The sequence below is a fragment of the Ambystoma mexicanum genome, chromosome 3p (genome assembly GCF_040938575.1).
Source record: "Ambystoma mexicanum isolate Mex_15411 chromosome 3p, UKY_AmexF1_1, whole genome shotgun sequence".
Classification (NCBI taxonomy): Eukaryota; Metazoa; Chordata; class Amphibia; order Caudata; family Ambystomatidae; genus Ambystoma; species Ambystoma mexicanum.
The window spans coordinates 444,788,935-444,861,023 of record NC_090925.1 but is presented as its reverse complement, the minus strand read 5'-3'; positions in this window follow the sequence as shown (position 1 = coordinate 444,861,023).

Here is a 72,089-nt window from a genome sequence, read left to right as displayed (position 1 = left end):
AGGGAACATCTAGAAACGTTTCCATAAGAATAGTGTTTGGGCGGTGACAACGAGGTAAAAAAGGGTTGGGGCTAAAATGCACCCCTGGGGTGTGCCTTTCTCAAAAGCAAAGTAGTTAGTAGTCTCCCCATTTAGTCCATATATCGCTGTTTCGTGGACATTCGCATTGCAGCCATAGTAGTGTGTGTGGAACCACCAGATCATGTAAGTAGACTGACCCACATGATCAAAAGCAGATGACAAATGAGTTATAGATATTCTTGAACCAGGAAAGCATGCTGCAGAGCAGTCAACACGGTTTCAGTCTTGGTGCAATTTGTTCACCACTGACCTTCTCACCAATGACCCAGAGTCTTTGCTTGTCCATGGTAGTGCACCACACTAATGACTCATGCTTGTTCATATCCTGGTACATGGCAATGGGACTCTTTCATTCCCACCAGATCCCTACTGTGCATACTGATGTATCTGTTAAAAATGTCCTCTGCAGAACATTACAAATAAGTTTAAGAGCATTAACAAAATGCCACTACCTTTCTCCATACCCTTCTCCAACTCCAGCTTTCTATGCGTTGAGCGTGCCATTCTTTCATGAAACATTTAAGTGAACATTTGCACACATTTCTTGTTGCAGTCAGCATTGCAATTGTACACTTTAGTTCAAAGTAACATTTAGCTTACTAAACAACAACATATCTGTCCCCTTGCATTCAGACAAGTTGTATTTCCAGTAAGGTGGTCCACTGTGTAACACTGCACATTGGTACATGTTGTAGGAAGCTAAGTCTTCAGAGGCATTAGCTCAGCATGTCATTATTATTTTAATATTGTGTCTGTGATTATATCATTTATAAAAAAGACTAATAGCACTCCTCCTGTAAAGGCACTGTTTCGTTAAGGGCTTGGAAGCAACTCAAAAAATGGAGGACAAACAGAACACAACAAGTTTGTAGACAGGTGTGAGCTTATTTGTCTTGGAAAATAGTCACAAGATAAACATTGACAGTTAGGAGAAATCTATTATAGGTTTCTAATAAATGGTGACCCCCTTTAAAGACTGTAAAATGTGTCTAAAGAAAAAACATAAAGATCTTATCTTTAATAACAAACACATTCAAGTTACATTAAGTTTACTTGAGACAAAAGTTGTATGGTTAAAGTATTACCTCTAACACTGGATTATCTGTTTTAATAAAATTAAAACTTGTATGCATAATTCATAAGTTTAATTTAAAACATTCTGTTTACAGATGTTTGGAGATTTTGGAAAGCCCCAGTTTGGAAGCAATGTAACCTGTGTTGGACTCTCAGACTACACACTTCACATTGGACTGGTCCTCAGAACCTGCATATGTCATCCTGTAGCTGCCCACAAGATTCCTTCAGCTGCGAGCAGACAATAGAGTTCTTGCCAATGCCCAGGCTCCTCTTGCTTTCTTGATTTGCATTCAGAGTCTGGAACAACATCATTACACATATCAAGATGACACCCTCTCTCAAGCACTTTTGGAAGAAATGTAGATGAAACTCTTCAAGGAACACCTCATCAGCTGTTTATCTGAAACCGCCTATGACAGTTTTACCTGTGGCTTCTTTTGCCCTTGCATGACAAACGTATTGTACCCTTGGCCTCCTAAATAACTGTTGTACCTGAGCTCTGACTGCTGATAGGTAAAGGGCCTCCTGAAACCACAGGATCCATGAATTGGTAGTACAAAAAAAAGGTATAGCTTGGCTCTGATTTTAGAATTATTGTAACTGGAGTGAAATATGACTCCCAGGACCAATGATTTCTAGGATTATAGAGGGGATCCACACACTGACAGGCTTCATGAAGAGCACGCAGAGGCAGTAGGACTGATAGACTACTGCTACAGTAATCTACTAAGAACATGTGGCTGGCAATGGCAGCATTCCATCCACAAGTTCTTAATGTACCAGCCAAAGGTCCAACAGATGACTCAAAACCTCGGTTATGCAATTAGGTTTGCTTTTATTTTGCACAACACAACAAGAATTAAGTTTACTGGGGCCCAGATAGCTTTAGGGAATCACAAATCAATATGTCTGTCTTCCGTCTGAGGTCCTCAGTCTTGAATCAACAAATCCATACTGTCACACTCACAAATCAACAAGCCACTCAAAATAATATAGATTTGCTTAAGTTCTTTTACTTTGTTACAACAGAGCAGGGATTAGGTTTGACTGAGCCCAGGACAGCTTTACAGATGGATTCACAAATCAGTTTGGCTTTTTTTTTTTTACCATGATACTCATTCCTTCCCTCTGTGCCCAATTCAGACCCACCTTCTTGGCATTTATATCATTCTTGGCAGTGGAATAATTCTTGAGGACAGGCGGTGATCCTCCTAAAACTCAGCAGATTCTTTCAATGCCAAATTTGGACCAGTCAGTGTGGCTTTCAGAGTGCTTGTTTTCGAGGCTATGTTCCAGCACCTGTGTGTCTTGATTCATCTAATTTTTACATGTCATGTGTCAAAATATGGCTAGATACGGATGCAGTAGATATCTATCTACTAAAACACCTCGCAACAGCATTAGAAAATACATAAAAAATGCACTGCTTCAGCACATCCATCCAGCTGAACCAACTAACAGGGAGCACCATGATTCCATCCTGAAAATATAACCAATGCAAAGAAAATGAAGACAAGAACACCAATATATCCCTTTCTGGTGGTGCCAATCTGTAAGGAGGAGGAAACAGAGTACCACAATTGCACCCTTGTGGATTCTGCTGTATGAGTCATCAGGCAGGCACTAGACCTAAAGACTTCTGAAAATAATTACCAGCAGAAAACGGTCAACTACGGTTTAGATGAGTGTTTCATCCAGACATCTTACCTAGCAAATACTGTTTTAAAATAAGGTTTTAATGACTATCACAGACCCTGGAATCATATTTTGGAAATCTTCCTCTTTAAGACACGTACTACACCAGCATTCAATAGAGAAAGAAAAACAACTCATTGAAGTAAAAGCAGAATCGGCCTGACCTTAGTCCACCTCCAGTTCAGTAATAGAGACCTCATGCAACAAGATGTGGAATTTTATGAGAGTTGCGATTATCTGTTTGGTGATTCCTGTAGGGAGAATTCTCTGTAAGGCTAATTTCCCAAACCTAGTGAGTCCCCCAGCAGCTTTGCTGAATTTTTGGGGTTTATTTTTTTCTCTCCTGCTAAGAGTGAGATTCTTTTGCTCCCACTCTTAGACATGATTTGAGGTGTTCCTTTAACTTTCCATGTGTTTTATGGGCTATGGGGTCTTTTACTCCATACGGTCACATGTGTTTTTTTGATGTGGGTTACACAGCACCCTCCGTGCCGTAACCCAGGGTTGTCTTAGCGACCCCCCAACGTAGACTTCATACCCTGGGACTGACTACTGTCTCCCAGGGCATGTAAAGTCACCATTGGCTTTGCTAGTCCCAAATTATGAACAGAAACCAGTACAAATCATCATATTGTGGACGTACTGGTTGGGGCAATTCGATTGCCCCGGGGTCTGTTGTTCGAGGGGGCATGTCTCCATCCCCCCTGATCGAGTTTTGGCTGGTGGCAGTGGATACTACTTTTTATATTCGACCGCAAATATATCTCTATGGGATTTTCCCATTGTTCGAGGCTACCAACTTTAATTATTTAATTCTTATAGCCTCGAACATACCGCCGGTTTATTTATTTAATGTTAATTCGCTGGTTGGTATTTTTTGCCAGAACTCGATTCTAAAATGGCGTTTGTGTTCTCTTCTGTGACTCCAACCCAAGTCAAGCCCTTTGTTCCACTTTTTGGTGGGCTTCTCCACAGAAGCCTCCAAAAGTGGTGCCACTCTGTCTGGGTACTACAGGAGGTGTGGGAGGGGGTTTAGGCACCCTGGACTGAGTTACCTTGGTAACTCAAGTTGCGCTCTTGTGTGATTGGCCCAAGTAGTGAGCCGTCCGGCTCACCACTTAGCATGTGTGATTGACAGCTAGGCTGAATGAATAGGGGTGTGCTGCATAAAAGCAGGGCTTTGGGGACTGGAACTTCAGACGTCGCCACTGGACCTAAAGAATCCGAGGAGGGAGAAGCTGAGCCGGCCTGCAACGACGACACCACCGGTGGAGCCCTGCTGAACCGTCTCACCACTTTTCCCAACGACAGAGGAGATCTCCAGCCCGGACAGTCTTCTTCCTTCGACTGGTGGGGATAACCAGTTTACCTTTTTTTCGCCTTCCTAGAGCATCTCGTGGCTGCCTTGCCTGTGCCAAGCACCCCGGCAACCGTGATACCACGTTTTCACCAATACCGCGAACCGAAAGGGTAGTACCTTTGTACCGGAGAGCTCCGCGGCTGGTTTCTTCCCTGGCAGTGCAACAACCTTCATCTTTCCTCCACAATGAGATCTTCTCTTCCTCTGGAAGACGCTGCTACTTGCACCCGCTGCCAGGAACAACTGCCCCAGCTGGAGGATCCTCTCCATTTAAGGTACCGTGTTCCGGCTGGCTTCCCTTGCAACCGATTGAACGGGGTGTATTAAATCCTTGTCTCTCGAACCTGGGTTAGCCTGGGACACCTTAGCTAACTTTTCTGAACTGAACTAAACATTTTTCGAACTACCTCCACAAACTTCGAAGACTCTGTGATCTTGGGCATCTTCCGCCTGGCTCCCTTGAAAGTGGGCCTGGCACCTGAACTTCCTTTCTCACCAGTAGACTGTGCCTTCCTAACTTGTTGTGGTTCTTTAAAAAGTGTTTTGTGTGTGTGCTTCCATAATTCTGCTTTTCCCTTCCTTTTTATTTAACTTGTTGGAGTGCCATCGAACGTTAAGCGCTCACCTCTGTCTGGAAATAAGTGGTGTTAACTAAGACTTGTCCAACAAGTAATCAGGGATGTACATATGATAATAGTGATTGTGTTTTGAATGTATCTTACCAATTTAGTACTGGTGTGTTTTATAAGTGAAGAAAAGAGATTGTGGGAGTAGGGCCCTTATCAGGAATGCGCACAACTGGAATTTTTTTAAAAGGAAGTTAAGTAATGGTTGAGCTGCTGTCGTGTAGGTGGTAAGGTGATCTACCACTATCACCTTAAAGTAAATTAAATTGTTGAGGATTACCATCTACACAGGCTGTGCTTGGTAACCATACAGAGACCACTGGATGTGGTAAGTTTGAACAAAATAGATGGGGAAGTGGTCACAAATATGTTCAGCTGGTTTTTAATTCAAAAGAAAAATTATTATACATTCAGAGAGAAAGTGACACACATTCCATGTGTTTGTTGAATCAAAACCTAAACAAAGTAAACACCTGTGTATACACCGTTGAGTTTAAACAATTGGAAAATAAAGGGTTTATACTAGAGGCATAGTATATTGCCATGTAATGTCAAAACACATTAGTGAAGCAGGCTTTGTGCCAGACAGCGCTAAACAACCTGAATTTATTCAATTGCGAATAAATGCTTTATACTAAAGAAGTGCCATAATCCCATGTAAGGCCTGCCATGTAATGCCAAGTAATGCCAACACGTGTTTCAACTAAAAAAGCCCATCCTCAGGGCATACAAATACATTTAGCGCTTGAACTGTTATATGATTGTTGAACCTTAGCTTGTTGTGATTATGCTTAATTGATTCATGGTTGTGCTTGGGATAGTTGGGGAATTTGTAATTCCCAAAAGCGTGGATGGCCAGGACTGTAAGCAATCTTACAATCGAGCCGTAGTTGTTACTCGACTGGTGTGCCGCTGATGCAGCAGAAATGAAGTATAGTGCACGTATTTAACGTGCTTTCCCTTTAATACCGGCCGTAATCGGCGTATGCTCCAAATGTTCGTGTGCACAATGGCGGGTTGTTTCTCCAACGCTTTGTGTTTTATAAGTGTGTGTTAAATAAATAATTATATACTTTTACACCCAAGCTCTGGTCAGTGTTTGCTTGTGCTATTTATGTACCTATTTTGTATGCTCTGTATATTGCCTAACTCTTCTTGAGGGAAGTCTGACTGCTCAGCCACAGCTACCAAGTGAATCTGTGTGGTACAGACTGCTACCAAGTGGGTTTACTGCCAAACACCTGTAGTCTTAAATATTTTGCAGTGGTCCCTAAGGGAACTGCACAGGTTTCTGCCTAACACTGGTGTACAGTGGTGGGATTTGTATTGAGTATACATTTTAGTGTGCTTAAATATACCTTAGTGCAACTAACCACAAAGCTTAGCACTAAATGAGGTATTTTCTAAAACCTGTCAACTCTGGAAAGTTATAGTCAAGAGTCCCTTGCTACAAAAACTGCTGATTATTTAAGGGTTCTCTGTAAGCATAAGAATCTCCTGACTAAAGGCAAGAAAATGGAGCTAATAGAAAGGTTGTTAGCAAACCAAAGTCTGGACGGTGGTTCAGAGGAACCTACAGCTCCAGCAACTGTAGATAATATCAATGATATTGATATGAATGTTAGTATTGATAACTTGGAGTCAGAAGCAGAAGAGGAAGTGGAAGATGTTAGAGTTGTCTCCCCTGGGCCTCTATCTGCCCTGCCAGCTGTGCCTATTGGACCCTTACCAGGTCCCACACTTAATCCTCAATACATGGAACTAGAAAAAATGAAGCTTGAATTAGAATTCAAAAGAATTAATGCTCAAACAGAACAACGGCACCAAGAACTAAGGCTCAGAGAAATGGAGCTCAACCATGAGCTAGAAATGAAAAAATTGTCTGTGGAAAGTGCTTATCTCTCCGAATCCTCTAGGAGTTCTAGTCCCAAAAGACCCCGGATGCCTAAGGAGTTGGTGGGTATGTATGAACCTAAGTTGGATGTATTGGACTGGTTGAGTTTGTTTGAATATAATCATGGGCTCCAGAACATTACAGGAAATTAGTTACTTTCCTGGTTGTTCTCTAGGCTCCCCCCTGTTGCAACTGATGTGGTAATGGAGTTGGGGGAGGAGGATAAGAAGGATTATGAATGTGTGAAACTAGCTTTGATAGCTAGATTTGAGAAGACCCCTTCCCAGTACCTTAAGAGGTTTAGGACCCTCAAAAAGCATGAAGGTACCACTTGGGCTACCTGGGTGAGTGAGTGTTTAAAAAACTTAGAGGGATGGATTAAGGGTTACATGGTGAACACTTATGAGGGAGTAAGAAATCGTGTAATGTTGGAGTCAATTTATGATGCCTGCTCTCCTGAGCTCAGACATCACTTGGCTGATTTAAAGGAATTAGATCCTAGAAGGCTAGCTAAGGCTGCTGACTTGTGGGTTGCCAACAGGGCTACTCACAAGGATTCAGGGGTCACTCAGAAAAAGGATGAGGGAAAGCAGCCACCAAAAGGGAACCAAGAGATTTCTAATACCTCCCAAACCAAATAGGGCCCCAAACAACAAAATAACCAGGGTAAGCTCCAGGGTAAACCACAACAGGCTAGTGTACCTTCTCGTCACAAACCAGAAGGAGGTCAGGCCAAGCCACCCTTCCAGAGAGCATTTGGAACATGTTATCTCTGTGGGCCAACTGACCACATCAAAGGAGATCCCAGATGTAAGGGTAAACCTACAGGGATCAGCACAGTCTCCTTAGCCTTCACTCCTGAGGAGGAAGTCCAAATGGCTAGTGCTCACTTTGAAGTCTTTGCTGAATAACCTTTGGGTTTCCAAGCAAGTGTAACAGTAGAGTCCATGGGTCTGGTTAGTGGTCAGAATAGGATTGTGTACAACTCCTTACCAGAAAACTCTAAAGTTTATTATATGGACAGTGTTCTTGTCAATGGTCAGGATACTCCTGCCAGGCGAGACTCTGGGGCCACAGTAGTGGATGAAAGCTTTTTCAGGCCTGAGGATGTTGCTAAGGCACCCAAAGGTCCCACTAAGATGTCTGGAGGCCCTGTCCAAATGGTTCTAATTCTACCAGCCCTCATTCAGTGTAATGACATGACAGTGTTGATCCCTGTCAGTGTTCAGACTGAGGTGCCTGGGAGAGTCCTGTTGGGGAATGATCTAAGAACTCTAGGAGTAGTATCTAGTACCCCCATGCCTCCCAGTATGGAGACCCAGAACCAAACCAAATTGGCTAGAGAGGCCACCTTAAGGAACCACTCTAAGCCTGTGGGAACCTCTATTGAGACCCCCACTACAAGCCCTGATGTTGGTAAATTGACCTCTGACCCAGGCAAATTTCAGGCTAAAATGTTAGAGAAATGGGAGCCCCAACCAAGCTCCATCATTGTCCCCTCAGTTACAGAGTCTGTGACTCCCCCTGCCTCTGAGGAAGAGGTGGATAGACCTACTGGAACCCTAACTAGGCCTAAGAGAACTGATAATTCTCAGTGCTGGTGGAAAACCAGAAAAGAAAAGTCTAAGGCCAAAAACCTTCAGACTGTTGGACCTTCCACAGAAGACTCCAGCCCAATTCCTAGTCTTAAGGGGGAAACTCCTAAAGTAGCTAAAGGTAGATCTAAGAGGAAGGAGAAGCATGTACCTTGCTTATCTCAATCCCCTCCAACCAAGAGGCCTAAAACCCAACCTTCTCCCAACAGAGAGGTGGTGAGGACCTGTGGAGGCCCCTCTAGATCTGAGGGAATCCTTTATAAGGGCCCCTTGAAAAAGCCTATCACAGGTTCAGAAGTTATACCAACTTCTGAGGGTCTGGTCAACCAGATCCCCTATAGTTTCAAAAAGACTGATGCTCCTCAAAGGGTTTGTAGGTCATATAGCTTACAGAGGAAATCCTTTGATTTGACCATAGAACATAGGTCAGGGTGTCACCACTATAATGCTGATGGACTCTCTAGGATGTATATCATCGACTAAAGGTATGAGGTTCAACCAGGAGTGGATTAAATCCTCCTGTCCCTTAGTCTGGGGGGGGGGGGGTGGCGAGTGTTAGGGAGAATTCTCTGTAAGGCTAATTTCCCAAACATGGTGAGTTCCCCAGAAGCTTTGCTGGATTTTTGGGGTTTATTTTTTTCTCTCCTGCTAAGAGTGAGATTCTTTTGCTCCCACTCTTAGACATGATTTGAGGTGTTCCTTTAACTTTCCATGTGTTTTATGGGCTATGGGGTCTTTTACTCCATAGGGTCTCATGTGTTTTTTTTGATGTGGGTTACACAGCACCCTCCGTGCCGTAACCCAGGGGTGTTGTAGCGACCCCACAACATAGACTCCATACCCTGGGACTGACTACTGTCTCCCAGGGCATGTAAAGTCACCATTGGCTTTGCTAGTCCCAAATTATGAACAGATACCAGTACAAACCATCATATTGTGGATGTACTGGTCGTGGCAATTCGATTGCCCCGGGTCTGTTGTTCGAGGGGGCACATCTCCGTCCCCCCTGATCGAGTTTTGGCTGGTGGCAGTGGATACTACTTTTTATATTCGACCGCGAATATATCTCTATGGGATTTTCCCATTGTCCGAGGCTACCAACTTTAATTATTTAATTCTTATAGACTCGAACATACCGCCGGTTTATTTATTTAATATTAATTTGCCGGTTGGTATTTTTTGCTAGAACTCGATTCTAAAATGGCGTTTGTGTTCTCTTCTGTGACTCCAACCCAAGTCGAGCCCTTTGTTCCACTTTTTTGGCGGGCTTCTCCACAGAAGCCTCCAAAAGTGGTTCCAATCTGTCTGGGTACCACAGGGGGTGTGGGAGGGGGTTTAGGCACCCTGGACTGAGTTACCTTGGTAACTGAAGTCGCATCCAAGTGCTTACACCCTGTTCCACCATCTTAGTTTCAGGCAAAACTAGTTGTACCACAGCATTGCTCCTTGCCCTTTCTCCGGTCTCTGTGCTGGCTCATCTAAAAGCCAAGTGGAAGTATCAAGTTGGGAAGATTGTGTGTTCACATCTGTAAGCCACTGACAATATGTGAAAGGGGTTTGAATGTGTTTCCTATTTCACTGATACAAATGCCTGTTGCTCATGTCTCTGATTTCAGGTTTCCCTCAATCAAAATAGATGTAAGCTGGGTGCTTAGCAAGGAATTTGGTGTTTATACCAAAGGAGTTTGCTAACTGCTCAACCATTCAGCGGTTGTGGATGTCAATGGACCTTTGGTGAGTCAAGAGGAATCCGTGATCCAGTCCCCTGAACTATAGACAGGAAAGGTAGTGTACTCCTCACTCACCATGAAACAAACCAAGATATTGGACATGAAGGGATTCTGTATGCCACCTCCAGATAGCTTTTCACTCAGAGTGGCGGCATGCCATGTGAATTTATCACACTCTCCAATGAACCTCTTTTGCCAGTGTCCGTAATTAATCCAGGTCATGTTTCTGAACATTAGGAATGCCCCATTCTTTTATAGACCCCTTTCTTCTGAAGTGAGAGCTGTGAAAAACAAACTATTGAACACACACTGAAAAATATTCAGTGGATCAAGGGGGAAATCAGTGATCACCTGCTACATGTTGTCCATGCTGCTATTAAACAGTTTTAATGGTTGTGGTTGAAGGTAATTGTGTGGAAAGAGATTATTTTTCCAAGGTAATAAGTTTCAATTTCATGACAGGCAAACTCAAAGACCACAAATGCACCTCTGATGCTGGGTATGAGCACACAATCTAAGCCCGTAGTCAGTCTGAGCTGTTGGCTCTCCTGTGCCACACGTGCCATTTTCCCTTGTGCTGCTGCTCTACTGACCCACAGCTCCCATCCTCCATGATGGCCCTCTTTCATCCTCTTCCCAAGCACATTTTAGGCATTTTCCCCCTCATCTTACCTGATTTGCTGTCCGCCCATCTCCTTCATCCACTCTCAATGCTTCCAAAGAGAGAAACAAGGACTTGTGAGTCCCTGTCACGTCTATGGCAGCCAACATGGACTGGGGAAATCCTCCCCCTCATGCAAGGAGCATCTTTCCATATTTATTCAAAGCTAAACACTAATAGCACCATGTGCACAATGCCTAGATACCAACGATGTGTGTGCCCACGTGATGGGCATACATGGCCCAACGCCCTGTAGCTTGGTCTAGTGGGCTGTTAAAGCCCATCACCACCCATGAACACGAGCACAAATGCTCCCAAAATGATTACATCTACCATTTAAACTTAAAGAATGTATGACCACACTCGCTTGACAGGGGTGCATTCAAGTCCAGATCTTAATTGAATACAGGTAGATATCTTCAAACATGATATAGAATGAAGGGCACTAATGTTATTCAATGATTGTAATTCCACAGTGTCAACTGCATCAGTCAAATTGAGTTGTAATAAGGCAGTTCTCATTCATTCCTTTATAAAAAAAAAAAAAATGAAATCATGGAGATCAGTTATGGGCAGCTCATCTACCATATTTAAAAGATTGATGACACAGGGAAAATAATATCTCAGCCGACATCTGATTTGGGTTTCGTGAGTAATTTAATTGTTTCTAACCAAGATGTATTTTTATTTTTATTGTATTCTTTATTTGTGTTCATGGTTTATATTTAAAGCTAAGACAATATAATACATTTAAAACATTCATTACAATAGTCATATTAACATTCATTAATTCATACAACTATTATTAAACCACATCTCGTGACATTTCGCGATCTGAGTGTCACCTGGCCTAGTAATATCGTTGTCTCTGTCTTCCCTCTGTTCTCCTCCCTTGCCTCGTTGCGCCCTGAAACACTTGTGTATATGGACGTTATAAATGCAATATCATATCATATCATATCTAATATTATAAAGTGCAAATGCAGAAAAAACATTTTGAAAACGTCCCTATGAGCATATGAAATGTAATCTATATAAAAAACGGTATCAATGAATTTAAAAGCACGATTGAATGAGCACTATACAATCTTTCCTAGAGCGACGGCCTAGGTGAGAGGGTCACACGTCTTAAATGTTTATCAAAGCACAGAGTTCGTAAGCTTGCAAGGGGTTCACAAAACAAAATCAGGTGTTTAAGACTCTCTACTTCTTTTGAACAAAGACGGCACAGTGAATTACTGCAATCTGGGCGCTGCCATAAACTCTCTCCTTTCTTAGAGATTTAAACAACAACTCGTAATGGAGAATCGGCATTTTGGAAATGGATATCATGTTAAGTAAGGTGCTATCTGCCCTAATTGTTTTGTGAATAGAGGCTACCTCTTCCGTGCGTTTATATTGCCACAGTGCAGTTCTCGATCTTTCGTAACCTTGTGCAGGTGAAACCCTCTTACTTCCAGCTGTTTTTGGCATTTGAACATGTAGGAAATGCCCACCTCCAGATTGTTATGTCTACAAACTTCATCCAGTGAACGTGGAGGTTCACTGAATCTATTACATATCAAAAGGTGCTCAAAACGACTTGCGTCGTTGGGAGACCCTTTGGTAAGGTGAGCTATAGGCCGAAGAGCAGGTGGCAAGTTTCCAGGCCATAGATAAGAGAAGGCACAACCTTCCCTTCTTACCATTTGAACACTTGCAATATTGAACATTTTCCGAATCGATTATTAAAATGCTTCATTTGCAGGAGCAAATGCAAAGCTGTGTCCTTCAAATAACGGATCAGAAGCGTTTTATTCTGTTGGGTGCACATTTGAAACCCAGATACTTTTATTTATGATATCTAATTTCTGGCATGATAACCACCAATTGTGCTTGATCCTTTTTTTCCAACGGAAAACTCTAAAACCTGTGCCTTTCCAGTGTTCATAATGAGATAGTTTTCAACCGTTTACTTTTCAAAGGAATTGATAAATCTCTGATCTGAAGTGCTAAGCTGGTGCACGTTGATAGGATGATATCAGCTGCGTAAGTCAGTCATGTCAACTCGGTACCATAAATCCTTTGAGATATAAAAGTTGCTTCCATTTACGCACTCCCTATACTGATAAATATACATTAAAAAGAAGGGGTGCCAGGTTGCACCCTTGTTGCAGTGCCCTAAACGTTGGTATTTTCCTGGTGACTTTCCCCAACAAATTCAGTCTGACTTTCAAATCCGTGTCAGTATGCAGAGAAGTAGGAATATTCAGCAATTGAATTAGAATGCCCCAAGATTTCCATTTAGACCACAAAGGAATACTTTTCACTTTGTCAAAAGCCATTGACAAATCTAGGCTTGCCACGTTAATACTAGGGATCACTTTCTGCCAGGTCAATTGCTTAATATTATCTACAACCAAACCTGCCAAGTTTTTTCCTACCCCGATCAAAATCCTAAACGATTTTGTTTTAAGACCTCAGTTAATATGGGCCCCTGTGTTCATTTGTTAATTGCAAGAGATGTAAAGATTTTAAAATCCACCTCTAATAACGCAATAGGCCTATAGTTGATGGGTTATATTATGTTGCCTTTCTCAAAGATCAGCGCTACATGAGCAGGTAATCAACATACATGCTTCACTTAGTACAGTTTGAAATCAAAGGTTTAACAGGTTTGCCCACATAACTGGGTTTCCCTTCAACCTTTTGTTACAAAAGCTGTTTGGCCCTGGCACACATAACATTCTACTCTCTTAATAAATATTGCTATGTCCTCAATATCACATTTCATAGACCACGCTTCATCTGTCTCCCGAAGCATTACCAAAATTGGAGGAGCGGCATACCAATTGGCAAAGTATAGAACCCAAACTGATTCTGCATTGTGGTTTTCTTGACAATTAAGTTGGAAGTTTCCAAGGGAATTGCTATTGTCCAATAATTGGAATCTGATTTGTGTATAATACACCTCGACATGTTCTCCCCATCTTCTAGACATCTTTTATAACGGAACATTTTGATCTCATTTTTATATAACTTTATCTTATTTTCCCAATTGCTTCTGTTTTGTCAAACCACGCCACATTATTCTTGCCAATAGCTCCAACGCCTGCTTTTAACTCCCGTTTAAGACTTTGAATTTTCATGTTGAAAGCCCAAGGGTGTTCTACTTGACTGCTTGGGTGGTTAGATTTATAGATTAAAGCAATATTAATAAGAGTGGGAATATCCAAAAGAGTACATATATCAAATCCAGTATGGTTTATGGTTTATGGTTTATGGTTCCAGTCGCGGCCGCAATATGGTGTTATGGGCCTCATTACAACTCAGGCGTTAAGGGTTAACGCCACCGTTAACCCTTAACGCCTGATTCTGATTTTAACACCTGCTTTTAGCAGGCGTTAAAATCCATGGCGCTAACCCGCCATGGTGCTAATTACGCCGACGTAATTTACGGCGGTGTAATTAGCGCCGTCCCCACTCCCATTATGCCCTATGGGGCAAAAATGGGAATGGGGAAGGGAAAATGGGAAATGGGGATTTACCGCCCCACTCACCTTGGAATGGGGCGGTAAATCCGCCATCCACCATGGTGTAAACAGAGTTTACACCATGGTGGTAAAGTTGGTGCACTTAGCACCAAGGTTGTAATGAGGCCCATAGTGTCTTATGGTCTGGAGAGAACATATCTGCACATTTTTCCAATGGAAACCCCAACTGAGGTATATACCCCATTTGTGCTGGAGCCCTCTTGAAGGTAAGGCACATAGGATCTGATGGTCACTTCTTGAACTGAATAGTGTCAACAAATCTGAAAAAGATTTTCTGGTACAAAAATAAAGTCAATACACAACTGTTGGCTACCTCGATGCCATGTATACTCCCCCTTCCTATCACCTTCAATGTTGCCATTTAATCTTAAAATATTGCAGTTATTAAAAAATTGAACCGATATTTCCCACTTTCTTGCTATGGAAGTTGATATTCCACATCCATTTTTTTGCCAATAGTGACGGCATGACTCTATTACCCAAACAGTCTGTGTTAAAATCTCCAGCTATCACAATGCTATCATTACAATGTGTATTGTGCCATTTAGTTAACATATTTGCTAACTTTTAAAATAGCAATTTCTGAGAAGACGTCACATGATTACAGTGCACATTAATCAGAAGAAAATCCAAAACCATATATTTGGTTATTGCATGTAAAGCCAACATAACTGGAACTATGTCATCTAAAATAATATTTGTCTACGCCCAACTGGAGCTCATAGCGGCAAGTAAACCTCCCTGAGGCCAGCCCTTCAGACCTCATTTGTCTTTTTATATACATGGTAGGAAACCATCAAATGTAACCTCATCTTGTGAAATTGTTTCTAGTAGTTATATTATATCCAACCTGCATAATTTAGCACAAATATTAAAATCTTTTAAAACAGTGTTTAAACTCCTTGAGTTCCAGGAGGAAATACTGAGAGTTGAGCCATCGCTAAAAGCCAATACACTTTATTCCACTCTGCGAGTTGGAACCAGCCATCCATGACCAATCATCACTAGACTGGACCAGTTCTGAACCAGTTTCAGATATTAACACCTTTCTCTCAGATGTCTGCCCCAAAGAAGAGGGCATGGTCATGGGCTCGTGAAATGAGTATGATGAGCTATTTTCTTTTCCTTACAATGTTAAGTAATTTGTTTTCCATTGGTCTTAACTCGTCCGTCACAGCTAGAATGACTTTTCTAACTTACCGTTACGCTACGTCTATGGCTACTATATCTGTTCTGGGCTCATTAACAAAATTCACTAAGTCAATATCTCCTGACGTAATCATCCGCAAGGATAGAACGTCATGCATTAATACCAAAATGTTTTTACGATTTACAATCTTGCTAACATCACCCGGGAATACCGATTACATTTTTAATCATGAGCTTTTTGATTGGTTATTTTGTATCATTTGTGCATTTGGTAAACTCCTGAAGGAAGTTGAAGCAGCTTGCCCATCATTATATCCGATAGAGATCCAAGAGGCACTGAATCAACACTCACCCCGAATAGCACTCTTAGGTTTTTCACAGATTTATGTGAATTAGTTGAATGGTTGTCAGGATTTTTGTCTTGTACATCAGAGTTTTCAGTTGGAATACAGACCCCTACGTTTTCATCTTGTGTGATTAGGTTTACCGTCTGAGAACAGACCTCTAAATGAAATATCACCAGGGCTTAAGTAACCTGAGCCAAGCTTTCACTGGCCTTACCTCTGGCTTTGGCTGCTTTTTTGTTTTATTTTTAGGTAATCTTAAGCTTTTACAAAATAGCAGTGCCAATCTCATGCCTGACGGGTTTTTGGGACATGCTCTATTCCCATTTAAGCCTGTATTTCCCTGCTCTTCCTTATCGTCTATGGATAGAGATGAATTTCAATGAGGAGTTTTTATGATTTTTTGTTTTTTTTTTTAACTGATTTCCTTTGTTATTGGAATTCTTTTTCTTTTTTGTCACCTGGAAAAAGGAGTCTTGAATATGGAATTGATGCTTTGAAGGGGAAAGCTCCTTTGTATTGTCACAGGGAAGAAGAATGTCTCTCACATGCTTGCATAAACTCCGTGGAAGGTGCAGTGTCTAGACCTATTCCCAGTTCATCCACTAAGGACTGTTGTTCCTAAATTCTCTCATGGAAAAGATCCTTTATAGGCAGAGTTGGTTTTTGGAAGTGAGTTACGCATGCCTCAAGTTTTTCATGGATAACAGATAGATGAAATGTTTGTGTCTTTGCTTCCTCTTTGATCAAATCATATACGTTCACCAAGGAGTTTAAATACAATGTAGTGCAGCCAGGGAGGGGGCACACAGATCCTTTATTGAACTAGGCTACTGTGAATACTCACAGGTACAAGTTTAAACTGAGGATTTTAAAACAGGGGCTTGGGTTGTAAAAAGGGCAGGTATTTTGGACAATGAACCCAGCGAGTGTGTAAGTCTGTGCTTATCTTTGTGCGTTCTGACAAATTCATTCTTCATAGAAGCCGCCTCTCCTTGGGAAATTTCCCGATGGTTGTGTTTACTCCTATCTTCATTAGAAAGTTCACTGCAAAGGCAAGTAAAACATGTGAGGAGTAAATCTGTAATCTTCCTTTTTATGTTTGTCGATGTCAACGTAAAGTTGTGGTTTCTAGAAGGAGATACATGAACATTTGCAAGTGATTTAGGACCCCCTGTCATGGGTGAATAGAGCATATCGTGAATTATGGCGGGAGTAGGGGGATTACGTGTGGGTGTGTTGGGGAGGGAAGTCATAACCAAATCCCCCTCTGCAGCAATGCCTTCATTAGTGCTTTTACTTCTCAGGAAATATATAGTTCCTTTACAGCTTGCCCGAGAGATTGCAATTCTGACTCTCCATCTCAGATCTGGGGGATTATCTGCTCCTGCATCACATTGTTTCATCCCCAGGAGTTTTTTCAAATTCATTTTTTTCGATGAAATTATTTTGAAAACACTAATCAAAATATATGGTGGGTGTGGGGAGGGGGTCGAGGTAGGGTTTCTAATTTAGGGGCAGGTTGTGAGGACCGCCAAATATAAAATCGATTCATTTTGCAAAAATAATTTTGTCTACAAATATTATTTTGAAAAAACTCATGGCGAAGAAGGGACATAGAATCAGCTGCTCCACCACCACTCTCCTCTTCCTCTAACTGCCGGTAATTGTGCTTGGCGGCGCTCCTCTCACGTGATTCTAGTGGGCTTTAAAAAGTACAAGCCTCACCCCATCTCACTCTGAACAACTCGCTCGAGGCAACAGGACAAAAACAGACAACAGGATTGCTATGCTCCCTTCCAGTAACTTTGCTTGGCCATGCTTCCAGGATGTATCTCCCTATGCACACATGTCTAAAAGCAGCACTGCAAAGTGACTCATATGGATGAGGGGGAACAAGACTCATATGGACCTATCGACTATTCAACAATAACAAGCTTTCAGAAATTCTATATTCAATGCATCTTCCATCTGGATTACTCTGCCAATAGAAATACACTAGGTGCCCCTCAATGCATGCTTATACTTTGTATCCATGAAACTATCGTTTAGACAATGTAGATTGCTCGGGGATCCTAACCTGTATATTATTGTATATTCCATTTGTGTAAATACGATATCTTTGTATTTGTTGTACTACTGTTTGGCTATTTATGTAACCAAGAAAATGTACATCCTTCTAAACTGTGCAAAGATACCCCTGAGTTGGGAGCACATTATAAATAAATAAATAAACAAACTAGCTCAACAGCACGGTTTTAAAGATATGGCTGAGGAGAGGAACCTGGTAAAAGATGCTTCCATCAAGGCCTTCTTGTGCCCTCTTGCCCAACCTTTACAGAAACACACTGAAGTAAAGTTTAGAACCCATGATGTTCCATAGATTGATCTGAGAAAGACTCCCCACCTTTCTTCAGCATTTATATGATTTTCTAATGGGTAGAACACTGAATACCCTTCAATGGCTAAAGGATGTCTATATGAACTGCATGAGCCACAGATCTATCTATTAATGTACTTATGTCCTGCATTCTAACCAGCGCTACAGATAAGGGGTGTATTGGCCACTTTTACTCGCTAGAAATAGGCAAATATTCCCAACAAATAAAAATAGGGAGTAAAAATGTACTTCCACAGGAATTAACTACTATTATAACTGCCTGATTGAAAGAAGTAAACATATATCTTTTAATGTGCATGAGTAACAAGCTGCAAAGGAATAATGATTACAAACACATTTCCGCATCCCGGTTAAAACATGTTTAGACAATAAAAAGAAATGCTCCCATTCAGAATTGAACGTATATTGGGGGTAATTCATAGAATTCGGCGCACAAGTGGCGCACGCAGCTGGCGCACAGAGTGCGCGTGCGGCAGTCTGCGCCAGCCGCGTGTGCCAAAAGCCATTTCAGCGCACAGCCTATTCATGGATTTCAACATCAATAACCAGCCGTGGCGCAGAGCGGTGCAGCGACCCTGCAGCAGTGACAGTTATGCCCCCATCCCCGCCCTGTGCGCCAAAAACATTGCACAAATCCCCTACATGGCGCAAAGGGCAGTGGACCAGCATAAAGCCCCCCATCCACGAAAACGCGTGGAAAACTACCCACACACCCCTTGGAATACGCATACCCCACTCGCGCTAAGAAAAACGCATGTACAAGTCCACACGCACCCCTCGGAATACACGTATCCCGCTCGCGCTAGCAAAAACATGTGTAAAAGTCCACTCGCACCCCTCGAAATACACGTACCCCATTCGCGCTAGCGAAAATGCGTGTAAAAGTCCACATGCACACCTCGAAATACACGTACCCCATTCGCGCTAGTGAAAATGTGTGTAAAAGTCCAGGTGCACCCATCGCAATACGCATACCCCATTCACGCTAGTGAAAACGCATGTAAAAGTCCACACGTACCCCCGGAATAAATGTACCCGGCTCGCGCTAGCGGAAACCTATGTAAAAGTCCACACGCACCCCCGGAATACACGTACCGCTTCCCACGAAGAGCACATACAGAGCGATGGAAATCCATGTGGGACCTTCAACCCATGGCGAGGGAAACGCCCGTGCGCACATTATGTCACCTACGCACTTACGTGCTAAGGGCCTTTCCTCAGAATTTACGCAAACGTGCTGTTTTTCACGTGCCAAATCACTCTGCATCAAGCAGGCCACGCGACAACACACGGAAGACCACGCTCCTGCCCAGAAGACCGAATTACTGCCCCACAGAGCCCAGAGCAGCTTCCCATGAACCATCTGCTGCTGCCTGCCTGCTTGCTGCCACGTGCCCTGCCATTTGGTGCCTGCACATCTACCATCTGCAGGGGTCCAGTTGCTCGGACCACCCCTGCTGGAACAGAAGACTCCCGACTGAAGTACCATCACTCCACAGCACAGCCCCAGGACCCAGTTGCCCACCCACACCTGCCTCGGGGGTTGCCATATCCGACACAACACCTTCCGGGACCAGTGGCAACCCCCCAGCAGAGAGGCAGAGGGCTACCAGCCTCAGAGAAAATGAAGTTGGTGGAGCAAGTCCTGGGGCATTATGATGCCCTCTTCACACCATCGCACGCTGACAAGGAAGGATGGAAGAGGATCTGGAAGGACATAGTGGTTGCCATCAACGTGGAGGGGGTGGCACCCCGCGACATCAAACACATCCAGAAGTGCTGGGAGGACTACAAGTCCAGGATCCTCAAGAAGGCCTGGCGCCTCTTGGAAGCAGCGGATGCAGTGGGGCGCCGGTGCCAGCTTACCACCCAGCAGATGGGGGTCCTGGAGCGCATTCGCCCAGTGCTTCACCACCAGATCCTCAGGATGCAGGCCCGTCTGGAGTCGAGCGGTAAGTGGCCATGCATTCACTTTTAAAAAAGGTCATGTTGCAGTGTGATGGCAGATAACTACTTTGCTGCATGTGTGACATAGGTCATGTTTGGATGTGTGTGTACAGGGACATGATGGTGCTGCATGTGAGTCCATTCAGGCGTGACCCATATGGATGGTGTATGTGTTACAATGCATCATGTAGAGCAGCATGCAGAACACACACATGTATGCATGCCTTTTTCTGTACTTTGACATGTTTGGGGTGTGAGAGATGTGTGCTGCTGTCATGGACATGCATGATGTACATGTCCGTGTGTCTGAGTAGTGTGTGCGCCATGGATGCATGACACATGTCTGTGACAATGTGTTGATTCACTGATACAGCCTAGTCATCCCTGTATCCACTTTGTTTGGGGGTATACCGGGCTAGATGCATGACCCTCCGGTGATTTGTGTGCATGTGACCAGCATGATGCAACTACGGTGCCTTGGGCATGGATGACAATGTATGTTGCATCATGCCTGTTCTTGCATGTGTGTTGCCTGCACTGACCCATGTGTTGTGGAGGGACATGATTGAAGTGACATTTGACCGTGCCACTCATGTGCTATGGGAGTATAGTTCAGTACCCTGATGCTCGATGTCTCCCTTTAGACAGCGGCGAGTGAAGAAGAGGGCAGAGACAGTGCTGTGGAGGAAAGTGGCAGGGATGCCTCCACTGGCCGGTGACGAAAGGCCCAGTCGCCCTCCCAGGAAATACCATCATCTGGGAGCGAGGGGATTGGTGCTACGTCTGCCACTACAGCTGCAGCGGAAGTGGTGGATGAGCCCCCACAGGGGCTTGCAACGGCGAAAGACAGCGCAGAGCCATTCAGGTTTATGGTATGTATAGAGAAGGAGGAGGCCGCTACAGAGCCGCACATAGGGCCTGGTGGGGGTGGTACCACAGGGAGGCCACAACAGGTGAGGGGCGCCTCAGCTGGCGTACTCCACGTGGCGGGCGTGGTCAGGGATGTGGCCGGGGTGACCAGGGTGTAGGGGGATTCCAGTGTGTCCAGGGTGGCTGCAGAGGGGGAAGAGGCAGGGGTGTGCCACTTCAGCACGATGTTGTACCACGTGTTGGTGCAGTCATGCCACCACCCACTGTGGTTCCGGGAGATGCAGCTCTTGCATCTGGCACCCGTGTGACCCGGCAGTCCGTTTCATCGACTGCCACGAGCCCAAGGGTAGTGGTAGGTGCAGCTGTGGACACCACCACCCAGGCTCAGTGTCAGCCAGCGCATGTTGCATTGGCACCTGAAGAGTCCCAGGATGATTTCCAGGAGGTCAGGAGGCACACAGTAAGTGCATGCAGGGCTGCCCTGACCGAGGCACTTGTCCCTGGGGCAGTATTGTCATCTGGTGCCCCGAGCAGCAGGGTGTTGGCAAGTGCATGGGCAGATGCAGCCGACACCACTCCGGCTGTGAGTCTACCATCCAGGAGAGTCCCGGTCAATGACCTTGGCACAGCACATGTTGCTGCACAGGGTCAAGTCAAGGTCATCCAGCAGCCACTGACGCAAGTCAGGGCTTCCGTCCTTGTTCCACCTGCCACTCCCTCAGTTCAATCCACCAGCGCCACTGCCCTTACTGATCAGGGTGGCATTTGCCAGTCAGGGTCCGGACCACTGTCCAAGATGAGGAAGGTTGCATCTACAGCAGAGGCTGGGACCCCAGACATGGCTCCGGCCTCTGGCACATCGAGGAAGAAGCCTTTCTGCAAGCAGGTACTGGACTTCCTTGTGGGCTACGTGTTGGGACACGACCGTGATATGCTAGTGGGCCAGAATTGTCACACTACGGCTGCCCAGTGTTTGTCCCACTGGAAGCATGTTGCGAGGGTGTCAGGGCAATTGGCCATGAGGTGCGCACAGCTCAGGAGTGCAAAAAGCATTGGGATGGCCTCCGACACTCTGCTAAGCTAAAGCGTGCCTCTAATTACAGCATGACTCTGGTGACTGGCAGTGGGCCATCGTCTGAGGAGGAAGATCTCACTCCGCACGGGTCAGTCGCTGCAGAGTTCATACCGTCAAATTTGTACGAAGGAGTGGGAGAGATCCCCTGTCCAGTTAGTGTTGTCGCGTGTTTGTACAGACCATGTGTGGTTTGCTTATGTGATGTGTTGTGCTTGACTGCCACTACATGCGATTTGTACATGGTTCTCATGTGTGAGTCATGCAATGCTTCACTGATGCGTGCCTGCTGTGCAGCATGCTGGACTTGTAGAGCAGACGGGGACTGTCCTCATCACCACAGCTGCACCCTGCTCACATGCTAGTCACCCGGGAGCCCCTCTGGTCCATGTTCCAGCTCACTGGCCCTTCTGCATGTAGCCTGGGGTGTCTTTCCACTCAGCACTGGGACTATGTCATCGCATGACTGATGTGCACGTGGGTTCGGCCTGCATGCAAGTACTCCACATAGGCATGCTCCCTTGCCCCTCCACCCCCCTCCACACCAATTTCACCATGGCACTGGTGGGTATCATGTTGGAGTACTGCAATGGCCTGTTCAACGCTCCTGTGTACATGCACACTTCCCCCTGCCAACCTGCCAGCCACATGTAGTGGGGTGCATCCTTTGTCCTTGATGCAGGGTGTCTCACTCAGACTGTGAAGATGGCAAATGCTCTGCAGGGACATGAGTGCCCATTCATGCTCCATGTGCATTCCATGCATGCCCCTATGTGTCCTTGCCCAGATGATCATTGTAGTACGTGTACAAGATAGCATACATTTAATGGCATTTGATCAGTCCTGCATCACGCACATGTTTAGGGTGTCAGAGTCTGTGTGGGGCACAGGCCTTCCCCTGTATCAGGCCCCCTGACACTGTTCAACTGGTGTAGTGGCTTCTGCACACATGGGTGTACTACTGAAGGTTCACCATGTGTCCTGCTTACTGTCCCATTATCATCTGCTGTGTTGCCAGTTGACTCAGATGAGGCAATTGACACTACTCAACACTGTCTGCCAATATTTCAAAAAAGGTAGCTGGCGCTCCTCTCCAGAAACAACAAGGCATGATAACCTGTTCTGAGGTGAGAGTTTGCAGCACACACTTTTTGCTCACTGTGCCTTTCACAGATGGGAAATATCCATTTGCATATCAGTCTTTGTCCCGCCCACATGGGCAGTCCAGCACCGAAATGCTATGGCAATTCCTCTCTGAACAAGAGTACCAAAAGCAACCCCATACACATGTTTCAGCCTTGTTGGGCCTCATCAATGAGGGGAAGCTTTGCCTCTCTGAGCACAGTGAGCAGGGAGTCCACGTCTGGTTGCCCCCAGGTAACTCAGGGTGACGAACCCCAAGTTCCTTTCAAATATTTCAAAAAAGGTAGCTGGCGCTCCTCTCCAGAAACAACAAGGCATGATAACCTGTTCTGAGGTGAGAGTTTACAGCACACACTTTTTGCTCACTATGCCTTTCACAGATGGGAAATATCCATTTGCATATCAGTCTTTGTCCCGCCCACATGGGCAGTCCAGCACCGAAATGCTATGGCAATTCCTCTCTGAACAAGAGTACCAAAAGCAACCCCATACACGTGTTTCAGCCTTGTTGGGCCTCATCAGTGAGGTGAAGCTTTGCCTCTCTGAGCACAGTGAGCAGGGAGTCCACGTCTGGTTGCCCCCAGGTAACTCAGGGTGACCAACCCCAAGTTCCTTTCAAATATTTCAAAAAAGTTAGCTGGCGCTCCTCTCCAGAAACAACAAGGCATGATAACCTGTTCTGAGGTGAGAGTTTGCAGCACACCTTTCACTGCCATGCAATGCCTCCCTGCATGTTCGCTAAGGGGGGGGGGGGTGGGATGCCTCTAGCCATGCAAACCAATGCATGCATATGATGCCTGAGCTTGCCCTTACACTGCCTTCATGTTTATTGATTGACATCATAATGTACTTGTTCATGTAGATAGTGGGTAACTTACACATGTTCTGCTCTGCATCAACCCAATTCTGAGCCATGTTACACCGTTCTACATGCCTACTCACTGCTGCAATGTCAAAGTGACCTGGCATGTATGGTCAGATTTTCATCCCTTCACTGTCAGGAATGCCATGGGCACAGGTGCATCATGTGAAACATGTACTCAGTATTAGAACACCCTAGCGGGTGTTTAGTAAAGTTGATTGGTCAATCTGCAGCCTATACCAACGGGTTTAGGGCGCAGATTGATTGTAGCCTGCCAATCGGGTTGTAATGACTGTGGAGCTGCCTTCACATGTGTATGTGTACACTTTCATACACATAAAAGCAAGCAGCGTTGCAGCTGCTTGCTTTGCTGTATTGGATGCTGTTCAGGTTCACAATACAGGTGTATAGGGAAAGAGGTGTTTTTGCACACTTTCAGATGTACATATGCAAGCAGCTTTTACGTTGTGTAGTGCAACATTGTGGCTACTCACTTATTTGTGTGTGAAACTGTTCATTTACACATGTGTCTTCCACAGCTTTTTGGTTGACTGACTAATATGTAGTTGATTGAAATTAATGCTGATGAGATTTCAGTATCGCGCTCATTATTTTCAACTGGCATAATCCTGAAGGTGCACTGTTGTGCAGTATGTGTATGCCCAGGCCCACTTAGCTTATATGGTGGGGCCTGGCCGTGATGAATTTACACACGGAATAATGGAATAGGGCACATTCATAGCACAATGTGCTCAATCAGGCCCTGAGGGGTGTTCTGGAGGCTTCATGGGCTGCAGCTCGGACTGTACTGAGCGTTATGGTCCCTCATGCCTGGTTGCAGGCCCTCGCTTTGCTCGGGACGTTCACTATGTCTACATGGCCCATGACGCCCGGTACGGGCTGATCTGCAGATGCATGAAGCTATATTGGTGATGATGGTTTAGTGATGCATGTGTACATGCATATTACGTGTGTCATTGTGTGTTTGGATACACTTGCAGGTGTAGGCATTTAGCAGTTCAGACATGCTTATGGTATGTGCCATCTCTTTGTTGCCATCTGTCATTTCTGCCTGTGACATGTGCCTGACAGAGGTGGTGTGTGATTGAGGTGATATACTATATTTTGTACTTGTGTAGGCTTTGCTATTTAGACACATCCATTCCTGCTTTTTCAATGTGTTTGCATATCAATGCCACTGAATGCATGCCAGATTCTCATGTGTGTGTGACATGTCTGCTTCATGTGTTGGCTGTCAATGTGATGTCTATGTGTCTTTGGGTTATGTGCTTCTGACATGTGTACTCATGTTTGTTTTTCCCACTTTTCAGATGATGTCACAATGGAGGAAGACGATGGTGATGTCATTCCAGACACAGGGTTGCTATCACACCAGCAACCCAGCACAAGTGGGGGTCATGGGGTGGTAGGCCACAAGAACTCACTTGTGCTCCAGACCATCGTGTCTAGGGCTGGCAATGAGTCTATCCCGGATGATCACTCTGAAGACAATGTTGAGTTGGATGCGTGTCATGTCCATTCGTCAACGGTGAGTGATTCTGATGTGGACGATTCTCTGTCTGCGACACCTGCACTGAGGGGCCAGACAGTGGTGGGACCTCTGCCTGTGGTGGATTGAGACGCACAGTCTCACTCCACACCAGTTGCTGATGTGCCTGGGGCATCATGTCAATGGAGGAATATAGTCCTGCAGCCGCGGGTGGTGCCAACCCAACAAGGACCGCGGCTCCCTGGGCCCCACGGGTGTCATGCCCAACAACATGGTGGCCGTGCACCACCGGGGTATACTGAGTGGGAGCAAGCCATGGTTGCCAATTCCAAACAACTGGGGGCAGGAATTGATAATATCTCTCAAAGCATGGAATGTGTGGCCCAATCCGTGCTCCCCCCTGCTAGGCAGGTGGATCTCCAGCAGCAGGCAGCACAGTCCACAGCTCACTCGCTCAGGCTGGGCATGGCGGCCTCAGACAGGGCACGTTGTGCTGAAATGGTGTCTCTGCGTCAAGCAATTGCTGCTCACGCAGAGGCACATAGGGAGGCCCTTCGGTTAGACCATGATTCCCTCCAATCTACTCTGGGTGTGCTCTTGATGTCCCAGAGGCAGCGGACAGAGGAGAGGTTGGAGCAGCTTGAGAATATCATCTCGGCTGAGCTACGTGCTTGCCAGGAGGTGCTCCAGATGTCATGCCAGGCCATGCAGGAAGAACTCTGTGTTACACGTGTTACCTTGCAAGAGGAAGCACACGTATCACGTGAGGTTCTGCATGCTGACCTAAGTGTCATCGTCGCACAGAACCAGGCTCACCGGTCCCGCAGACTTGCTGCCGACGAGGGGCAGGCTGCAATAGGCGTGGTCAGGGTACTGTCCACTTTTTGAGTCAGAGAGTTAGGAGGACGACGACTATGTGTGTTGAGGTGCACCCTGTACCTCCCACTCCTGGTTGCCTCCCCCCGGGTCGTATGTGGCCATTTTTGATTTTTATAGTTAATTAATATAGTTTAAAATTGCTTGTCTATTGTGCATTCATGTGACAGTGTGGTGCTTTGTGGCTTTTGAAAGCATCCACTGTCTGATCCAGCTGGGCCCTTCAAGCTTGTCTCGTGTATGTGTTTGCAGCTTGGGGTCCTGACTTACATATGCCACTCCTGCTTCCCCTATTCATGGGCTCGCAAGGATGGTCCGGTGTTACAACCATTTACACAAGAGCATTAGACTTTTGTCATATCTGTGGCCTGTCTGCTGCTGCACTACTTGCTTTAACACCCCTAGTGAGGATTATGGATGTTTTCTCCACGGCATGTCTGCAATCAATATTTTTTAGTGCATTATTGAAATGTTCATGTATTGATGTTGATTGTGATGTATGTTATTTTCTTGGCAGTAGATGTGCTTGATGCACTTCATGCTGTAGACAGTAGCCTGCACCCTTTGCCTGTCAGAGTCACACTGATGGTGGGAGGGGGCCAGATGTTGCCAATGTCAAGTTGGTGCATGCTGAGTTCAGCCCCTGGGGATTGTGGCAAAGGAGGATGCATTAGTAATGTGACCCAAGAGGCACAAGTCACGGTCCAGTCCTCACCTGAGATGTCCACCTATACTACTACTGAACTCTGTTCCCTTTGGATGGCACGCTGTGTCTGTCTTCCCTCTTGGATTTAGATGCTGCCTGTGGGTGCAGCTTTCCTGCTGGACCACTGCTCTTTAACTTGTTTTTCACACTCTGGTGCCTTTAGTCCCGGTTCTTTTTCCTGCTACTGTCCTTGATGCAGATCTGTCCGCCTGTCTGTCGGGCTGTTATTTTCACATACTCTTACACTGCCTAGTTTTGCCTCTGTAGAATTCTGTTCAACAGCATCTTTCTGTCACTCCTCCTGTCTTTCATCTATTACATTCATGCCTTTATGTTGGCTGTTGTCTTTTACCAATGCTATTCGACTTTTGTGGCTCTTGACCTGCTGTCAGCTGTTTCCGGTTATCTCGCATTCTCTGTGCCTTTCAAGACTTATGCTGTCTCTGCCTTTCTTTGTTCACACTATCTATGAATGATTGAGTTTCAGGGTAACCATCCTATTGTGCCAGCCTCCTTGGTTATTTTCGACTCAAGTTCCATCTCTACCTGTCAGGGTACAGAACCTGGGGTTGTGTGGGAGGAGGTGGGATGTAGGTTTCAGACATAGCCCATTAACAACCAGCATGAAGACACACACACAGTAAACGTTCAATACTTATTGATGCCTTTTATGCCCTTTCTGCAGGAAAAGGAGCATCCAGACTACCTTTGCCAGCAGACACCATTCCAAGAACTACTAAACCCTTGCCACATTGGGTGGGGCACACGTGCGCATGTGCACGCAAGCAGAAGCACGGGGCATGTGCTCAGACGTCCGATAGAAGCAGACGTGTTTCCAGGAGCTCCAAGCAAGGTGAGCAGCACGAGGGGCCATGCCCCAGCCGACCTTCCTCCAGGCCCCTCACACATGCAAGCTAAGTTGCGCCAGTGCTGGGGAGGTTGGCCAGGTGTTGGGGAAGATGCACCCAGTACAGCTAAGCCGCGCTGAGGACAAAATGCCAAGAAGCTTTCCCAGTTGTCAGGGGCACACACAGGGGGCGTCAGCCATATCCTCGAGTCCACCCTGCTCCATAGAAGCTAAGTAATTGGTGCAGTAGCGTTCCTAGACACAAACTAATACAGTGCAAGGGGGGCACCCAGCACCGCACAAACTCGAATGCAGTGCATATCATTAGCATATACAAATTGCCACGTGTGCTACCTATAGAAATCCACGGCTGGCAGCACGCAACTTGTACTGAAGTCGCACCTCACCACACGCGTTTAGCAGCTCACCCAAGGACCAATCTATCATGTGTGATTCTTACCACATGGTCTTCCATTTACTGCGGGGCCACGTGTGGCTACCATAATGCATTAACAGTGTATGAGGTTCCGTGTATTTCCCTGCAGTACTTCACCAGTTACGCCTTCTTTTTCATGCGTTGTTCCCCATTCCACGTGTTCCGCCGGGTGTTCCGCCCCCTTTTTGTTGTGTGCGCTGAAGTTGTGTGCTTTCGTTCTGGGTGTTGCAATGACTTGTGCATCTGTGTGTGCCACCCACGGATTTGGCGCACATCCTGGGGAAAACATGCGCAGGGCCTTGCATGAATCGCACGTGTGCACGTGCGCTTGCTTTTTCAGGGTTGCGCCAGCTTGCGCCACGGATTTCGGCACACATTTGTTCCATGAATCGTCCCCACTGTTACTACCTAATAAATAACGGTACTCCTCAAAATAAGGGAGTACAATACTCCCACTTCCAAATCTTATGTGGCTCACTGATTCTAACTTTAGGGACAAATGTTACGTTCTTTATTTTCTCTTGGAGAGAATTTGAATAGCTGGTGTGGGAGAATCTGATTACTGTAGCCATTATTCACAAGGAATTTGAAGTGAAACATTCTAATACATGTTACATTAATGACCGGATCAGGATATTTTCAGATATAGCATATATTTCAGAGTCCAGACAACTGAAATCATGGATAGTGTCCTCAAAGCCACATTAATAGTTATTTATAATGTATGCCCACATAAAAAGGGTAAAACTAATATTCCTTCAGAGTGATCATGCCTTCAACTGTCAGCTCCAACAATAAGCTGCAAGAATAGCAATGCATAATAAACTGGGACTAACATATGTTAAAGACTATTTCATCGTGAGTCAGGCTTCAACTTTTATCGGATTGGCCATATGGTCTGATTAACATGCAACTTTGTCACCAAATTAATTGACAATTGTGTTAGTCTGTGACGGTGCCCTACATAACCAGTGGATAGCCCATTTATTTTCTTTTAATTTTATTGAGCATTTGTTAGGTGTTTTATACAACTGAATAGTGTTTCAAAGTGTCACAAGGCTAAATGAGAAGGGGACAAGGGAGAAATAACAATGACAAAAACAGTAAAATACAGTCCTGGTCCTACTAGGCCTTGTAGCATTCGGGCATGCAAGTGCAGTGAGAAAAAGTGCAGGAGATGCAGGTGCAGGGAGAAGGGACTGGAGGAGTGGGCAAGTGCTGGTGGAGGGCCTGGGAGGGAGGTGCTAAGGGGAGCCAGGGAGTGGAACCTCAGACTAAGTGCAAGTGCAGGTGGTTCCCACGAGTGTGATGCAGAGCTGCCAAGGAGGCCCCACACTACAGCTCAGGGTGCTTGCTGATATCAACTGGTTAGAAGGGCCTAACGTCATGTGAGATTCATGAGGATCAGCCACCAGTCACTGTGGCAGTGGGGTTATTATCAGGGACAAGCAGAGTTTTGAACAGCTTCCAGAACTTGAGGAGGTCTGGCACAAGTTTGAGAGGGGGAGAGAGGCCCTCTCAGAGGGAGGCATTTGCTGAGGAGAGATCCCTGTCCCCTATTATTTTCTTAGAGAAGTGTTTGACAGTCAAAGCGGTGGAGTGAGAGGAGCGTAAGGCTGTAGGAGGGGAGTATTTAGGGAGGGAAAGTTGGAGATAGCATTGTCCCAGGCCCCAGAAGGCCCTGTGAAAGATGCAGAGGGTCATGAATTTGATCGTTTCATCCACTGGCAGCCAGTGGACAGATTTTTGGGCTGGAGAGATACAGTCCCTGGGCTTGAGGCCAAGGATAAGTCTTGCTGCCCTATCCTGATTAAATGGAATGAGCAAAGGGAATTTGTAAAGAACCGTATGTTTTGATTGGTATAAATCTTGAACTGGGGTGTCCAACCCAGCCCTTTAAGATGAGGTGGCAATACTTTGAGATGAATTGAGATGCAGAATATACTCAAACATCAATAATCAAACTAACTCTGGAAGTTGGCAAACTGTAACTGTTTAATATCAATTATCTAAAACAGGGAGTTACAAAGAACATGATCAAATTTGCTCGATCTTCACACTCAATGCATGTCATTAAATCACCCATCAGGTGGGGCAACTAAGTCCTCCATTAGAGCACGTCACTACGAACGTCATCAAATACACAACGTCACATCGGTTATACAAACTATAGGGCTCTCTACTACGTTGCCCCCTACAATTGGTTGGCACCTTTGTACCCCTCTGTAATATTCCATTTACACAAGCAGCATGCAGGCTAACATCCAGGTGCTGGTGGGCTGGTCATAACCACAGCTTCCCACAAATTAGCCTCTTCATCTATCATCACCCTTGCAGTCTGCAGTCAAATAAGGTTTGAACTTAGCCTTGAAAATGTTCTCTGAACTCGAGAATATGATGGAGTATAGGCATAATCTGTCTTCTCACCTTCGATACAGCTTGTCCCAGTGTCTATTTTCATCCAACTATGTGACTGCAGACCATGTTTTTGAGTCTTTCTGCATTTAAAATACTATTAAATGATGAACCTCTGACATCTTCAATGTTCTCACCCATCACCTAAGACAAGGAGTCCTGTTCTTTCACACAATCTGTACCCACTGCTTCGAACATTCAGGCCCAAGGTAGACTTGACTTCTTGGTGTTGAGGCAGCTATGCCCTTCCCTGGTTCACCTCCATGGTTAGGTTTCCGTTTTCTAACTGTGACACACTGAAAACCTTTATTTTTACTGGATCTAGCTCTGCTCAAGTGCGTATTGGAATCATTGATAGTTCATAGGTTTCCTATGCATATGCATTGGTACATCGCGCAATCTATTTACTACATATAGAGCCTTTATGGATACTTTGCCTACTTGCATTACTGCTTCTGTACAATCTTAAAACGACTTGATATCTTCTTCATTATTTCTGTTAGGATGGGCATCTTCATCTCAAGCCTGAAATGTTGCTCATCGCTGGCATCTCCTCTTCAGAGTGCCTATAGAATGTTTATGTTCCTATGTCTCTGCATCTCTTCTGGGTGCATCAGTTCTACTCTTTATGATGTGAACAATCTTCTATTTTGCTCAGCTTTCACGCTTCTTCCAGGATTTCATTCAAATGCCCATCATACTGTTGTGTATGCATGTATGGTTTTCCCAAAGGGGATCTTACTTCTATGATTCTCTTTGGTATTGGTACTCTAACTGGCATTGCATGAGTCTCACACTCTGGCAACCAACAGATAGGCAACATGGGGGAGGAGCTTTGGGTGGGGGTACTTGGCTCCACCTCTACACTCCACCCCTCTGGGCAATTCATTGACCACTCTCTCATCAGTCTTCATATCTAAACATCCTCGTCTGATGAAATGCTTCTTCAGGACCCATATCTTTATGACTCCATTTAGGCATCCTGCTGATTTCCCATGCTCATCAGTACTGCAGGACATGAGCAGGCATTGTACACTTGGACTGCAAATATTTCAAAAAAGGTAGCAGGCGCTCCTCTCCAGAAAGAACACGGCATGATAACCTGTTCTGTGATGAGAGTTTTCAGCACACGCTTTTTGCTCACTTTACCTTTCACAGATGGGAAATATCCATTTGCATATCAGTCTTTGTCCCGCCCAAATGGGCAGTCCAGCACTGAAATGCTATGGCAATTCCTCTCTGAACAAGCACACCAACAGCAACCCCATACACGTGTTTCAGCCTTGTTGCGCCTCATCAGTGAGGTGAAGCTGTGTCTCTCTGAGCACAGTGAGCAGGGAGTCCACCTCTGGTTGCCCACAGGCAACTCAGGGTGACCAACCCCAAGTTCCTTGCAAATATTTCAAAAAAGGTAGCAGGCGCTCCTCTCCAGAAAGAACACGGCATGATAACCTGTTCTGAGATGAGAGTTTGCAGCACACGCTTTTTGCTCACTGTACCTTTCACAGATGGGAAATATTCATTTGCATATCAGTCTTTGTCCCGCCCAAATGGGCAGTCCAGCACCGAAATGCTATGGCAATTCTTCTCTGAACAAGAATACCAATAGCAACCCCATACACATGTTTCAGTCTTGTTGGGCCTCATCAGTGAGGTGAAGCTGTGCCTCTCTGAGCACAGTGAGCAGGGAGTCCGCGTCTGGTTGCCCCCAGGCAACTCAGGGTGATCAACCCCAAGTTCCTTGCTAATATTTCAAAAAAGGTAGCAGGCGCTCCTCTCCAGAAAGAACAGAGCATGATAACCTGTTCTGAGATGAGAGTTTGCAGCACACGCTTTTTGCTCACTGTACCTTTCACAGATGGGAAATATTCATTTGCATATCAGTCTTTGTCCCGCCCAAATGGGCAGTCCAGCACCGAAATGCTATGGCAATTCTTCTCTGAACAAGAATACCAATAGCAACCCCATACACATGTTTCAGTCTTGTTGGGCCTCATCAGTGAGGTGAAGCTGTGCCTCTCTGAGCACAGTGAGCAGGGAGTCCGCGTCTGGTTGCCCCCAGGCAACTCAGGGTGATCAACCCCAAGTTCCTTGCTAATATTTCAAAAAAGGTAGCAGGCGCTCCTCTCCAGAAAGAACAGAGCATGATAACCTGTTCTGAGATGAGAGTTTGCAGCACACGCTTTTTGCTCACTGTACCTTTCACAGATGGGAAATATTCATTTGCATATCAGTCTTTGTCCCGCCCAAATGGGCAGTCCAGCACCGAAATGCTATGGCAATTCCTCTCTGAACAAGAGTACCAACAGCAACCCCATACACATGTTTCAGCCTTGTTGGGCCTCATCAGTGAGATGAAGCTGTGTCTCCCTGAGCACAGTGAGCAGGGAGTCCACGTCTGGTTGCCCCCAGGCAACTCAGGGTGACCAACCCCAAGTTCCTTGCAAATATTTCAAAAAAGGTATCAGGCGCTCCTCTCCAGAAAGAACACGGCATGATAACCTGTTCTGAGATGAGAGTTTTCAGCACACGCTTTTTGCTCACTGTACCTTTCACAGATGGGGAATATCCATTTGCATATCAGTCTTTGTCCCGCCCAAATAGGCAGTCCAGCACCGAAATGCTATGGCAATTCCTCTCTGAACAAGAGCACCAAAAGCAACCCCATACACCTGTTTTTCCTTGTTGGGCCTCATCAGTGAGGTGAAGCTGTGTCTCTCTGATCACAGTGAGCAGGGAGTCCACGTCTGGTTGCCCCCAGGCAACTCAGGGTGACCAACCCCAAGTTCCTTGCAAATATTTCAAAAAAGGTAGCAGGCGCTCCTCTCCAGAAAGAACACGGCATGATAACCTGTTCTGTGATGAGAGTTTTCAGCACACGCTTTTTGCTCACTTTACCTTTCACAGATGGGAAATATCCATTTGCATATCAGTCTTTGTCCCGCCCAAATGGGCAGTCCAGCACTGAAATGCTATGGCAATTCCTCTCTGAACAAGCGCACCAACAGCAACCCCATACACGTGTTTCAGCCTTGTTGCGCCTCATCAGTGAGGTGAAGCTGTGTCTCTCTGAGCACAGTGAGCAGGGAGTCCACCTCTGGTTGCCCACAGGCAACTCAGGGTGACCAACCCCAAGTTCCTTGCAAATATTTCAAAAAAGGTAGCAGGCGCTCCTCTCCAGAAAGAACACGGCATGATAACCTGTTCTGAGATGAGAGTTTGCAGCACACGCTTTTTGCTCACTGTACCTTTCACAGATGGGAAATATTCATTTGCATATCAGTCTTTGTCCCGCCCAAATGGGCAGTCCAGCACCGAAATGCTATGGCAATTCTTCTCTGAACAAGAATACCAATAGCAACCCCATACACATGTTTCAGTCTTGTTGGGCCTCATCAGTGAGGTGAAGCTGTGCCTCTCTGAGCACAGTGAGCAGGGAGTCCACGTCTGGTTGCCCCCAGGCAACTCAGGGTGACCAACCCCAAGTTCCTTGCAAATATTTCAAAAAAGGTAGCAGGCGCTCCTCTCCAGAAAGAACACGGCATGATAACCTGTTCTGAGATGAGAGTTTTCAGCACACGCTTTTTGCTCACTGTACCTTTCACAGATGGGAAATATCCATTTGCATATCAGTCTTTGTCCCGCCCAAATAGGCAGTCCAGCACCGAAATGCTATGGCAATTCCTCTCTGAACAAGAGCACCAAAAGCAACCCCATACACGTGTTTCAGCCTTGTTGGGCCACATCAGTGAGGTGAAGCTGTGCCTCTCTGAGCACAGTGAGCAGGGAGTCCGTGTCTGGTTGCCCCCAGGCAACTCAGGGTGACCAACCCCAAGTTCCTTGCAAATATTTCAAAAAAGGTAGCAGGCGCTCCTCTCCAGAAAGAACACGGCATGATAACCTGTTCTGAGATGAGAGTTTGCAGCACACGCTTTTTGCTCACTGTACCTTTCACAGATGGGAAATATTCATTTGCATATCAGTCTTTGTCCCGCCCAAATGGGCAGTCCAGCACCGAAATGCTATGGCAATTCCTCTCTGAACAAGAGTACCAACAGCAACCCCATACACATGTTTCAGCCTTGTTGGGCCTCATCAGTGAGGTGAAGCTGTGCCTCTCTGAGCACAGTGAGCAGGGAGTCCGCGTCTGGTTGCCCCCAGGCAACTCAGGGTGACCAACCCCAAGTTCCTTGCTAATATTTCAAAAAAGGTAGCAGGCGCTCCTCTCCAGAAAGAACAGAGCATGATAACCTGTTCTGAGATGAGAGTTTGCAGCACACGCTTTTTGCTCACTGTACCTTTCACAGATGGGAAATATTCATTTGCATATCAGTCTTTGTCCCGCCCAAATGGGCAGTCCAGCACCGAAATGCTATGGCAATTCCTCTCTGAACAAGAGTACCAACAGCAACCCCATACACATATTTCAGCCTTGTTGGGCCTCATCAGTGAGATGAAGCTGTGTCTCCCTGAGCACAGTGAGCAGGGAGTCCACGTCTGGTTGCCCCCAGGCAACTCAGGGTGACCAACCCCAAGTTCCTTGCAAATATTTCAAAAAAGGTAGCAGGCGCTCCTCTCCAGAAAGAACACGGCATGATAACCTGTTCTGAGATGAGAGTTTTCAGCACACGCTTTTTGCTCACTGTACCTTTCACAGATGGGAAATATCCATTTGCATATCAGTCTTTGTCCCGCCCAAATAGGCAGTCCAGCACCGAAATGCTATGGCAATTCCTCTCTGAACAAGAGCACCAAAAGCAACCCCATACACGTGTTTCAGCCTTGTTGGGCCACATCAGTGAGGTGAAGCTGTGCCTCTCTGAGCACAGTGAGCAGGGAGTCCGTGTCTGGTTGCCCCCAGGCAACTCAGGGTGACCAACCCCAAGTTCCTTGCAAATATTTCAAAAAAGGTAGCAGGCGCTCCTCTCCAGAAAGAACACGGCATGATAACCTGTTCTGAGATGAGAGTTTGCAGCACACGCTTTTTGCTCACTGTACCTTTCACAGATGGGAAATATTCATTTGCATATCAGTCTTTGTCCCGCCCAAATGGGCAGTCCAGCACCGAAATGCTATGGCAATTCCTCTCTGAACAAGAGTACCAACAGCAACCCCATACACATGTTTCAGCCTTGTTGGGCCTCATCAGTGAGGTGAAGCTGTGCCTCTCTGAGCACAGTGAGCAGGGAGTCCGCGTCTGGTTGCCCCCAGGCAACTCAGGGTGACCAACCCCAAGTTCCTTGCTAATATTTCAAAAAAGGTAGCAGGCGCTCCTCTCCAGAAAGAACACGGCATGATAACCTGTTCTGAGATGAGAGTTTGCAGCACACGCTTTTTGCTCACTGTACCTTTCACAGATGGGAAATATTCATTTGCATATCAGTCTTTGTCCCGCCCAAATGGGCAGTCCAGCACCGAAATGCTATGGCAATTCCTCTCTGAACAAGAGTACCAACAGCAACCCCATACACATGTTTCAGCCTTGTTGGGCCTCATCAGTGAGGTGAAGCTGTGCCTCTCTGAGCACAGTGAGCAGGGAGTCCGCGTCTGGTTGCCCCCAGGCAACTCAGGGTGACCAACCCCAAGTTCCTTGCTAATATTTCAAAAAAGGTAGCAGTCGCTCCTCTCCAGAAAGAACACGGCATGATAACCTGTTCTGAGATGAGAGTTTGCAGCACACGCTTTTTGCTCACTGTACCTTTCACAGATGGGAAATAACAATTTGCATATTAGTCTTTGTCCCATCCAAATGGGCAGTCCAGCACCGAAATGCTATGGCAATTCCTCTCTGAACAAGAGTACAACCAGCAACCCCATACACGTGTTTCAGCCATGTTCTTTCTGGAGAGGAGTGCCTGCTACCTTTTTGAAATATTTGCAAGGAACTTGGGGTTGGTCACCCTGAGTTGCCTGGGGGAAACCAGACGTGGACTCTCTGCTCACTGTGCTCAGAGAGACACAGATTCACCTCACTGATGAGGCCCAACAAGGCTGAAACACGTGTATGGGGTTGCTTTTGGTACTCTTGTTCAGAGAGGAATTGCCATAGCATTTCGGTGCTGGACTGCCCATTTGGGCGGGACAAAGACTGATATGCAAATGGATATTTTCCATCTGTGAAAGGTACAGTGAGCAAAAAGCGTGTGCTGCAAACTCTCCTCTCAGAACAGGTTATCATGCCATGTTCTTTCTGGAGGGGAGCGCCTGCTACCTTTTTGAAATACACTTGTACTGCAGTAGATCCACTTCGCCATGTACTTCTTATGGTTCTTTGGATACAGGAACTTTGTTCTTTCAGGTGCATGAATGCTGGCCTTCATGTAGTCTCTGATTTCTTTATCTGTCAGCTCCTTAGTTTTCCATCCTGATTCAACATCAATCATAATCTTCATTCCCACAGCTTTCTTTGCAGTCTTTGTTGCATTGTGAGATTATTATCCTTATCACACAACATCCAAGCAATATCATCACTATCAGGACTCCAAAGAACTTGAACATATCTGCCATCCATTGTGGAACCAATGAGATGGCAGATCAAGGTGAATTGAATTGATATTTTATTTCTATCGCACTCGTACACAAGTGTTTCAGAGCACAACAAGGCAAAGGAGGGGAGCAGGGAAGAAAAAACAGCGATCATAAAAGGCCCAGTGACATTGAGAACGTGAACGTGCATGGGAGAAGGGGAGGGGAAAAGTGCATGGAAGGGGGGAGAAGTGGAAACTGTGGAGCAAATGAGAAAGATAAATAGTAATAAACAATAATAATTTTTTTTTTTTTTTTTTATTTTATTGTAAAACTACAGTTTAATACATGTATCAAACTTTTGTTACAAGAGTTTCCCACTTTGGCTGTTATACACCAAGTAAAGCTAAGTTGACATTGTCGTTTCCACTTCTTTTATTTCTTTATCCTTTTTCCTCACGCATGATGAGGTCTTGTCTCGTGTCCTCAGGTTTGATCTGTGGTCAGGATTGCGTCTAGGAAGTTTATTATACTGCATGTGAGTTTGATGTTTTGCCCGGCCGCAACTGTTTCCCACCACTCATCTGCGTCATATAATATGGGTTTGTAAGAGTGCAGGTGTAGTTCTCGGGTAGAGGTAAGCTCTGTACAAGATGTTATTAGATGTTTTAGTGATTCCACTTCTCCAGAGTTACAAAACCTGCATTTATCTGAGGGAGTGACTTTAGATCGACGTTGATATAATGATTCTCTGTTGTTCAGAACATTTAGTCTGAATTTCAGGAATTGATTCCTGTGGTAACGAGATGGACACGATGTAAGATACTTCGGGGGGAGTGTAATTTCAGCATACTCGTCAAATCTGGGAGAGTGGCTTTCCGAGTTACACGAAGCTCGTGAGTTGATATCCAGTCCGAGATTTCGAGTTTTTTCTTTGCGTGCTGAGGTCGGTTGATCAGCTCATTTATAGAGATGTTAGCGGCTTCCATGATGGTTTTTACTTTACGCTTCCATGTTTGAAGTATGTTTGATTGTGAGTATTCTGACTCCTTTGCAAAAATTCTATATGCTGGAATTTGTGAACCAAGTAGTGTTTTCCTCATGAATGATAGGGATTGCCATATTATTGTCATGTAGAGAGAGTTCTGCGTCAATTCGTATCTCAGAGCTATAGTTGAAATATATTTTGGAAGACTCAGAGCTCGTCTCCAGAACTTCCCTTCGAGCTGTTGCCACAGGGAATGCTCGATGTTCCAGCCTGTCGCCCCGCCAAAAGTTATGGTTGGAATAAATTTCTGCAGGTAGAATGTTAGTAGTGGGGCTATTGAAAATTTTCCAAAGTCTTTGTTGATTTTGGCTCCTTGGCGACCTAGTTTGTCTGCTCTTTCTAGAAGATCGCTTGTCCATGCAGATTCACAGATGGAATTGTTAACCAGGATGCCCAGGTATCTAATAGATGATACAATGTTTAATTCTGCTTTTTCAATTGCCCATTTAAAGTTATTATCTTTTCTCGATAAATTTTTTCCAATACACATGATCTTTGTTTTGTCTGTATTTAGTTGCAGGTCGTTGGCCTCTAAGTACTTGTTCAAACTAAGTAGTAGATGTTGTAGGCCAATCTGAGTTAGGTCGATCAACACGATGTCGTCGGCATATACGAGGCATTTAATGGAGGTTCCGTTTATTCTTGGAGAGAAACAGTGGACAGTTTCAAGCCAGTGCGGTAAATCAGAGATGAAAAGTTTGAATAATTCAGCAGCAAGGGGACAACCTTGCTTGACCCCTTTATGCGTGGGGATCGGCTCTGTGAGTGTACCTTGAGAGTTCACCTTCACTTGTATTGTTGTATTAGTGTGCAACGCTATAAGGGGGTCAAGAAGTTGTGCTGGGCAGTTCCACCCTCGTAATTTAGACCAAAGTTTGCCGCGGTTTATTGCGTCAAACGCTTGTCTGAGATATAAACAATAATAAATAATAAAGGCAACAAACAAGGTAGTGCAGCCAGCAAGTGGCAAGTGCTGGGTTTAAGGCAGCAGAAAGGGTAGGTCTGATAAGTGCAGGAAGAAAAAGGGGGGTCTATATGGGAACAGATACAGACTCCAGTGCAAGGGGTGGCCCAGAGGCAGTACGGGAGAGTGGCAAGGTGAGCAGCAACCTGTGCCCGGATGATAGGGGGTGGCCAGATACAAGGTGCCAAGAGAGAACAGATCAGAAGGGGGGGTGAAGGTAGAAGCAAAGAGGAAGGTCTTGAGGTGCATCCGGTAACGCAGATGGTTCTCCTCAAGTTTTAGAGTGTCAGGGAGGCTGTTCCAGAGTGAGGCCCCAGCCGAAGAAAGAGTTCTACCCCAGCTTGTTTCTTTGAAAAACACCTGACCCTGAGGGAGTTAGAGATAGAGGAGTAAACGGCTCGAGAGGGGAGGTAATTGCAGAAGGATAGCTGAATGTGCCATTGTCGTCACCATGAGAAGGTTGAATGTGCAACATGATTCTCCAATGTTGGCATAAACACCTCCATCCATAGCTGTGATCATGTCCAGGACATATCTATTCTGAAGAGTCATCAGTCGTATGGCTCTTGGCTCTTCCTTGATAGCATAGAATCCCTTTATGGTATTGTTGATCGTCTGCAACAGTTCCCATCTTGTTATTTGTAACCACTTAGTATTTGCATCTGTCTGGATTCTGGGCATGAAGATTATCGTAAATATCGATGAAGTCTTACTAAACATACTATGTTCATATGGAATGGAATCAAACAATTCTATTGACTTGGCTGAGAAATAGTTCTCACTCTCGATTTGATTCAGGAGTTCAGCAGATCTCATTTTCCTCAAGTGAGTTTACGCTTTAGGAACCTCGCCAATGTCCATGTCCCCTTTTGGAATCACCAGTGCTGGAACATAATTCACTATAGAACATAGTCCTCCCAAATCTTTGGCCATCTTCATGTAAGCTCTGGATCCACAAGCCCAGCAGTGGTCCATTATCACTGTTTTTCCAATGCTTATTCCTGGCACTTCAAAGATTTGGGGCAAATTATTTTTTTCTCCAAGCTTTCTTGTGCCATTTTTTCTGAAACATAGCTTTGCACTATCCAGAGGCACTAGCCCTAAGGGCCCTCCTTTGTCTTCAGCCCATGTCAGTAGTTTAGCATGTCTAGGCCATAACGATTTGCCTCTGTTTTTTCCACTTTGTCAATGGTTGGTTTGTAGCAGCCCACTACTAACCACGCTCTGCAGATGACCAATCCTTCTTCCCATCCATCTGGAGAAAGCACTGATCCACAAATCTACATGTGGCCTCTGTTCCTCCATCTTTGTATATGTTCTGCTGATTTTTCTGGACTCTCGTGTCTTCTGTTCACTTCCCATCTGATTCCAGCCCCTATGATTCCAGGCTGTTTGTAACTTATCACACGATTTTTAGTGTGAGCTCTTGCTCTCGTATTTGTGTCTTGCACATAATTATCTTCATCAGGAATTTTCCATTCTGTTGCACATGCTAAATAGGATGTTTGGCCCATGAACTGACCACTTGTTTGGCAGAGTGCAATGTGAAATAGGCAATCTGCTGTCTGAACATCTGTCTCAATGGCTATGAATATCTTAGACTTACCCATACTATGAGGCAGGAGTTCACATATATAGCATTCCTCCTCCAAGTCTCTCCTGCCTACCTCTTTCATGTGCTGATACTATATGTTGTTTACCAAATGTGCTGTGCTGTCTAGATAATCAACTAGGTCATGATCATCTTCTCTTGTACTTCTCTAAGGAGTTGTTCTTGCCTCATGAGCTTTCATAATTATGTCATGAAGTATGTCTACATAATTCCTTTTCACTGGGGGAATCATAGGAACATTTGTCAGTGTAATCAGTGTCATTACATGTGCTACAGGTGTAGTAACAGTCACATAAGGTCTCTTCCGATTAGGTAACACAGAATCATGAAAACCTTGCAATGCTGACTTCCCCCTAAAGGGAATATTAGACTTATTTGTCACAGGACTAGGCACTTTCATTTGCACCACTGGAGTAGGGACAGTCACATAAGCCCTCAGTGGCCTTATAATTGCCACATCTGTACCATCCTGGTGCATAGGAAGATACACAAGAACTACTGCCTTGTTTGGATCTACATAATAGATAGTACATACTGTGAGTAAAAGTAGAATGAAAATAAACATGATGCATGTATAAATTATGTACCCGTATGTCCACCGTATACAGCAATAGCTTCTTACACGTTGTGGTACTTTCTCATTCTTTTCCACATTGTTATTGCTATCAATGTTGCCCATAGTGCTTATGATTACTTTTGAGGAAGGAAAAAACAAACTATAATCGAGCAATCTCATAAAATTTTCTGTCAATTCCTGGATCTGCTCCACAAGCTGCTGGCTGATTGTAGGACGGTTGATAGGATCTGGATAACCACAAAAGAGTTGTCTTTTTGCCAAAATCAAATGAGTATGTACTTCCAGGAAATAGTAAAACACCAAGGTTAGTAGATTGTGAATATCATCACTCGACTAGCCCATTCATGCGTTCATGGTGTGTCAGGCAATAAACAGATCTACCTGCAAATATCATGTATCAGCCAATTTATCATAGGTTGATTTCTAGGCTCCCTCAGGAATACACAGGTGTTGGTTTGTCTTCCAACAAGATAAGGATGCTCTTCAATCAGAAATAAAAGACCATTCCAAGCAGTTTATGTGTGTCCTCATCAGACAGGGTCATCTGTACTTGTTGTACTGTACTCAGGTAGCTGGAGGATTTACTCAATAATGTCTGTGAGCAGTCTCCTCACAATTGGACCATTTCTAGGATCTTGCAAAAACACACGAACATCAGTAGTTCTCCCAGCCAAGAATGGATACACACGAAGAATGAAGAGGAAAACAGCAAGAATGATCTGATGAATGTTGCCATTAGGTACCACCATGGGTACCTCGAAAGAGAAACTCAGTGAGAAAGGAATCGGGGAACTGTTCCCTCTTCCAATCGTCAAACAGGAACTCTAGGTCTGGCATTACTTTTCCCTTCAAGACTTTAATATGTCTCAGTATAATGTTCAACAAACCCTGTGGCTCAAGAACAATAACTTTTTTCACTCCTTGCTTAGCAGCTACAAGGAGTGTCTCGAACACACCACAATCCACTGAACTCTTTATCTGTCTTACTGGACAGTCTTTGTGTCATTCTTCCTCGTCATCAATCTAGTCTGCGCATGCAGAACTTCTTCTCTCTGGCTTGCTTCCGAATAGGGTGGTGGTGATGTGGTCTCACCGGTGTAGACTTTCACGTTGCCGAGTAATATCCAAGCAAGTCTTCCTAGCACATTCACTGCCGATGGCTTGACATCCTCCACAATGAAATGACCGTTAAACCTGGGCTGATGCCATTTGCAAACAAATTTCCTGATCAGAATCAGATCTCCTGGAAACACCTTTGGTAATAATAGTTCACTTGATCTGGCTGCTGTATGGTCTTCATCTGTGTTCTGAGACCGACACCCTGTCCGCTTGACTTGATCTGAAATGACAGAGATACCTGTAGTCATACATGTTAAGTAGTCACGTAGCTCATCTCCTAACAATTCTGCTGTTGTCTTTGCATCACTTCTAGTCCTCGATGGAGGAGTGAGAGGCATTTTCATTTGCCTGCCCGTTACTAGTTCATGGGGCATAAAATGATGGTTAGAGCCTAGTTGATTATTCAATGCATATAATGCGATAGGTAGGCAATGCAGCCATCCTTTTTACAATGTCAACTTAAGCTTGGCTATTCTCTCTTTGAGCAGACTGTTGAGTCTCTCACATTTCCTGTTAGCTTGTGGGTGATAAACTGAGGAAAAAACATGCTTTATACTAAGCAATAAGCTTATGTGTTTACATACTTCATTCACAAAATATGGGCCATTATCTGATCTCAATACCTCACATATTCCCCATCTAGGAAATACTTCTCAGACAAAGAATTTTGCTGCGCAAGTGGCGTCTGGATGTGTTCATGAACCAGACTCGATCCACCGAGAAACGGAGCACACCACCACTATCATATATCTATATCCATACAGACCTGCAGCATATCAACATAGTCAATATGTAAATGCTGAAAAGGACCATTTGGTCGAGGTATAACTCCTCTAACTGTTCGCAGCATGTCCCCAGCAGTAAACTTTTGAAATACAATGCAATTTACTACATAAAAAGCAATGTGTTCTTACAGGTTCGATACAAACCAATCCTCCGCAATAGTTGCTGCAAGGCTTTCCCTAGTGACATGTGCAAGGAAGTGCAGCAGTTCTAATGCCACCCCTAATAAAGCTACAGGCATCACTGGTTTACCAGTACTTTCCTGTCACCACAATGCCTCGGAAGGGGACAAAGAACACCCCCTTGTGTCCACAGATTGTTCTCATACTGTGGTGCTCCACCTTGAACTTCCATTAATTGTGTCTTTGATAAATTATTAAAACTTTAATTTACAATCATCATCACCGCCATTTTTTCATTCACATCAGGCGTATCAAAGCTCAATATATCTGCTGAATATGATACTCATTTTGCTTCTTTATCTGCGGCTTGGTTTCCGTGTGAAGTAAAGTCTGCTCTCTTAATCTGCACTGTGCACTTAACTATCAGAATGGCTACTGGGAGTTGTAGTGCTTTAATAAGTCTGTCCAATAAAGCAGTGTGTTGCACTGGATTGACATCCGCTTGGAGGTAGCCCCTCCTTTTCCAACGTGCTAGCCCTGCGTGTACTGTTGACGTCACATAGGTGGAGTCACTGTGCACAGTCACTTCCTGGTCTGTGTTGTTTTCAAGTGCAACAATCAGCGCCACTAATTCTGAAAAGTGAGACAGTAGTCGTGCACTTGTCATTACTACGAATTCGCCATTAGCCGTGTGCTTAATCACAGCAGCGCCTGAATATCTTTGCCCATCAGCTTGATACATTTTCAAAGTACCATCAATAAAGAGAATCTTCCCAGCAGCTAAAGCATTTTCTTTCTCTCTTGGGATCTCATCATAGAACTCCTCATAATTCGAGCAATCGTGTGCCTGTTCATCCTCTGCCAGTGGTTCAGCTACAAATGTGGCCGGGTTCACTGTCTTACATCTGACTATTTTAATCACTGGATTCGATATAACTACCTCAAAAGCAGAAGCTCTTTGAGACGTCAATGTATCTTTAGGTTTTTCCAAAACAGGAAATAATGCATGCTCAACAAACAACGTCATGGAACACCCCATTATGATGCTGGCACACTTCTCAATAGTGAACACGGCGGCATCCAAAGATTGTTCATACAGGAAGTGAACCCTAATTACTGGATCTAAAATCCCAATGTAATATGCTAAAGGCTTGAAACCCAAGCCAATCCAGACCAGAATCAACATCCACTTCAAGTGGAGAGCGCTGGAGCCCTTTCTCTCACTATCCAACAAGGCAGGAAGAAAGTCATCCTGCAATGCGCCCTGAATTGATGGCTGCACCGCTCACGATCCACAACTGAAAGATCAACGGTGAGCCTACATTGAAAGGAAGGCTGCTTCACCATGTTTTAGTTATATTCAGCATATTTTGAACATCTGTATGTAACAAGCACATCTTGGCACAGATCCATTTGAATTTCACTTGCCGCCTGATTCGATGATGTCCGGTGCTGAATTAACCCCAGAACGAGGCTGCGTACTGGCTGCTAGGCAACCAAGTATCTATTTCCACCAATCACCATCGCCGGCTTGAGGAAGCTGGCGGCCCATGAAGAAGGCCACAGAAAAAGGATGTGTCTGCGCTTTGCAGACAATCCAGACCAGAATCAACATCCACTTCAAGTGGAGAGGGCAGGAACCCTTTCTCCCACCATCCCACATGGCAGGAAGAAAGTCGTCCTGCAATGCGCACTGAAACGATCGCCACACCACTCACGATCAACGACTGAAAGATCAGCGATGAGCCTACATTGAGACGAAGGCTGCTTCCCCATGTTTCAATTATATTCAGCATATTTTGAACATCCGCATGTAACAAGCGCATCTTGGTGCGGATCCATTTGAATTTGACTTGACGCCTGATTCGATGATGGTCGACGCTAAATAAACCCCAAAACAAAGCTGTGTACTGGCTGCTAGGCAATCAGGCCTCTATTTCCACCTATCACCATCACCGGCAGGTGGAAGCCGGCGGCCCACAAAGAAGGACACAGAAAAAGTCCTTGTCTGCGCATTGTTCACGCTAGGGCCGTGCCGTGATGCTGTGTACCCATTCCCTGATTTGAATGCTCATTTCTCCCAGGCAAGGTAAGCCTACACTGCTACCCATTGTGCCGAAGTATTAAGTTTATGCCCATGCCCATGTGTCTGCCACAACTCATCATAAGCCAATAAAGGCATCTGGTCATGAGAAACCGGTTTAATAGACCCCTTGCCCTTGCACTTCTCGACAATCTCAACCTATCCCGCAACTGCTATATTCACTACCATACCATCTGTTACCAATACTTCGTTGCCTCGCAAGACTCCTCTCACTACGGCAATATACCACTGACAGATACGAGCGAGACCCACTGGTAGCATCATTGTTTCTTTTGTACTTTGATTCACGATTAGACTCCTCTGCCTTCATGCATGGAAATACTTAAATAGTACCGTAATCAGAGCATTCCTGCAAATTATTCTAGCCGTTTTGAGGTACCTATATTGATACACCTATTGTTATTTATGGGCAGTACCCATCTGATCTCACACCCACCCTGTGCATAAGTGTTAGGCCATTACCTATCTGTTGTTAGGCCATTCCCTATCTCATGTTTCATTGACCTTCCCTGTGCATAATTGTTAGGCCACTACCTTTCTGATGTGTCATTATCCTTCCCAGTGCATAAATGTTAGGCCAATACCTACCTGATACTAGATTTACCCGTATGTAGAGTTGTTAGGCCACTACCTATATGATGTTTCATTGACCTTGTCTGTGCAGAGTTGTTAGTCCATTACCTTGCTGATGTTTCATTGACCTTCCCTGTGCATAACTGTTAGGCCCCTACCTTTTTGATGTTTCATTGACCTTCCCTGTGCAAAACTGTTAGGCCACTACCTTTCTGATGTTTCATTGACCTTTCCTGTGCATAAATGTTAGGACAGTACCTACCGGATACTAGATTTACCTGTGTATAAGTGCTAACCTGCTAAGTACTTAAAAAGACATCTAACATAATTTGCTCACCGTTATATCATGTATGCTCATATGTTGTTGCCTACCAAATTGCTGTTCATTCTATTGTTTGAGAGCTATTGCTGTACAGCTGGTGTCCCCACTCACATCAAAAACCACCCTCATACCATGTCTAGCACTGCCCCTACTCCTCCTTGGATTAAACCAACTAAATTCCTACCTCATCTTAAGCTTAGACTACAGTCTACCACTGTCAGACCCACCACCTTCCTACCAGAACTATCCCTAGTAAACTAGCATATTAATATAGATGCCATCACTGCCACCAGCCCTAGAAGGACATCACACCCCATTCAAGGCCTAAGTATCCCCACCACTATACTACTACCTAATATTCTATGCACTATTGAAACTAGAAATATTAGGCTCTGCTCAAGATTTACTAAAAACTATTGTCCACAGACCCACGTGCATACTAAACCCAGACCTGTTCCTAAGAATCCCACCAATAGACCAACAATTCTAAAGGTAACAAAACTATTCAAAGAAATCCTGCTACCAACCCTTAAATTTCAAATACATCAATTTTCAAGGGTGCCTTAATCAACACAAGATCACTGGTAGTGCATGCGATCGACATAGCTGACGTGGCTCTATGCAGAATCCGGACTGTCTCTCCTACTAGCCATTCCTGTGAACTATACTATCCTGAGAGAAGATAGAGAAGTTTCTAGAGGAGGAGGCATAGCCTTTATTGCTAAGTCAAACTCAGGGTTAATAGTCTGCTCGTCACCCCATGTCCAATCCTGCAAAATACTCTCTGTAAAACTCCCCATCTCAGATTCACGCACCTTAACGGTGCACCTAATCTAGAGACCTCCAGGTGCTGTTGGCTCCTTCAAAGAAGACATTCCCACCATAATATCTACCAACACCAAACCTCTTGAGCAAATACTAGTGCTAGGCGATTTCAACATTGGTCTTAACAACCCCAACGACCAACTCTCATTGGCACTGTCAAACACACTTACAGAATTTGGCTTCACCCAAAGAGTACAACAGCCCACCCATGATAAAGGCAGAACATTAGACTGGGTGGCTGATCTTAACTGCTGAAAAGATATCACCTCCATTGAACCTAAATGTTGGACTGATCATCACTTAGTATCATTCACGATACAAGCAAACTTACCTCCCAACAAGACTAAACTAATAGCTCATCCACTCCTCACTAGAAACAAAAGGAGCATTACATTAGACAGGCTACTATCAAACCTGCTTCCTATCTTCAACCCGCTGCCAAATATTTCTTACCCAGATACTTTAGCGGCCTTTTACAACTCCACTATCACACAAGCTCTAGACTTTTTTGCCCTGCTTAAAATGCATAAAAGCAAACCTAGAGCTCATTTGAACTCATGGTTCACACCACAGCTAAAAGCATTAAGGACAGAAAAAAAGGAAATCAGAAATCCTGTGGAAAAAACCTCCCAAACAAGGATAACAAATGCAACCTGCTGAAGATTTCAGCAAAATGCAAAGCTGAAAAAATGCGGACTGAACAAGAAACTTACAACGACAGGATCAATAAAGCCAGTTCAAGCACCAAGGAACTTTTCACAATCGTCAGAGAACTGCAATTCCCCATTCCTTCTGTGGACACATGCATTAAGGATCAAGTATGGAAGATACAGAATGCGCTCTCTAATAAAATGTCACTACTCCAAAGACAAATCGCAGAAACAAATGTGAACTTACATACTACAGGCCCCCACCAAATATCCCAAGACCACATCCTGAAACCTTTTCATCGCTTTAAATTTGCACAAGTCACTACCCAAGAGGTGGTAAAGATCATTGCCTCACTTAAACCATCCAATTGTCAGGGCAACATCTGCCCAGCCCAGATTATTAAAGAAGCAGCCAGAGACTTGGCCCCCTTCATTATGAAACATATTAATGCCTCATTCCTATCAGGTAACATACCCACTAACCTAAAGGAGGTGTGGGTGTGGCCACTCTTAAAATAAAACATTCTTGGACCCATCCATACCAACCATCTTCAGACCAATCACCACAGTGCCTTTTTTTACTTAAGATTTTAGACAAGGCAGCATACTACCAGATACAAGATTATCTGGAGACCAATAATCTCCTAGGGCTTTGGCAATCCAGTTTCAGGCCACAACAAAGTACAGAAACAGCCCTGATAGATTTAAAGACCCAAATTGATTTATTCAAAGACAACAGGAAACTTGTCCTCCTATTATTACTTGACCTATCTTCTGCCTTCGACTTTGTAGACAACAAAGTGTTGTGCAAACATCTGTCGACAGCAACCCACTCCTCTCAGGAAGCCTCAGCATGGACACATTCATTTCACAGTAATAGATCCATGAGGGTCTTCTCTCCCTTATCCTCAGTAATTCCCACACCTATAACATGTGGTGTACCTCAGGCTCTTGCGTTTCACCCACTATGTACACTATATTCACAAAACCACTGTTTAATGATTTGGATCATCTGGGTGTCACCTACACAACTTAAGCAGATGACACCCAGATCCTACTCACTGGAGAATATGAGGTGAACCTTGCCTTAGTAAACAAAATATATCTAATCATTCAGGCATGGATGGCCACAAATGGCCTCTGCCTGAATGACGATAAGATGGAGCTTCTGATCCTAGGAGCTTCAGCAAACATTAAAAAACTCAGCAAATATCTAGCCTTCAAGATAGATGGCATGGGCATTAAGGTGGCTAAGGAAGTTAAAACATTAGGCTTTTACCTAGATTCAACCATTAGCCTGGGCCAACAAGTCAAGGCTACTGTTTCCGCAACAGCCTATACCTGCAAACTGATACAAGCCTGTAAACCTTTTCTCTCCACAGAGAGTTGCATTACACTTGCGAGAGCCCTAATTCTCTCCAAACTTGATTATTGTAACAGCCACTACTTAGGGGTGAGTAAATACATTATCATCAAGCTCCAAATTCTCCAAAATAATGCTCTGAGGACTGCACTTAGCATACCCAGGAGATAACATATTTCTGAGGCAAGACAGAATATTAACTGGCTCTCCATTAAAAACAGAATCCATTATAAAGCCATTTTGCACACCCACAAATGTCTCAACAACGCTGCCCTGCGCTATTTAATGGAAAACATCATCAAACAAACATCTACACGCCCGACTAGATCAGCCAATTCTTTCTGCCTCACAGTGCCAAGATTCATTCTAAAGAAATCCAGAAGGAGTAGCTTCCCGGTTATGGCTACCCTACTATGGAACTCACTTCCAACCTCTCTGAGAACTCACCAGTCATTCTACAGCTTTAGAAAAAATGGCAACACCTGGCTTCTCACAAGGAACATCTGAAGTATGAACTCTCATAGTGAACTGCCATATTTCTGCCTTCTGATATTTAACCTTCTACTGTAAAGCTAATTAAGTATGCGTTTTTTAGTTTTTTGTTTTTTATATAAGGTTCTCCATATCTTCATTTGATCTAATCCCTGTAATATGTTGCCTCTACAAATGTATAACTGATATATACACACTCTGTCTATAGCCAAATAAGCAACGGTAAATGTGAAACTTACTTGTAATGCAATGCGCCCAGATACCTATGGGTTTGGTGCGCTTCATAAATTAATAAACAAACAAACGTAGTTCTCTGCATGAGTACTGCCGTCATTACTGTTCCATTTGTGTGCAAAAATAAAAAGAATTCCTCAGAATAATTAGGAATCCCTAAGACTGGAGCTGTACAAATTGCTTTTTTTACCTCCTCAAACCCTTCATCCATTTCCTCAGTCCATACAATATTTTCCTGACTCTCTTGAGCCTTTTTCAGGGCTTGTAAAAAAGGTCCTTGTGTATGAACTATAATCAAAAACCCTTGCTCTCACATAATTGCATAGTCCCAGAAATTGCTGCATATGCTCTATAATGTGCAGCTTTGCTCTTTTCAAAATGGCCTCAGCCCTTTCAGGTGTGACTTTCTTTCCTTCATGCTAGATTAACTTGCCTATGTATAACATCTCTTCTTGACAATACTGCAATTTCTCTTTGTCCACTTCATATCCTTTGTCGGCTACAACAATCATTAGCTGAACTGAGTCTTGTCTGCATTGTTCCTCTGATATGCAGCAGACCAAAGTATCATCTATGTATTACAATACAACACTTGACAAATCAATATTGCTTAAGTCCATCTGCGGGACGCCGTTGAAAATGGATGGAGACTCACAATACCCCTGTAGTCATCTTGTGCTTTTTAACTTAGTCTGTCTGAACGTAAATGATGTTAGATCTTGAGAATCATTTTTGCAACGGGATTGAGAAAAACACATTTTTCCAGTCAATTACAGTGAAATATCATGCCTCAACAGGGATACTACATAAAATCATCGCTGGATTAGGAACTAGAGGAAACTCAGCCTCTACAATCTGGTGCATGTCCTGAATTAAAAGCCACGACCCCCCATTCGATTTCTTGACAGGATACACTGTGGTATTGCATGGTGACTCTGACGTCACTAAAATGCCTTGATCCATCATGGCAGATATCAGCTTAAAAATACCCTTGTCTGCCTCTCGAGACATGGTATACTGTTGTGCTCGGGGTAAAATTGCGCCTGGCTTCAAATTAATCTTAACTTCTCCAACCCACTTTTAACAGACCTACAATGTTTCACTATCATTCTCCGTAGGACCTTGCGTTTCTCTACCCAAACCCAGTATGTAATGCTCATTTCAAACACTACTTCATCATCAGATGGATCATCTTTAAATATATCCTCATCAGTGACATGAGTTAATCTATACCCCTCCCCAATGTCAATAACTGTGCTCCATGATTCCATGATCTGCATTTATCATCAAATCCTATGAGCATAGCCAAGACCCCTTGAACTACAGCTGCTTGTAGCTCTACAGGAAAAATCCATTCCCCCTCTTCGTCCATGGGAATCTCTGGTCTTTACCCACTAAACCAGACAACCATGTGTACCCCATATTGAAATCATTCTCGTCCTAAGGGTACTCCTCATATGGCTATTTGTTCTGTAAATGCCATAATAAATTCGCTCACATTTAAATAATGTATTCCTGGCATCGAACACACTATGCCTTCATCAGTAAACAAAATTGTCATATTCAACTTTGTCATCAGATTTCACCCCAGTATATTAACTGGCGTCTGTTTTGAATACAACAATGGAACAGACATATTGCATTCTCCAATAGAGGCTGGCAATTCTTCAATAAAATGAACTCTACGTGTAGCTCCTGTGAAACCTTGAGCATTCATGGCATTACCTGACAATAAAAATGTCCCCTCTTGTATATATGAGAGATTTGCACCTGTGTCTACTAAAAAAGAAAAGGATCTGCCTCCTATCGTGACATCAACCCTAGGTTCCTCTTGAGCAGTTGGCATTACTGATAGTACTGAACACATCAAGTCACCCAGTGAGCAGTCCTATTGTGGGTACATACTTATTCCTGTACCCGTAAAAGGATTCCCACCCTCGATAGTTTCACCCCCTGTAATAGGAGTCAGTAACTGTCCTGTGTTTGTGCTCTGTTGTACCCGCATGGGTGCATGCTGTGACTGCCCTTGTGGTGGATTCAATGGTGCTTGCTGTGGTTGCAAAGCCTGTTGCATTCTCAGAGCTTGTGCTTGATACACTGTTTGATCTTGGGCAAACCCATCCCTATTTTGTGAGCTATATGCAGGCAGATAAGCAGTCCTCCCTCTTGAGAAATGCCCATTCTGGACATACCTTTGACTCCCACATGTTCGTGCTAGATGTCCTGTCATTCCACATATCCAACATACAGGAAGGAATCCTCTCATTTGCCCTCCTTGCATGCCTTGGTTATCATTCTGCATGGGCTGAAACCCACCTTGTCTACTCTGGAAATTCCCTTGATTCCTTGTGGTATGAATCTGTTCTGTCCTTGATCAAACTGCTGTTGGTTATTCAACTGTGGCATACCTGCTACTTGCTGCGATCCTCGCCCTTCCCCACTAGTTAACAGTGCCCCTTCTATAGCATACTTTAATCTTTTTTTTCTGTACCAACTTCTTTCTTTAGATTTTTCTCCTGCAACAATCGGCAATGATGTGCTATGGTCAGCTGTATTTCTTGCCATGATTTTTCCTCCATACCCACCAGCTTCTTAAGCTATCTCTGCACCTTGTCTGGCCGCCCTTGACACTGTGAATACAAAATCAAAATATCGAGGCTGAGTACCCCAAAAGGAAATACACCGAACATGGGTTACAAAGGAACATACAAAGATCTTTATTTTATACTGAACAGTTTTCCAAGAAAAGTAACAGATAGCTATCGGCCCTCAGTACAACACAAGAAACTCCAGCGTGGTTCAGTGTGTTCAGTGAGAGATGCTGTACATTTGAATTTGTTGCTCTTTTATACCATTTGCGAACATGTTGTCCAACCCTACTTCGGGTTAATATTCCTCTAACACATTACTGATCTAGGGTTCATGCCGAGTTTGCATATCCACATGCAACTAGTTTGCCTTTAATACATGCGTCAACAAGCCTACACGGCAGCTGTGTATTTTGGGATTTCTCATACAGGTCTTCTCAAACATTAATACAATGTAGTTAAACAAATGTTTTCAGTTCAGTATTTGAATACATTGTTCTTAACATATGCTCGCGAATTAGTTTCATTGCATGAGTAATCCTTCACACAAAGGTCAGCGAAGGACAAGGTCTCAGTTCACGACCCCAACAAGTGGCCTGCAGGCAAGTTACATATCAATTACACACAGAGGTCAAGATGGCCATGTTGTATTTCGGAATGACATCGTCCACCATTTTAACTCACAGGGTGACTTTCCAGGGAGAACCTAAAATGGCGGATTGACCTAAAATGGCAGCTTACATTGATTCTAAGGTCAGGACCTTGCAACACTGATTCTTCTCAAGTGGCTTACAAGCAGCTTGGCGTAGGCCAATATACACATATTCGTTACAATAGGAGGCGCAATATAATTTCCCATTTGAGAATCCCTCCTTTTGGCCTATGCCAAGTGCTAAACTACTTCGGATCTCCTTGCAAATAACTCCATGCATCATCGTCCATGCACCCTGAATCGCTGTCAGAAATATCTATTGCCATCAGATCATTCGCTAACATTTCCTTTAACACGTATTCCTTTGAGATTTTATCCGGGGCATACACTTTATGTCCTATTGTACCTATCCCCTGTGGGCAACATCCCCCTAGCATCGAACATATACTAGGTAGACACTGGATACAACAACAAAGGAACAACAGAATTCCCAAAATGATCAGCAAGACCGAAAGTACCTTCCAACCCCAAGATCGTAAGAAGTCCCAGAACCAAGCGCTAAGATCCCAGTTTCCCTCAGGAACATGCACTTCTGAACTAAGGACGTGCAGATTCTGTATTGCCTTGAAGATAGTTGGGGAGGAATCTGGCACGAAAACACAGCAAGCGGACCCCACTAATTTACACACTCCACCACGTTCAGCCAGAATGACATCTAATGCCATCCGGTTCTGAAGCGCTACTAGTCTTATCGCTTTCTGTTCTAATGTCATATTATAGAGTATGTCCGTGGTCCGGTTGATGGTTCTCTCCAGTACTCTCGCTAGTCTTCTGATATCTTCAGAATTCGCTATCTGCCCCCAAAATGGCACAAATGATTTTGCTACATCTCCCAAGACCTGTGCTGGAGTGTCACCATTCTCGTACCGCCGTGGACGAGTCTTTGAAACCTCTATTGTACTAGCTACAAACACCCCAGGTAACAGGATCCCTAAATAACAGGTTCCCTGCCAATCCCTGGGCAACCATGGAAATGCTACATTACCGCAAACAAAGTAGACAGGTTCACCTACATACAAAGGTCTGTCTTCCCCAGTCAAATTTGCAACATTGGCACAACCTCTAAAATCTCCCACTGACTGAGTACCAGTGGCGGCTGGTGTGTTTTAAAGCTGGTGGGGCGTAAAGTTCTCAGGTGTAATTTGGGAGCGAGTGTGCGCAGCGCACGAGCCCACTCCACCCAATGGGGCTGTAGGGGGTTCTCTCCCCGGAATTTATTTTGAAAAATGGCCTCCAAAATGTGCTATTTACTGTCCAAAACCCACCGAAATATGACATAAAAAGCATTAGGTTTTACATACTAATGGTTGTACATTATTATTACGTGTGCAGGTGTGATACTGTATTTTACAGCAGCTTGTATTGAGAATAGCTGGTACTATGATGTATGCATTCAAAATTCATCATTAAATAGTCAGTAATGAGTACAAGTACAGCAATGAACAGATGACAGTAAATTAAAAGAAGTTTAACTCTGCAACTTTCACAAGGGGGTCCAGGATATAAATGACGTTGTTAGGACTGGAGCCTGGAGGCTTGGTATAAATGCATCAAAATGCAAGTTTTGTAATCGCAGGCTGATCATTAATAAACATAAAATAAGGTGCAAGTACCGCAACGGCTCTACCCGATTGCTTTTCAGAAGCAACACTCCATTTAAGTCATTAACTCTCATAAGATTGCTTTGAAAAAACACTGGCTGGCACATTGAGTGCAAGGTTTGATGATAAGGCTTGTTTAATTTGAGCTAAAAGAGTTCCCACGAGGAGGTGTTTTGGGCGGGTAGGGGCTGGAAATGGGTGGTCAAATAATGAAACACCTACACGCTTTGTTCCCTCCTCATATGCCATTTCTCCCTATCTGTACTCTAATGCAATAGTTTTGGCTTATAGGTGCCACCTAATAGCCCAAACTAAAATGACCAGATGCTCAATTGGCAGTGCCGTACATATCTGGGGATGGTTACCTATTGTTTACTACAAAATACTACTTAGCTATAACACTCTTGAGGCTAGTTTGGGGGCTCTAGGCATTATGTAAAACGTGACCTTTATATGTTGAGCCTGATTTACAAAAGCGTTTTATAATGGTGCAATTCCATTGAAAACGCTTTGTAAATCAGGCCATTGGAGTCTGTGGAACATGGCTGAATGCCAGGGACCTCAGAAAGACTGCTAAAATCAAGCAATATTGTACAATAAAAGTATGAATGCATAACAGAAGAATATTGTAGAAAGTTTTCATTGTTGCAAGTTAAATTAGCTCCACTGCTAAAATTGACCTTTTGCAGAAAACATATTCTTTTCATGTACTTTTGCACAAGGGAACCGTATGCCTTAATCCTAACCCTCTCAGGCTTGTGCAAAAATGCATCGAAATGTTATTATTTTTGTAATGCAGGACTATTGCAGTTTCTGTACTGCGACCCAATGTTTTCACCCATGTTGCATGAGTACATGGCACATAGGGCGATCAATGGACGTGCTGAAAATCAGAGGGGGAAAAGGTTTTCTAATCTCGCAACCTAGTGAGTGCTCAAAAGGCTAGAACGGGCCCACTCCCGTTAAAGCTGGCAGCTCTCTGTATGCCTCCTCATGGCACAGTGTGATCAACACTGCAATTGCCAAAGCAATGATGCAGCCAGAGAGCTGACAGCCATAGCAGAGGGGAGAGGCTGGAGTTCTCGAGATCAAAGGCGGGAGATTCTTATCTGCGGCCTATGTGTTCAGATAAACACCATTATGTTTGACAGCTCTGTGAGAGCTGCCACACTTCACAAGCCCCATTTGAATTCCGCCGTTCCTCCAAAGAATGATATTAGGCTGGCAGAATGGAAAAAATAAAAAAGAAGAAAGTCATTCTTACCTCTCCGTCGTCTTAATGCACCTGCACTGTTTTCATGTGACACTCGGGAACTGGGAAGCTTGAAAGGGGCAAGGGTGCGTCCAGTCACAAGTTTCTGCCGAGGATCAGACCATGCGGTTGAGTTGCTGCATATTTTTAAAATAACCATGGGAGCTTAAAGGAAGAAAGGACACAAAAAATCGACGGAGCACTATAGCCAGGCCTGAGTTCCTCATAGTCCCGTTCCTGCACTGCTTACACAAGCTCCAATCCAGAAGAAGGCTGTGAGGCTCCACACACATGGATTGTCATTGGATGGTAAAAAGGCAACGCCAACCCGAGGAGGTCTCCTACTGCGCTGTTTGCGCAGAATACAAACAGTGAGGGGCCACCACTCCAGCGGCCCGACAACCTCCCAAATGAGAGGATGTGATACGTAGTGTGTGGAGCTACGAGCTCCACGCACTCGACATGTACATTAAATTAACGAAGTCTACGTAGATCCGGACACGCCCCGCTGCTGTAGTGGTTGGGCAGGAGCAGGCCTGGAACTGCAGCCCAGCAGAGCAGCAGCCTAATAAATCATGAATCTGCCGTGCTGCAAACATTTATTTAATTCTGCAATGAATCCGCACAGGAAAAAAGAGTTGTTTGTTCTTCCCTCAGTGGCGGGGAGGTGGGGTGGCACCCCCCCCACCCTATGTAAGTGGCCGCCACTGCTGAGTACCATTCCTCTGTATGCAGAAAGAAACTGAATCGGGGCTATGGTTAACAGTGTAAGAAGAAGGCATGGCATCCTTATTGCCTGTCGGAGCAATCTTGAAGAAAATCAAAGATTGTAAAGGACGACACAGTCTGTCAGAAGGCCTAATAGAAGCAACGTTGAGCTTACTCCTATTTGCGAAAAGCGAGCATCCCAGGGGAGTCAGAACACGTTTCTCGAAACTATTCAAATTAGTGCCATCAAAGTTCACTGAGATGCTATCGTTCCAACGGCCAAACAACAGTGCCCTAAGAGAAGCATAACAAGCAGTTGTCAAAGGTAAAGGATGAATATACCAACCTAGCCCCTTATCCCTGTGTTGCGGTAAATGTGAGCAGACCCAAGAGTTGGACTTATTAAAAATGCCAAGCGTGGCAATCATGATAAGCAGCAGAGTATTATTGTGGTACCTTTGTCTTTGTCTTTCTACTAGTCCGGCGCTCTGAGCGTGTCTGGCCGAGTGGAACCGTTTGTTGATCTGTAATGCCGCACATATCTGCAGAATTACAGCAGCGATAAAATGTGGACCATTGTCCGACCAGATACCTCTTGGTAGCCCGAACCGCGGGAAGTATTCTTTTAACATGGTTTTTGCAGTAGTCATGGCTGTAGCATCTTTGACAGGGAAAGCCTCAACCCATTTACTAAAAGCACAGATGACAACTAATACGTACTTCATATTGTTGCACTGTTCTATTTCAATAAAGTCGAAATGGATGACTTCGAAGGGGACAGAGGGTGGCCCAAAACTTCCCCTTGGAGTTGCTGTCCCCTTTCCTACATTCTGTTGTAGGCAAATCATGCAGTCCTGAACATAGCGCTGGGCAATTTTTGATATTTTGTCATTTGCCCAAACTTTCTCTAACATTTTCGTAACTTTCTGGGCACATATATGCGTTGGACCATGGGCCATGATGGCCATCATCATTACATAAGCGTCAGGTAGTAGCCATTTCCCTTCAACTATGTCCACCCAACACCCGTCATCATCGAGTTTCCCCAAGCCTTCAGCCCATCTTTTGGATTCTTCTAACATGGCATCGGCTTGGATATCCCGTACAGACCCAACACCCTCGTCCATTGCATAGGCATTTACAGTCTCCCTTGAAACATACATCTCCGTAAAGAGATCGGTAGCAGTTTGTCTAGCTATCTGATCAGCGAAAGCATTCCCTTTTCCTATGTCATCTGTAATCTTTCGATTTGCTGCACATTTTATGACGGCTAACTGAGTAGGGAGCGCAAGCGCTGAGAGGAGTTGTACTATTAGGGAGCCATGTTGGATCTGTGTGCCATGTGAAGTTAAGAACCCTCTCTCTGACCAAAGTCTCCCAAAGTTGTGAACCACCCCAAAGGCATGCTGACTATCAGTATATATATTTACTGTAAGCCCTTCGGAAAGTTCACAAGCTTGGGTCAATGCTATAATCTCTGCGGCCTGCCCAGAGTTATGCGTGATTCTCTTGGTTTCCACGACCATGCTTAATGTGGTGATTGCATAAGCAGCTGTGTATGTACCATCCGGAAGTTTGAAGCAGGAGCCATCACAAAACAGCTCTCCGTGCGGATCATTCAAAGGAGTGTCTTTCAAATCAATTCTACCCCTTGTCTCTTGTTCGGTAGTATACAGACAGTCATGTGACTCTTCATCACCGCAAGTAGTACCTTGCGGGAAAGGTAGGAGTTCAGCCAGATTAACAACACAACACCTCTTAATTTGGATGTGAGGAGCAAACAAGATCAATTCATATCTCGTCAACCGTGCGGAAGTGAGGTGTTGAGTTTGGGTTCGGTTCAGTAGAACATCTACAGAGTGAGGCACCGTCAGGGTTAGATCATGGCCTAGGACCATTCCCTCACTCTGTTTTACAGACACAGCAGCAGCAGCGACAGCTCGAAAACATCTTGGCAAAGCGCATGCTACAGGATCAAGGGCAGAAGAAAAGTAACCGCACGGCCTATTCTTCCCTCCATGTTCCTGTGTTAATACAGCTAAAGCCCATCCATCACATTCATGCACAAACAACACAAAGGCCTTTCCATAGTTTGGTGTACCCAAAACTGGTGCCGAGCATAATGCAGTCTTGAGCAAATCAAACGATTGCTGGTGTTCCGCGTTCCAATGCAATGGCGAAGAAATGCCCTTCTTTGTCAAAGCCAACATCGGTTTGATCACTAGTGAAAAATTTGGGATCCACAACCTACAGTAAGAAGCCATACCTATCAATGCTCAAACTTCCTTCTGTGTATTTGGGACAGACATGCCAGAAATGTGTTTTATACGTTCAGGTGTCTTCTTCCCTCCTTTGACAGGAGATAGCCTAAATAGGCGACCTCCTGGCAACAATATTGAAACTTTTTAAGCGAAGCTTTGTGACCATGTTTAGCTAGATGTATAAGCAACAACACAGTGCCCTCCTTGCAGGCACTTTCAGAGTCTGCAGCTAAAAGCATGTCATCAACATACTGAAGCAATGTAAAAATAGAGGGCAATTCAAGAGTATCAAGCTGTTCTTTCAAAGCCCTACTGTAGATGCTAGGACTCTCTGTGTAACCTTGAGGTGCACGAGTAAATGTGAACGAACGTCCCCCTAAGGTGAATGCGAACAAGTATCTACTATCCTTGTGTATAGGAATACTAAAGAGAGCATTCTTCAGATCCACAACACTAAAGTAAGTAGCTGTAGCTGGAATTAATATTGTCGTCACATCAGGCACAATTGGAAATTGCGGAGCGACGACTTTAATGGCACGTAGATCAATTATAAAACGGAATGGAATTGCATTATCACCTTTCTTGTACACGGGTAAAATCGGACTATTACACAAACTTCCTGAAATTGCCTCAATCACCCTGCGATGCACAAAATCAGAAACAATGCATTTCAAAGCTCGCTCGCCCTCAACTGAAATCTTATACTGGAGAATGCGTGGCAGCTCAATTCCATGTTTGAAGACTGTCTTAACAGGCTCAATCTGTAAAACACCAACATCATTGTCGTCAACTGCCCATAAGCACACTCTGGTGCATCAATGAATTCTGGCGGCAAAGGTCTGGTTAAGAATTGAGAGACAGAAAGTTGCTGTGGTGAAATCGTGAAGCGTACTCCATCGGAAGAATAATAAATGACTGCATCCAATTCCTTTAACAGGTTCAATCCCAGCAAATTCTCACCACGATTCGAAGTCAAAAAGAATAGACAGTGGTCCGTAAAGGGACCCAAAGAAATAGGTACCGGAGAAGAAACTGGACAAACGACTGGTGTGCCAGAAAACCCTACAGAAACATTGGTTTGCCCTGACAGTGGAATGTTTGGAACCCGTGAATGATCAATGGAACACTTCTGTGCTCCAGTATCTATCAAAAACTATTGTTTACTATTTCCCACCACCATTTCAATGTAGGGACCTTTCTGATTGACGGGAACAGGTGTAGGTTCCAAACCCTGCTTCGGGCAATCCTAACGAAACAGAATATCATCAAAAGGAAGCTCTTCAGATAGACATGCAGCAGAAGGATGATCAATATGTTCCTAGTATCCACACTTGGAGTCTGATTAATCTGTGAGAAAGGTTGCTGAGGATCCTGTGCAAACTGACCTCTACCAGTGCCCCCTACACCCGGGCGACCTCTGGATCGTCTACCCATATTCCCAAATGTGTTATTCGACCTCTTTCGAAGGACGGGGCATTGTGCACTCCAATGACCCTCTTGTCGACAATAGGCACACTGGTTAATGTTCACAGGACCCAAGGGCACATTCCCTTGTGGAACATACTGACCTCTAATCTGCGAACTACCCCCTCTGGGGCCTCTAACAATTTGCTGTAATAATACTTTAGTCTTTAAATCACCTTTTGGTTTTTCAACTCTATCTTTTTCATTGTTGACATGATTCTCGTAGTACTGAGCCATGTGCAGTACCTCTGATTGGGACTTCGCCTGCCAAGCGCTCTCAGAAGACATAATTTGTGACTTGATGTCGGGCAGCAATCCACGCACAAATTTGTCCTCAAATAATATTTTCCCAGACTCTGTGGGTCTGTCCACTGAAATCCGAGAATACCTGTTCAAACCGATTAAAGAACTCTGTAGCGCCCTCAGACTTCCCTTGGACACAGGCTGTAAATTTGTCCCAAATAATTCTTTTATCAGGAATTATGGTTTTCAATTTTGCAATGATTCTATCAGGCAAAGTTAGTATTACCTGGGGCGGTCTTTCACCAGCTGGCCTTTCTCCATCGAATATAGTTATGTTCACCCATGTATCTCCCAACCCTGGTACGTCGTCTATAGTCCTAACTTGTTTCCACAAATCTATGGGCAGGAGTTCAGGAAATAACAAATCAATATCACCTACGGTGAATACTGAGTATGTAGGGGAGGACTGGTCCAAGACGACCCCCCTCGCCTGCACTTTCTCCCCAGGTGAGGACTATGGCTCTCTTGGGCGTCCCCTCATGCCACCCGGGCCCAGGTGGTGGAGGGCTCACCCACTGGAGACATTGCCCACACGTATTAATTGCCCACACGTATTAATTGCCCACACGTATTAAAATTTAGCTAGGCCTAGAAACCATTTTGTCTGGTAAAGATGGTGTGAGCTCAGCGCACTGTAGCGCGGCCCCCACCCTTGGAGGGTTTCAGTCATCCTTGTTGCCGCAGCACCCTGGTAGATCCGCTGCGAGCCCGTTCCCATGAACCAGAAGGACATGAGCTAGTGTAATGCACTAACATTGTAACAGTTCACCTCCCGCAGTGTATCGTATCATCGCTCCCAGCATGACCCGGCCAGCAGGCCTAGGCAAAATGAAATGAACAGTAAAATGGTCGTCACATGCCAGACAATATTTGTATATTAATGTTGAGACTACTTGCAAAGAATGCTTTCCTCTCATAAAATCCCTTATATTACAAAAGCCTGTAAGATGTATAATTACAAAAGATCATGCCCCCATGATATAAGCGATGGTGAGCATATACCATTGCAGTTGGGCACTAATAAAAACGGCACGTACCAGGAATCTGTTTGTTACGTGTATGACTGGAAAACTTACACCCCATGGGCTCGTACCATAACTGAACTAATGCTGCTAGAATATACGAGAAAACGAATGAAACCAGACTGTGGAACTCATGTGAAGGATGCGCAAGAAATGCACTTGTTATGTGTGTATGTTTAAGCTTCTTATGTGCCACCACCGTCACGTACAGTGGCGAGTCATTTCCTATGTATTCCACCAACCCGACTACTACCTCACTTACTGCAAATGTATATGCATATAATTAAATACTGTAGTTGTTAAAACATAGTGTACGAATACGGTGTTCAGACTGGGTATAATCGAGACACATCCAGCAAAGTTGAAATGCATGTTTTAAAATGATTTGAATAAGTATTATAGAATGTTCAAATGTTTGATGTTTTTTACCTAACTCAGCAACACACGAGGGAGATACCTTTGTGAAATACGTGCAAGGCCATTCCCCCTCCCACCCTGCGAAGGCTGCCAAGGCATGAGAGCAGAGGCCGCGCCGCGCTGCTTTGCCTCCCCCAACCAAACTGGAGCCGCTTCAAAGATTTGTAACCCCCTCTGTAGCACCCAAGGCCACCACCCGCCACCTGCATTATTTACAGCACAGCAGTAAACCTCTGCCTGAACACACGCGCCCCCTCGTAAACCTCACAACCCACCGGACCATCTCAGACTTATGGCCCTGTGCAATCAAGACACCCAACACTTTGACAATACACAGCGGAACATCCATAACAACTTCTATCAAGACAGAAAGACATGTACCGCCCGTGCCAGGCCCTGAAGCTTAGCCCCTCGACCTATGGCCCCGGTCAACAGGACACTGGTAACCATGCCCTGACGTATTGCCTCCAGTCCCCTCACAAGGTGCATTCCTCCTGTGTTGCATTAACCTGTTGTATAACCTATTGTACGATTTACTGAAGAAGATAACGCTAGAAATGCTCGAATGACTGCGGTGTGCATGGCATAGGGCTAATAAGTCAGGAAGAGACATTCATCTCTGCCACTGGCCACGATGGCCCCACAACACCGCCTGGATGAACTCCGCCACCCGGCCAGGCCCAGCCCAACCCACGAGGCTGCCCAGTGACGTCTTCCAGCCAAAGCCAACCGCATCTCAGCAGCACCTATAGTTAGTCGACGCCACCCAATCCCCATGAACTTGTGCCCCCTATAGTGTGTAGGTTCTTATGACGTTTTTTGTAAATATATACGCCTGTCTTTGCTATTGTCAGACAGAGCGCTCTCGGAGTTTGCAGAGTCCTTTGCATGCCCTATTCTGATTGATAAACTCCCATTTACGCTCACCCGCACTCTGTCTTGGCCTTATTCCCATCTTGGGAGAGTCCTTTATTGTCTCTCATTGCGGGGAGGATCGTGCTGTTTGGGGACGCTTGCCTTCAGTGGTGACCCCGATAGCGTGATTTTATTTCTTCCTAAAACCCATTATAACCGTCCCCTTTTGGCACGAGAATCTCCGGTCGAAAAGGGATACGCACGGTGAGCCGGCTCCGGGAGGCTGCCCGCCAACGGCGACCGGTACACTAAGAAGTGCGCACTCAATAGAGAAAGGGTACGGGATCCCTGTTGAAAAATCCCCTTTGAGTACCGCTCGCCGGAGCCGGGGCTGACTGTTGAGCTGACGGCGACACTGCCTGGACGGACCCAGTTTCGGAGACTATCGGTTCAAGACGGGCACGTAAGTACTGAGTGTGAGCGATTGTAAAGGGAGCGGGGAGAGAAGCGTAGGACAGGGAACGAGAAGGGGGTACGAAGATATACTAAAGATTATCCTAAAATTTCCTTTCTTTTTCTTTGCATATGGCCATTAGGATTACGAGGTGAATAAAGAGATAGAAGTGACGGGAACCTAGCTCCGAAAGGGGGTGGAAGGCGGCGCCGCATAGTGCTATATTGACTAGTACTGGGAATATATGACAAAGTGAAATACAAGATAAAAGTGTTCAGCAAAAGGGGGCACTGAGAATACATTAGTGATCGCTACTACTTCTTTTCTTTTTCTTTAGGGGTAGGGGGAGAATAAAAACGGAATTAGCACGAACTTGGGAGAAAAGTAAGAGAACAAGGGTCCTACTAGAGGGGGGAGAGCAGGTTAAAACCTATAAATATATGCATATGCGCATTCATCTATCTAAGTAAGATAGACAGGGACAGCCGGCTAGGGAGGAAAGGGAGGGCAGCGTGAATGGTGTACTGAGTGTTACCAAGAGGTGTGTGCACCTCGTATGTGTCAAGGGACGACTTTGATGTTGCGAATGTGTAAAACGGCTATAAATGTATAATTGTCAAATGGTCATGGTAAGTGTGACCGGATAAAACTTTTTGAAGGCAACGTTGAGACAGTGACGTGAGTGGGTACCTTTTGATTTCCGGGTTGATATTGTCAAAATAAATGATGGGTTGCTCTTGTATGTGTCCCCCAAAGAGAACAAAGTAGAAATTGTGCACAGACAGTTTTTGTATTGGGCAATCAAGGGAGGGAGAGCCCAACCGAGCATAACACTGAATGTGAAGTAGAATACGAAAAAATAATATCGATACTACAGTAACATTGGAGTTGCAGACACACAGAGACACATAAGCACTAGGAGGGCACCCAGAGATGGGGCCTGAAACACCATTATCACATATTTGTAAAAGTCTTCCAGGGCACGCGGAACGGATTAAGAAATATCACGACCAATGGGTAACCGAGTTGAAAGGAGAGGGGCTACCCCAGATATGGCCAGAGGGAGGGTCATTTGACAAAAGCGTTCTAGATATGGTGATGACATGCATTTTCTTGAAGTACCGAGGGAAGCAGCTACAGAATAGAAGGGAAATATTAGATCTTTGGCGGTTATTTGAAGAGGTACCACCGCCTAAAGCGCCAGCACCAAATCCTGATCTCCCATCTACTACAGACAATCCACTGGTGTTACAGAGAGATATCAAAGAATTGCCAGGTGTAGCACCACCAGTAGAGGTAATAAGTTTATACCCGATATTAAAGAAACCTGTACCCGCGGAAGGATACAGTGATCCAACGTATGTACCTCCCCCGACAACTACTACACCCCACCGGCCCACTGCACCCCCACCATATGAAAGTACAAGGGAGCGAGGCCAGACGGGTACACAAAGGGTGGACATAGAGAAACTCACAGATGATCTAGAATCAAGACTGTCGATAGCAAAAGATGAGCTCTCGAGGATAAAAAACATATGCGAATGAACAGCACTGGATACAACTAGAGCTGGACGTACGTCTAGAGCATCGGATGAAAGCAGAAGGCCCGAAGAGGGGTGGAAAAAGGGCGAGATCCTGTTTAGGATTGAGGAAGAACCAACGCGAATAATAGAAGTAGGGACCCGAGAGGAAGATGGTGGTAACGAAGAAAGGCTTGGGGGACTAAGAGAGGAATTACTATGTGATATTAGAGAAGAGCTAGACGAAAGCGACAGGTTGAGCATGGCAATAGGAGGGGGAAGCGAGGGGGAGGAAGGTGCATGTTCTATAAGAACCCTAGATGATGAGTGGTCGGGACGACTAAGGAACAGAGTGGGGAAAATGGCATCACTGGGAACATCAGCAGCCAAAACGGGTCCGGATGCAACCACGAAAGGAAAGCTACAGCTCCCGTTGATACATAGGGGAGGAGGGAGGCCTAACTATATCCCATGGGCACAGATGGATAAAGCTAATTTATTAAAGCTATTGCCCCCGTTATCAGGAGGGGCAAGTAAGTGGATATACGCCTTCGAAAAACATACAGCTGGGGTACCCCTAGCTGTAGGAGATGTGAAAAGTCTGCTCGTATCAGCGGTGGGCGACCAGGCTGAAAGAGTATGGGTAAAAGCCGGTTTCCCGGGAGTAACATTAGACTGCGACCGCCATGATGGGGCCTCCTTTAATACAGTGCGGGCTAGGGTGTGGGACGCCTTACGCGAAACATTTCCAGACACACCTGACTTACAGTCCGTGATGCAGTGTGCCATGAATGACGGGGAGGAGGCTATGGATTACATTTTTCGGGTCCAAGAGATGTGGAGAGCGGAAACGGGCACGCCCTGGTATCAATCGACATCTTTGTTTTACTTCATTATAAAAAGAGGGCTCCCAAAGGAAGTGCAGAAGGCACTTGACAAAATAGCAGGTATAGAAGCAAAGGGATGGCCGGAAATTCAGAGCATAATAGTACACCATTGTAAACGAATCAAGGAAAGGGAGAAGGAGGTGGCGCAGAAAAGATTGGCAGACGAGGCAAAGTTGGTGCAGACAAAGTTAGTGAAGGTTGGAGCAGCAGTAGCCGTGCTCCCACACAGCAGGGAGGGAGAAGAGGAGGAGGAGGGGCTGATAGCAATACAAGGAAGGGTGGCAACTAATTGGGCGGGAACAGGACAGCGGCAGTGGAACGAGCAGGAGCAGGGTGGAGGTCCGCAGTGGCAAGAGTGGACCCCTCGAGGGGGACGAGGTGGGTACAGGGGCCGAAGAGGAGGTGGACCACAGGGGTACGGGGGAATGGGAGGAAGTGGATGGCAGGGTCCCAGGGGCCCTCAGGGGAATTGCTGGAACTGTGGACGATGGGGGCATTACTCCAGGGAGTGCAGAAGTAGACAAAACAACGGGTTCCAGGAGGTGGAACAGTATGGCCATCCCCACCCGGGAAGCCCATATGGCCTTCCGATGGGACAACAGCAACTGAGAGACCCAAGCCAGGGTAACACGGGCCAGCAACAGGGACCCCAGTATAGAACACAGAACCACCCACAAAACATGTCTAACAACGACAGCATGCAATATACACCAGGCAACCCTTTCGCGACAGCAGCTAACGGGGCCCCAGCACCAGCACCTTACAACGGCATGTCAGTGGTCTCAGGTAACGTATTCAATGAAGGGGGGGCGATGAGACACCCCGCATAGGACAGCCCACAGAGAACACTTGCGTGTCCAGTTCTATCTACCACCCACAGTGCAGCAGAGGAACCATTGGTAGGGGCGCAGATAGGAGACAGGCAATTTATATTCATGGTTGATTCGGGAGCGGAGAAATCATGTGTCAGGGAGGGCCGGTTCCCGTTATCTAACAGGAAGTTAGAGACGCAGGGGTTCTCTGGGGCTGTAATTGAAGTTCCTTACACAGAAGCTTTAGATGTAACCATAGGGGGCAAGACTGTAAAAGCCCCCTTACTGTATTATGAACAGTCCCCGATAAATTTGCTGGGGAGGGACCTTATGAGTAAACTTAACATGACCATATCATTTACCGAAGGAGGAATAGTGTGTTCTACACCCGGGATATGCCCCTTGCGTGCAATGTTGGTAGTGCAAGCCTACACAACCACACAGGAAATACGAGGGCTGCCACAAAAAGAAGAGATGTTTATTGCAGGGCTAAAGACTTTGGCCCTTATAGTCCCAGAGCTAAAAAACATGGATTGGAGGATTCCAGCAGAATTCCTCTTCCGCCCCATAGTGTGTCCAAATGCAGCACCAGGATCAGTGGTGTCGTTGGATTTGCACGCTGTGCAGGTATCAACGAAACGGATCGCTGTGATTGGAATAGACAGAGAAGGATGTGAGTGGCGCACCGTACTGTGTACAAATGCAAACCTCGCCCTACGCGAGGTAACAGATGAGGATCTCTTTTCAGACACAGAAGTAGATGGTGAGATAGTAATGGAAATAGCGATGCCCTGTGACATTTTGATCGAAGCCAGAGAGATCCCCGTCCAATTGATGGCAGTGGTAGGAACACCACCGTCATTTTTTGATGACGACATGAGGCTAGTACCAAACAATTTATGGACAACAGGCCCACATGATGTAGGGCTGTTGCATGGAGTACAACCTGTGAGAATAAACCTAAAACAAGGAGCTATCTTACCCAGAGTTAAACAGTATCCATTGTCCCGTGAGGCTGAAGAAGGGATAAAAGAAACGATAAATGCACTACTAGTACAAGGGATAATAGTGCCTTCAAACTCCCCATGTAACACATGTATTTATCCAATCAAAAAAGCAAAGGGGGGATCCTGGCGGATGATACAGGATTTACGCCCCCTCAATGATGTAATACAGAAAGAGTTCCCTCTAGTCCCGAACCCTGCATCAATACTATGCAGTATCCCAAAAACAGCATCACATTTTACAGTAGTGGACTTGAAAAACGCATTTTTCTCAATACCCCTGGCTGAAGAGAGTAGATACCTTACAGCGTTCACACTGGGGGGAAAAAGATATGAACACTGCAGACTGCCACAGGGATACTGTGAGAGCCCGAGCATATTCAACCGCATATTGCATGAAGACTTGGGGAACCTATCAGTAGAGAGTACGATTATTCAGTCCGTGGACGATTTATTGGTGTGTGCACAAGACGAAGCAACATGTAGAAAAGATTCAACAACGCTCCTGACTTTACTGGCCAACAAAGGATACAAGGTAGATAAGGAGAAGCTACAGTATTGCCTGCCTGAGGTCCTATACCTGGGACAGCTCATATCGAAAGATGGAAAAAGAATAATTCCCGACAGGGTAGAGGCAATAAGATCAGTAGGAGAACCCACAACAGTGAAAGATATGCAGAAATTCTTGGGGATGTGGAATTATTGCCGAGCATGGATACTAGACTATGCAGCATACACCAGGCCCCTCCTACAAGCACTCAAAGAAGCACAACAGGAGAATGTAAAAATAAAATGGTCAGAAGAAATGAGCATATCGTTCAAATCACTGAAAGAGCTAATTTCAAGCGCTCCAGTACTAGCAAACCCTGATTATGGACACGAATTTTACCTATTCTCCCATTGCAAAGGAACACTTATGACAGCGGTACTGACACAAAAGACATCCTTAGGACACAAGCCCCTGGCTTACTATAGTGGTACTTTGGATGCCGTGATGCAGGGTCATTTCGCGTGCGAACAATCGCTCGCAGCAGCCGCATTCGCGATTGAAAAAAGTGCCACAATAGTAATGGGGTGCCCTGTGACACTGTTTGTGGAACACTCATTATTTGCAATACTTGAAAGATCAAAAAGCACACTGACCACACAGCGGGCAACAGCATACGAGATTATATTGTCCAGCGCCAACATCCACATAGTGAGATGTAAAACAGTGAACCCCGCCACATTCATTACAGAAGCGTGCACATTAGAAGATATCCAAAATCACGATTGCGCAACCCACACAGGAGAAGGAGGGGAGGGCACAGTTGTGTGTGAAAACGCTCTCAGCGAGGGGGAAGTGTACTTTGTGGATGGGTCCGCATCAATTGATATGGACACGGGAGAAAAACACGTTGGCATGGCGGTAGTGAGATTAGAGGAAGGTGAGTTTGAAACACTAGTACAGTACCGCCTCCCGTCGCATTACTCTGCACAGGCAGCAGAACTGGTTGCGCTCATAGAAGCACTACACGCAGCAAAGGGCTGTGCAGTTACAATATACACAGACTCAGCTTACATGACGACGACAGTACATGGAGGTCTAGCAAGATGGGGCCGTAGGGGATTCAGAAGGGCAGATGGAACACCAGTGCAGCATGCAGAATTGTTAAAAGAATTAATTGAGGCCCTACAAAACCCTACTGCTGTAGCAATAGTGAAGTGCCAGGCCCATACCTCCAACTCAGACGTTGTGTCTTTAGGGAACGCGGCAGCGGACGCTGCCGCCAAGGAGGCTTCCTATTTTCAGAAATACGACACAGGTGAGTTCATGATCAAGCACACAACAACCGAAGAACGGTCAGAAGGATATAACATGATGTCCTTATCACAAATACTAGAATTACAGGAAGGAGCTAGTGCAGAAGAAAAACTAACGTGGACAAAACGGGGATGTAGCCAATCAGGAACAGACCTACTATGGCGGCAAAATAACTCAGGGAAAGTGGTAATGCCACTGCAGTTACTAGAAGTTGCATTTCAACAGTTACACTTCCCCGCACACAACACTAAGCAGCACATCGCGGCAGAGATACAGGAAGAATGGTTTGTGCCCTGTCTCCAGGAGCATGTGTCTCGATTGGCAATGGAATGTACAACATGCCAAATATACAACTCAGGAATGACATTACGCACGCTCCGGGGAACAATTCCCAAACCCATTGGCCCATTCAGAGAACTGCATATAGACTATGCAGACATGGGGGAAAGGTGTAATGGCGCACGGTACATGATCGTAGTTGTGTGCCCATTTTCAAGGTGGGTTGAAGCGGGACCATGTGCGCGACCTGATGCCAAAAGCGCCGCCAAGTTCCTAGTAAGGGAAGTGTTCCCGCGCTGGGGAATTTGTGACGTAATACGCTCAGACAACGGCTCTCACTTTGTGAATGAACTTTTCAAGGAAGTTGCCACGTTATTGGGTATAAAACATAAATTATGTTCGATTTATCATCCACAAAGCAATGGCGTAGTGGAAAAGATGAACGGCCTGTTAAAGGGCAGATTATCAAAATTATGCTTCTCATTAAAGAAAAATTGGATTTACTGTCTACCCCTGGCACTATTTGAGTTGAAAAATCAACCAAGTAAAGACCACCACTTGTCCCCACACGAGATCGTGACTGGGAGACGCATGAACACAGCACACTCTCCACTGCGTGAACACACAGATGCTCACAGAAGCGCCGCTATATTGGGAGATGAGTTCACTGATTACCTAAGAAAATTAACAAGGGCAGCGCGCGCAATATCCAAGCAACTCTCCCCACCCTTCACTAGAGAAGAGGGAAATGTAACAGGATCTGTCACGGAGCCAGAGCAACTGCTACAGTTGATGCCAGGCGACTCAATTTATGTCAGAAGCTTTGTGCGTCGGTGGAATGCACCACGATTCCATGGCCCATACGAAGTAATATTTTGCACGCCCACGGCAGTAAAGGTGAAGGGCTTGAGGTACTGGGTACACTTGACCGACGTACGAAAAGCATACAGCAATGTACAAGAGGAGTTAGATGAGGAGGCACAGACAACAGCAAACGATACAAATGAGTAGGATGTCTACATATCGACTTGTGTGTGTGTGTGTGTGTGTCAGCACTGGACTTGAACGAAATAATGACTGACAAGGATATCTAAAAAAAAAAAAAAAAAAAAAAAATGTGTATATGGGTGCTTTCTTTCTTCTTGATGAGTGGTATGTAATTAATGAAATAAAAATATTATAACTTGTATACACCCTTGTCTGTGAATACCCCTCCCCCGCATCCCCACCCGCTTCCATTCCCAGTCAAATGTAGTGGCACAGATGGTGCCAGCAAAACGTTTACATGCATGCACTTAATGCACTTTTATATCTCAAACAGGAGCTTCCATGGCATCTAACGGGCAGCCTGCAACGGATAGAATTAGTAGAATGAGAGAATTAGTATATGAGAGATGTAAATATTCGTATGAGTGTGGATTATCAGTATGCATCACATTGTTTTTTATGATAATGTTTGGCTTGGTCACATATTGGTTTATAGCGTTCATCTCTATCGAGATGTACGAGGGGGGAGGGAGTAACAACACCACTGGACCAATTAACAGTACCACCGGGCCCAATGTAACGACAGGTGTCAATACCAGGGAAGGTGATTTTTTGGTATGGGACGGAACTAAACTTGTCTGGGGGTATCATACCACACCATCAAGTGTTGTGACCGCACAAAGAGAAAAGCCACATGGTGAAATGCAGAGCAACACAGTGTCTCCACCAGGGGTATCCAATTACAATGCCCATAGTCTCAATGATCGAAACCCGTCTGCCATATCATGGTTGTATAACACCCCCACCAGCAAGCTTGCCCCCATCCCAAACAACAATCTGCCAGATAGCGTCAGGAAAGAAAACGAAAAGCTACTAGCAATGCACGAAATATTATATGATGAATGGGCCAAGGGGGGCGGGAATGAGAACGGGGGGTCTAGTTTGCCCACTGCTCAGGGGGTTGGGAAGTACATGAGTAACAAGAACACCAGACGAAAGAGAGAAACAGGGAGGAAGAAGTATGATGAGTACTATGGGCTAGGTCTAGATAAGATGGAAGACCCACGACACCCCCA